Below are 71,147 nucleotides of genomic sequence, written 5' to 3'. Positions count from 1 at the left end.
CTGGTTTGGTTTCATCCCTGGTTGTTGATACTTCTGCAGCTCAGCATCTGTTTGGCAAGTGGCCAGTAAATAATGGATGAGATGAAGGAATGGGTGATGGGACCACTTTCCTTCCCAGGCTTATTTGCTTTTCAAGGTCATTAATCCAAATGGAACAGGGCTCCCTTGGAGAAGACTTTGAAACCTTAGTTGCAAAGGATTTCATGGGTGTCTCTTTCTGGTAAATGGTTGGAATCTGTTCTCTTGAGCAGATCCTCAATCCTGCAGATGGAGAAGGCTTCATGGAGGTCAGAGTGGAGGGAAAGAGGTATATATATAGAGAGAGTGGAATAAATTGCTAAGCAACTTAATTTACTAATGTTATCTCGTCCTACAACCTGGGTGGCTCCAGAATTTCTGCAAAGGAAAATTCACCCATAGCAATCTGGAGGTAAGAGGAGTTGAAGGACTTGTCTAAATCTGCTTTCCCACGGTTTATATAGGAATGAGAAAGATACAATTGTTCGTATCAAGTGGAGGAGCTCCTGATTGATATAACCATGGAGACAGAGGGTGTCAAGGGCCTTGGACCCCACTACAGCCCACCATGCTTCTGACTGTACCCTTCTTAAAGCACAACTTTGATACAGGTTAGCACTACCCATTGGATGCCCTCTCCTTCACCTAAACCCTGCCTAATGTGTCAAAAGTGATCTGTATTGAAAAACAGTAAAGATGGAGACTACCATTTTGTAAATGGTTTGTTAGTTCTTTTCTTTATCCCCCCTTAAGGATTGACTTATTTATTTTAGAGAGAGACGACATGCAGGAGGAGCAGAGGGAGAGAGAATACCTCAAGCAAACTCCCCACTGAGTGCAGAGCCTGACACAGGACCTGATCTCACGACCCTGAGATCATGACTGGAACTGAGATAAAGTCGGACACTTAACTGACTGAGTCATCCAGGTACCCCAGGTTTGTTATTTCTCATTCCAACAAAATTCTGCTCTCTTTAGCCAAAGGTCCAGGATAGGACAGTCTAACAAGACAGAAAACTTTAGCTACTAACTCTTCTACTCCAGTCAAGAAAAAAACTGATCTCATCCTCACATATGTCAATAAAACCTTAGTGGGAAGCCTAGATTTCTACCCTCATGGGGGCTGTAATATGGCTCTCTACTCCCTGGTGTCTTGGAGATGATATGGGGAGTCCGGACTTCCACCTGGCAGTAGAGAGATCCCTAATTACCTCCACAAGGCAGTAATCCGGCGGTGCCTCTGGTCTTCTTGCTGAAGAGATGCTGGAGAGGCAAGCTAAAACAGGAAGTTTGAATAGGAGCCAGAGTCACATAACATGATATGAAAATGTCCAAGCTTTAACAAAAGAATCTGTTTTCATACTAACCAGGAGGATCTCAAACTGAATCAATAAATGCAACATTCAGATGATAGAGATGTTAGGCATATCTAACAAACATTTTAAAGTAGCTGTGATAAAGTGGTCCAAGAAACAATTATGAACACAAATGAAAAACTCCTAAGATTAAAAAAAAATTGGAAAACCTCAGAAAAGAAATAGAAAATCTCAGCAAAGATAGAAGATGTAAAAGAGAACAAAAGTGGAAATTTTATAAATGAAAAGTATAATAGCTGAAATTAAAAAGAAAAATGAATGGATGGGCTCACTAGCACAATGGAGCAAACAGAGGAAATTATCACTAAACTGGTAATAAAATAATAGAAATTATGCAATTTTTCAGATTGAATATTGGCATACAAATAAAGAATGGAGCCTCAGGGACCAGCATGACTATAAAAGGGTCTAAAGCTTATTTCATCAGAGTCTGAGAAAGGGGGACAGAGGACAGGAGTAAGGAAGAACTTTAAAAGAAAATGGTTGAAAATTCCCTAAATTTGGCTAGAGATATTAATTCACAGATTCTAGAAACTGAGCAAATCACAAACAGAATAATTCCTTAAACCACCCTTAAACTTCTGGAAACTACAGACAAATAAAAAAAATATTTAAACCAGTCAGAGAAAAATGGCATCCTACCTGTAGAAGGAAATCAGTTTGAGGGACAGCAGATTTCTTATTAGAAAGCCTGGAACATGAAAGGACTGGTGTGGTTTTGTTTTGTTTTGTTTTGTTTCTGTCAAAGCATGTAAACCCAGTATTGTATACATAGCACAACAAAATCCTTCAGGAATAAAGGTGGAATCAAGACATTCTCAGATGAAGGAAAATTTGTACCCTAAAATCAGGGCTAAGGGAAGTTCTCAAAACAGAAAAGAAACAGAATAGGAAAAAAAATCTTGAAACATCAGAAAAGAAAAACAAAAATGTAGGCAAATAAATAGGTTTTTCTTCCACTCTTGAGTTTTCCTTCTTTTTTTAAATAAAGATTTTTATTAATTTATTTGAGAGAGAGAGATAATGAGCTCACAAGCATGAGAAGGGAAGAGGAAGAGGGAGAAGGAGAGAGACAAGCAGACTCCTAGCTGACTGCAGATCCTGATGTGGGGCTCCATCCTAGGACCCCAACATTATGACCTGAGCCAAAGTCAGATGTTTAACCAACTGAGCCATTCAGCCACCCTTGAGTTTTCTAATTATATTTGATGGTTGAAGTAAAATTATAACATTGGAGTGGTTCTAAATATGTGTAGAGGAGATATTTAAGACAATAGATTAAGTGAAGAGGGTAATGAGATGTTTATCAGAGCAGAGACTAGCAGAAACCACCGTGGGAACCATTGTCAGAGCAGGCAGTCCTCAACTTCAATGGACAAGTTGCTGGAGGCTCAGTGAGGACAACTCAGAAAAACACCAGGGAGTGTGAGGGAGATGTCCCCTCAGTATTGTGAGATTTACCACTGACAATTCAATGGGACTCCCCCAGTAAATATCAGAGAAAAGTCTCTTTCTATTTTGGGTAGGAGGAGGGAAAGGAACCCTTTTGGAATACCCCAAAGCCCTCTATTGTTAACGAGGTCTGCCCTCAGGGGAAGCTAGCTAACCAGGGACTAACCTGCTGGGTTATCGTCAGAGCCTCACTATACAATTAGTGGCTGACTATGCTGAGCGGTCACAAGGCCTTATACAGGCGAATATCAGATTCTGTGTGAATAGATGGATGAAAATAGGTCTCAGGAACTAGAACGAATGCTGGTCTGGAATGTTTTAGAAAATGCAATGAGGAAAGAATTGAGGCAAACTCTAGAAGAGAAGATAAGAAGCAATCTTTTTCTCTATGATTGTTTTTTCTGGAGAACCCAAGAGAGTTGAGTGAAAAGCACACTCAGTCACTGGACTCATATAAGTTATCTGAGCAGGTGTGCACCCCACCGTCCATGCTCTGCAGAAGCCCAGCTCTGGCTATCATGTTCAGAACAGCGGAGGTCACAGAGCAGACCTCAGAAAATATCTCTTAGAGTTTAAATAAACCCCCCATGTAATGTCATAAAAGATGACTCACTCTGAAAATGGAATAATTCTGAACTCAAATGCACCCCAAATTATATATATACCTCAAAATAGAGCAGAAGTCAGTGGAACCACCAGGTGGCACAGACACAGCCCCAGTGATCATGGACATCTTAGCAGTCACCCATCCTAATGAATGAGAGCATGTGGCCCCACACCAGGAAGGCCAAAAAGGGAGGCTTCCAGGTGGAGCCTCCTGGAGATGGTTTGTGGGATCAGGACCCATTTTTCAGGAGGCTCCAGCCCATTGTTGGGGATTGACTATAGGCTCAGGTCAGCAGGACAGCAAGAGGAGGAACAAGAGCAGACCCTAACCTCCCTGACCTCAGCAAGGGGAGGAGGAACATCCAAAGCCTTGGAAAGTATAGGACACATGTCTGTCCTTTGGCCTCTGTCCTGCCCTTTGGTTGCTCCCAGGTCTCACTGGACCCCTCACCTCAACTCAGAACCAGCTTCTTGTTCATACTTGCTTCTCATTTGGTTCACACTTTCCTTCTGGTTTCTCTTTTCCTCTTCTCTCATTTCTTTTTCCACTTCTCTCTCATCTCTCCACTTGATGTTGGAACAAGGTATATGCCAATCACTAAGTCTATGTATAGAATCTTTGTTTCTTGGTTTTAGGAATTTAATTAATTATAGACACTGATCGTGTTCTCTTTCTCTGTGTCTCTCAAACACACACACACACAGACACACATGCGCGCGCACACAGACACGATTCTTTTACAGAGCTTGGGGGGAGATTCAGCTTATTACATTTACGTGCATGTTGACTATGTAATTTTTCAAGAAAATCACATTTAAGGAAGAATTTGGATATGTACAAAGATACATGCACAGAATGATACTTATGTTGCTAATACTAGCAATGTTGCAGATGACATGTGTTCAGAACAGAGGCTATACCAAATCAATCATGGGACATTATTCAGCCATTACAGCTGGAAATATCTTGTTCATATGATGGAGAAAGAGGGAGGGGGAAGATAACAGATCAATGAGCAAATTAATAAGATTACTCCCAGTATTTGAAAGTGCTGATAGAATGGGTTAGTGCTCCAGAGGTTGATTGGCTGGTGGGAGTGGAGAATGAGAACTACCTGAGACAGGTGTAGGATGCAGGTACCTAACATTCCATTTGCCCCACGTTCAACTCTTCACGTTTTCTGCCCAAACCTTCTCCTCCATTCTCCACCCCAGCACATGACACACTGCCTGCTGCTTAAGCCACTTATTATCTGGGGTCACCTTTGACTTTTGACTCTTCTTTCTCTAGGCCTGGTTGGCTCAAACAACTCACAACTCCAGGCATTTCTTTCCCCTTCGTTTGCTTATACCCCAGCAGCTGCCACCTCCTCTGAATTGCAATATCATAAGAGTGTTTTAACTGAGAATCTAGTTATTCTGGCCTTCCTTTAACATATCATCTGTCAGCATACAGATAATAATACTTAGAAAATTAGAAATCTTATCATGCCAGTCTGCTAGACCCCCATGTTTAAACATTTGTTGTTTTGTTCTGCAAGTACTTCAGTCATCTAATGGGGAAAGCACAGTTGAGGGAGGAAGGACAAATGAGGATTTGGACAACAGAGAGTGGGACATGAAGATAAAGGAGGTAATGGGATAGATGGGGCTACGAACACCCTTATCCTACAGACATAGGTTCAAAAGGAGCTCCTGGAAGCTGACTAATTTAAGAAGTTTAATTATATTTTTAAACTTATACAAATAACTAGCAGAGTATCAATTGATCGATCCATCCATTCCTCCATCCATCCATCCCTCCATCCATCCAAACCGTGAGAAGAAGGAGGAAGATAAAGAGCTGGCATGTGAACCAATCGTCATCTTTCATAGCAAGAGCTCACAATATCTTTTATGAGTCCTGTGAAAAGGAACTGAGAGGTAAAGAGTGGAGTGAGCACTTGCTTTTCATCATCTTACGGTCTTCTCTACATTTTATTTTCACTGTGGAGCTTTGACATTTTTATAGAAGTTATTTTATTTTATTTTTAGTTCTATTTTGTTATTAAGAGCTAGAATAGTATGGAAATAATTAACTTAGAATGTGACATTCTATGTAACCCCATCCCTCTGGCCCAAGCCTGTGAATGGTTTAAAATTCCAAGATTTCTTTTTTTTGAGCTTAAAAAATCATTATTTGGAAATAATCTAGATATTTTTCAGCTTAATATTTTACAACTTGCTTATTTATCCAGAGCAGATATAGTTCCTTGTCAGTATATGCACATTTTGGTTAATTTATTTTAGATATCATTCCATGGATATTACATATTTTTAAAATTTTATTAAGTTTTTTATGATAATTCCAGTGTAGTTCACATACAGTGTTATATTAGTTTCAGGTGTACATTATAGTGATTTGACAGTTCTATACATCACCTGGTGCTCATCGTGAGGCGGGCACTCCTTAATCCCCATAACCTATTTCACACACTGCCCCATCCACCTCCCCTCTGGGAGCCACCAGTTTGTTCTTAAAGTCAAGAGTCTGTTTCTCGGTTTGTCTCTCTTTTTACCTTTTACTCATTTCTTTTGTTTCTTAAATTCCACAAAAGTGTGAAATCATATGGTATTTGTTTTTTCTGACTGACTTATTTCACATAACATAACATGAAATATGAATTATTTGAATAACATAACATGAAATGAATAAAATTCACATAACATAATACTCTGTAGCTTCATCTATTCATCTATCAATGGACACTTGAGCTGTTTCTATAAATTGGCTATTGTAGATAATGCTGCAATAAACAAAGGAGTGCATATATCCTTTTGAATTAGTATTTTTGTATTCTTTGGACAAATACCCAGTAGTGTGATTATTGGATCATAGGGTCATTCTATTTTTAATTTTTTGAGGAATCTCCATATGGTTCTCCACAGTGGCTACAGAATATTACACATTTTATTTAATAATCTACTATGGATACATATTTGGGATGTTCTCCTCATGTCTTTTTGTTGTTGTTGTTGTTGTTGTTTTAACTATTAGGAACAGTATGCAGTGAATAATTTCCAATTTTGTGCCTGTAGGCACGTATTTCTGTGAGATAAAAATGCTAGATGTGGAATTGTTCAGAGGAATATGTAACTTTTAAATGTTTAACAGAGATTTCTAAATTGCTGTAACAAAGCCTGTTTGATTCCTACTTGTCCGTGCTGATGAAGGTGATTTATCAATGGGGCATTATCATTGTTTAATTTTTTTATCCTTGCGTAGGGGAGTAGTTACATTTCATCATTGGGTTAACTAGAATTTTTATTGTTGAGGAGGTTAAGCATATTTCCATTTGAGTATTTTAGACATGTATATTTCTTTTTCTGTGATTTGTGTGTTCATGACTTTTCTCTGAATTTCCCATTGGATTTTTGTCTTAAAAATTACTCATAAAAGCACTTTGATATTATGAAAATTAAAATTTACTGTGTTACATTTGTCCCATTCTTAGCACTTGTCTTACTTTATTCCCACTAGGATGACTATAATCAAAAAAGACAGATAGTAACCAGTGTTGGCAAGGATGTAAAGAGATGAGAACCCTCATACATGGCTGATGGGAATGTAAAATGGTTCCCTCACTTTTTTTTTTAAAGATTTATTTATCTATTTATCTGACAGAGAGAGAGATCACACGTAGGCAGAGAGGCAGGCAGAGAGAGGAGGAAGCAGGCTCCCCGCAGAGCAGAGAGCCCGATGCGGGGCCTGATCCCAGGACCCCGAGACCACGACGCGAGCCGAAGGCAGCGGCCCAATCCACTGAGCCACCCAGGCGCTTTGTAAAACCATCAAGTAAGTAATTCCTCAAAAAGTTAAATACAGAGTTACCATGCAACCCAATAATTCACTCTTAGGTATATATATACTCAAGTGTTTACACAAAAGCTTGGAATATAAATATTCATAACAGTATTATTCATAGTAACCAAAAAGTGATGTTAAAAAACAAAATGTGATGAGTAAATTTGAAGGCCTAATTGGTTTTGTTAAATGATTCATGAATTAAGCAGCATCCTATCTAGAAAACAGAGGGGAACTTCACTGAACTAAACAAACAGACAAACAGAAAAGGGTTTTTAAAGGCATAGAGAGGTCATTAAAAGAAGGAGGAGGAGGGGGAGTAAGAGGAGAGGAAGAAGAAAGGAATTTATTAACAAGAGATGAATTGTTTAAGCAAAATTACTATCCTAAGGGGAGCAGAAGGGGGTCTTTCTGTTAATTTCCTAGTGCTGACTAGGAAATTCCATGTTAACTGGTTAAAGATTACATTCCTTGGGTTTTGAAACTCTAGTTAGGTTAGTTATTAAATCTCGGTTTACTGAATTTGGGGCCTTAACCTAGGTGATGCCATTTAGGCCTGTGGTTTTCATTTTAACTGTGGAAACAACCCAAATGTGTGTAAATGGGTAAACAGATAAATGAAATGTGGTATACACATACAATGGGATATTATTTGGTAATAAAAAGAAATGAAGTAGCAAGATGTGCTATAACATGAATGACTCTTGAAAACATGTTAAGTGAAAGAGGCCAGACACCAAAAGGTCATGTATATGAAACATCCAGACTAGGTAAATCTGTAGAGGAAGAAAGTAGATTAGTGTTTGCCTAGAGCTGAAGGGGGTGGGGAGGCTGGGTTTCTTTTGGAGCAATGAAAACATTCTAAATTGGGTTTGGGTGTAGAAGTGTGAATTGTGTACTACCTACAAGCCACTGAATTGTATACTTGTGGTTGAATGGTATGGGAATTAGATTTTAATATAGCTTTTAAAAGACCCTTTACACATGAGCAACAAGCCCAGGTGCATCCTAGCTGCTCTCTGAATCCATGGGACACCCTGGGTGACAAGCACCCTGCTGGGCCCTTCTTGAAATCCTGATGCTTGCAGTCATGAGTGAAAAGAAACTTTTCGGGTGGTAATAGCTTCTGGAGCAATCGGTATCTGTTGTTTCTGGGACCCCAAAGTAGATAGAGTGTGATTGTTTGGGAGGAGAAGGCTTTTGGGTGGAGGAGTGGAGGCCCTAGGACTCTGACTTCAATGGATCCCCTTCTCCTTCAGAGCTGTGAGACCACACCAATCACAGCATTCAGCAGCTCCCTCACTCCCTTTTATTTCCCAGGACCATCTTCTTTAGAAGATGTGGTGTCAAACGTGGGCCCCTGTCCAGACCTATGGAATTCACATTGAAGGGGGTGAGTATCTCTCTGCTTTCCACTGTGCAACTTCCTCTGGACACAAAGGCCAGGTAGAAGGTGGATCAACAGGGGTGGCTAGAGAGAGCTCTCACCATAGGCCTGTTGTTTTCCGACAACTGATGTTTGGGCACGAGGGGAAATGGATTCATTTTGGATGTGTTGTCTGCTCAAATTCCTGACTCACTTTGAGCCAAGACAATGGAGGAAATTGTCTTTTTCTTTTGAATATTTTTTATTACTATGTTCAGTTAGCCAGCGTATAGGACATCATTGATTTTTCAATGATTCATTAGTTACATATAACACCTGTTAGTGTCCGTGATCAAAGGAACAAGACTGATGCAAAGTGAAAGTCAAGCAAAGCTTTATTTCACGTCAAGCACTGAAAATCAAACCGACTGGTAGGGGCCGTCTCTCACGAAGAAGCGGCAAGGACAACCCCGACGAGGCTGCTCCCCGGACGAGGCTGCTCCCCAGACAAGGCCGCTCTGGACGAGGCCACTCCCGATGATGAAGAAGTGATGATGACGAGGACAACAACCCTGAAGACACAGACTCTGCTCCCCATGACGCCACTCCGACAAGGCCGTTCCTTGGACGAGGCTGCTCCCCAGACAAGGCCGCTCCGATGAGGCTGCTCTGGATGAGGCCGCTCCCCTTAAAAGGCCGCTCTGGATGAGGCCGCTTGCCGAGGAGGCTGCTCCTTGGAATGATGCTGCTCAGGCGAGGCCACTTGCAACAGTACCGTGGCTGGGGGCAGCGAGGCGGCTCTGCTCCTGATGACGACTATTACTTCGAGGACTACCCCAACGGCTATCTCAGGGCTACTACAACTCCTCCTACTACTCCCCACCCCCCAGCCTCACAGACTAACTTTTATAGAGGTGGTTGAGCCCGGCCCACACACAGGTGGCCAATGAGATTGCAACACACCACAATAAATATATGCACGTCCCACGGATTGGATGTCTCCATCTGGCCTGACCCGCCCCTATATCCGGGGTTTGCAAGTAAGTTCCTCTGGGAGGGGCAGGGTCAATCTAAGTTTACAACCAAATGGCTCCCTCTGGCTAACCAGGCCCCTACAACACCCAGTGCTCATCACAACATGTGCCCTCCTTAATACCCATCACCCTGTTATCCCATCCCCCCATCCCTTTTCTGTAACCCTCAGTTTGTTTCCCGGAGTCAGAGTCTCTCATGGTTTGTCTCCCTCTCTTTTGGATTTTATTTTATTTTTTTAAAGACTTTATTTATTTATTTGACACAGAGAGAGAGATCACAAGCAGGCAGAGAGGCAGGCAGAGAGAGAGGGGGAAGCAGGCTTCCCGCTGAGCAGAAAGCCCGAGGCAGGACTTGATCCCAGGACCCTGAGAGCATGACCTGAGCCAAAGGCAGAGGCCTAACCCACTGAGCCACCCGGGTTCCCTCTCTTTTGGATTTTAAAGAACTTTTTCCACAACAGAGAATTCAGTCCTCTGCCAAACAACAAATATCTTCCAAATAAATTATTCTATGTTTCCATTCAATTCTTGACTTTGCCTGGATGTGCACATGTGTGTGTGTAACAAATGGGTGGCCAAATTAGTTATTCTTTTCCATTTTGGTGTCTGTGTTTTACACCTGCTTAGAAAGTGTTCCTCAGGTGGAGCACACAATTTTATCTCAAACATCTGAACCTTCAGCCAGGCAACTCTCAGGTTTCACAGGCCCAAGAGTTTGTCTTCTTGTTTGGAGTTTTACTTTATGGATCTCAGGGATGATCCTCTTTATGTTGATCTATAATTTATTCTGGAATGACAAATATTAATCCCCAGGTTTCTGAGTTACTGGGAGCTCCCTGTCACAGCCAGGTTCTCTGCAGAGAGGAGTGGATCCTGCTCTTTAGTGGAGCTTGGCTTGGGGCCTGAGAACCACCACCAAGAGAGGGAACCCTCACAGGGGGAGGGAGGCAGAATTGTGAATATTTATCTGGGACAAGGTTAACAATGGGGGGGACATATGGCTAGTGGGTCTGTGGGGATCTACTCATTCATTCATCCCACAGAGGTATGTTATGCCAGGACTGCCACTGTCAAATGATGCCTTCTGCTTGGTGTTTCTGTGGGCAATCCCTGCCAGCCATAGGCACCACCTCCCCAAGTGCTTCTCAGTCCCAGATTCCCTGAGCCTGGCAGTTTGGTGCCTCATCCTGCTTCTAGGACTACAGAGTCACATAACAGAATGCCGACAGAAACCAGGTACTTTCATTTCCTAGGGGTTCAGTCCTAAGCCCAGGAATTCAGAAAGCCAGATGGTGTGAAACACACGAGATTTCTATATTAGGGTCAGAAGCTGCTGGTCTTGCTGAGCCTGTGGGGCTCTGAGAGCTGAAGGACCTGTCAGATGTGCCCATACTTGAGCAGGATCAGCAGCCCAGCCTGGGCTTACCTCACAAAGGGGCCACAGATGTGACCACCTGGCCAGAGAGTATAGCCAGAGGGCAGAAACACCCCTGACTCAGGCCTGACTAACACCCTGACCAGGTGCAGGGACATGAACTGACTGCTGGGCAGAGAGTGGCCCATGAGTGGAGCTGGTCAAAGCTCAAGTCCTCAGGAAGGAAAAAGATACCTCCTTTGGGTGAGGACAGCCAGGCCACGTCTCAGCAAGCAGGAGTGTTGTGAAGAGCTTGGTTCTGAGGTGTGTTTGGGGTGTAGCTGTACTGGGTCGGGAGGGACTATAATGCCAGGGTGGCCTCCAAGTGTTCCCTGGGCAACACATTCAGACATCATGGAGCAGAAACTCTCACAGGCCAAAGTTAGCTGCTCGACTAAATCCTATGTGTATCAAGTTGGTGCAAACCATCAAACCATCAGGTGAAAGGCTAGGTAGGGAAAGGAAACAAGTTAACATACTTCAGGTATGGAGGCAAGCTGGGGAGACAAAAAGAACATGTTGCCCAGATCCTGGGCTTGTCATGCTCTCTGCTGCCTCTGTCTCCATGCTGATGTGTTACGGGGCCCACAGTGGAGGTTTGAGCAAAGCCTGTGAAGCAGATCAGACACATGTACTGACCCTGAGGAGACACACAAGGAATTCTGCTTAGCACAGCTGGACATGTTGAGGATCGGGATGGTGGTTCCTGGGGTGAGGACACATGGGTCAGGATGGCATTATTGTTGGGTGGCTAACATAAGACCTTGTGAATATTCTGTTCTCTGACTATCTCATGTATAGTTCGTATCTGATGGATATCAGGTGTCTCTCGGTTCTGCTGTCACATTCCTTATTCAACTTAGGCAAGCTACACTTACCACATGTCTGCAATGAACAAACTTTTCGATTCTGCCTTTGTCTCTTTGGGGGAGGAAAATTTTTGTGCCCCCTTCAAGGTCCTTCTAGCTAGAATAAGAATCAAATTGATACACAACAGATTAATAGGAGAAAAATCAAATTTAATTTCATACATATGGGGAATCCACACAAACATGGAAATCCCAAAGACAGTCAGGCAAACTGAGGTATACATGTCATGCTGAACTAAGGAAAAGTACTATGGGGCCTGGGACTTCAAAGGGGAGGAATGTAAACCTCCAGAAAGAAAAATAATGTTTGTGGGGTGCCTGGGTGACTCAATGGGTTAAACCTCTGCCTTCAGCTCGGGTCATGGTCTCAGGGTCCTGGGATCCAGTCTCGCATCGGGCTCTCTGCTCAACAGGGAGCCTGCTTCTCCCTTTCTCTCTGCCTGCTTCTCAGCTTACTTGTGATCTCTTTCTCTGTCAAATAACTAAATAAAATCTTAGGAAATAAAAAGAATTGATGTTTGGTAAACAAATGCTTATTGGCCCCATGGAAACAATGGGGTACAGAGAGGACTTTGATCCAGCAGCACTTGCTGTTGTAGGTAAGTCCTCCCGACCATACCTCACTGATAGTATAATGTAGTTGTCTGTGGTGATAGTTCTCTTCCTGGAGCAGGTCCTCTACCTAAATTCTTTGTAGGTGGCTGGAGGAGGAGAAAAGCTAAAGAACTTTTCCTGAATCTGCTGGGTTTTGATTGCTTTTTAAATCAAAATAATCTTCATAGCAAAGTGGCTCCTCTTGAGGTGTCCTGCCTTTGGCCCCTATATCTTTCAGGCTATTTGCTTTTGCATTATTTGTACTTAACACAGTAACTGTTGTGCCTCTGTCTCATGAACTACATCTTGATTCACTTTCTATGGAGAATGGAATCTCCCCTGTTATGCCTGAGTTTTCGCGTCTGAGAGACCACCAAGGACCCAACACTGATGCAATCACACGAAGGTTTATTTAACAAGCTTAAGCTTGGGCCCAAGTATACCCAACACAGCGGAGTAGGGACTTGGACCCTGAAACAGATTACAGTCAGAGTTTTTAAAGGCAGAGAGAGTAGGGGTGGACTCGGCGGTGGGTGAGGACAAAGGGGATACTCAGAAGGGCTATCAGGGTAAAGAAGACTGTCAGGATATTGGAGGCCAGGTTATTGTCAAGCCAAGGCCATTTTTCCCTCTAATGAGGCACTAACATGAAGACAGTTGGGAGTTTCCTGGTGGAATGTCACATTCCTCCTATCAAGCATCCTTGTTAGTGAGATTTAGCACTGGGGCATTTGTAAACAGAGGGAGACTCCTGTCTTGCAGGATTGTAATCTCTGTGAGTTAAGTATTTGTTCATATATTTTATCGAGGGGAGGGGAGCGGGTGGAGAGGGGTGCAAGGTGCCAGCTTTTGCTTTGTCAAGATGGCTGTACTTATGTCAGGGCTAGACTCAAGGTGGATACAGCCTTGTTTTTCTTGGCCTCCACACCACAACAGCAAATGTACATTAAAGCTGTGATCTACAGATACTCATCAGTTATACTGCGATGGGTCTGAAGGTGTGTTTCAGGCAATGAGGTAAAAACTCTGACAGGTAGCCTGAGGCATTTACTTGACCTCTTTGTGAGACCTATTTTCCCTCCTGTGTAAAAGGGGCTACTTATTATGTGGTCCCAAGGGAGATTATTAAAGAAGAGAAACATGTGATGTCCTTATTATTGGGCCTGGCAAAACTCAATAAAGCTCCACAAACAGATGACAGTGTGATTGCTACTGAGCCTGACTGGAAATGGGGGAGACACAGGGGCAGTTTTGAAGTCAAAGGCTCCCCTGAGGATTTTCATCCATGCTCCTGAAAAGGAGACAAGATGAGTTTTGAGGCCCATGTTGTCCCTGGAGCAGTGCTTCTGTCCTTGTGCCTTTCTGTGTACTGAGACCTGATACAGACAGACACCTGCACTGTATGTGCGGGGGCCTCATGGGCAAAGAGGCAGGGGTCACTTGGTGGGGAAGGAAAGGAGTGTGAGTGCATTCTTTCCAGAAGGGAACAGCCAAGATGGGAACATGTACTGAATTGTGACTGCTGATTTCTCACTCCACTTCTCTTTGGGGAAGGAGAGAGAGAGAGAAGCCCAAGGGACACAAAGCTAACAGAAGTTCTCTCTTTTTTACTCCTAGCAGTGCCAGGAAGACCAGGGGGTGCAGAAGCAGCAGGGCCAGCCCAGCCCATGTCCTGCCCCAGTCCTGCAAGGACAGAAGGAACAAAGTCTCTACCCACTTGGCTGAGGCGCCATGGCCAGACTCTGCCTGAGCCTGCTGCTCCTGGTGGCCACTGTGACCTTTGTGTCCAGAGGTGTCCACACCTGGGGCAGATCGAAGGTGGTGAGGAATTTCCAAGACATCCCAGAAACTTACGTCTATGTGCGACAGGCACTGTGGCATGCCATGAAAGAGTATAACAAGGTCAGCAAAGACAAGTACACCTTCAAGGTGGTGAAGGTCCTGAAATCCCAGGAGCAGGTTGGTGAGCATATTCTCTTTGCTTTTTCTCTCCAAGATGCAGTCATGGAGGGGCCCGTTATCTGCGGAGGGCACATACCCCAGGGAGGGGAAAACAGCTGAGAGACACCTTTAGTCAAATATATATTAATTTTATTTTAGGGGTTTTGGGAGGAAAGTTAGTTACACTTTATCCTTTATCATTCTGGGACAAAACATAAAGTAGCCATTAAAATAACTTAAAATTTATTACAATCATATAGGAAAGCATAGATAAGAGTCCAAGAAGGGCTGTTGAAAGGGCCAAGTCTGGGACAATTGGGCTGTTATTATCAAAATGAGTCTTTATAGTTATGGATTATAACACAGTGAAAAAGCAAAGGAAGTGCAAATCCAGCTTTTATTAAAAAAAAAAAAAAAGGAAGGGAAGTCTCTTGTTTATAGAAAAACACCTACCTGTATATGTAAAAGACTGTGTAAGTAGGAAATCATCATAACTACTTCAGGCAAACGTCATCAATGAGTCCTACCACCACTGGGTGGGAGAGTGGTGGGGGACAAATTGGTGCAGGGATTCTTTCATTAATTAATCACAACAGGGAAAAGATTGTAAAAACAATCAGGAAATTTGGCAAGTGCCTTGTTTACCAAAATGCTTGTCACCGCCACTGGGACAAACTGACATCTTGTGCCCCTGATGTGAAGTCATAGAAAGGACAGAGCATCATCTGTGCATGGTATCCCTTGTCTAAAATCCACCCTCCATAGGTTATCATGAGAAACAATGAGACAAATCCATATTATGGGGCATTCTGTAACACCTCTTATAAATATCAGTGTCATGAAAGACCAGGAAAAAAAAACAGGGAAACTTCTAGATTAAAGGAGGTGTAAGAAACATGACAACTAAATGCAACATGTGGTCTTGTATTATCTCTGGGATTAAAAAAATAAAAAACCAATAAAAGATGTGGTTGGGGGAACTGGAATATGGTCTGTATCATAGAAGAGAGCATTGTACCAATGTTGTATCCCAAGAAAGATGTGATTTGGGGGGAACCCAGAGAGAAATCAGTAGGTGCACAAAAGGAATGGGGGTTCAACCAATCTGTCTGGATGGAGTTTAAGAAGGGGAAAAGGGAGGAGCTAATGGAGAATGGGGGTTACCCTGTAATGTTGGAGTGACATGCAGTACAGGGACGGACAGTCTTTGTGCTCCTCTTCCTCCTTCACCAGCCCTGTCTCCTCTCCACCCTCTGCCCTCTAACCTTTGCTGTCCATCCCTGCAGGTCATCAGGAACCTGCTCAGGTTCCTGTTTTCTTTTTTTTTTTAAATATTTTATTTATTTGACAGAGAGAGATCACAACTAGGCAGAGAGGCAGGCAGAGCGAGAGGAGGAAGCAGGCTCCCCATGGAGCAGAGATCCCGATGTGGGGCTCGATCCCAGGAACCTGGGATCATGACCTGAGCTGAAGGGAGAAGCTTTAACCCACTGAGCCACCCAGGTGCCCCAGGTTCCTGTTTTCTTAATGGGGTCAGGAGAGAAGGCTCATTTGGCAGCTTCATGTCCCTGTGAGGCTGGGACATTTGGCCCCTTGATCATCCTCCACACTCAATGGGCCTTGACTCCCTCCTTTTTGTGTGCGTGGTCCCGGCTATGTTGTTTGTGTTTTTTGGGTAGTGGACACCTGGGGCGAGGATGTGTGTCACCAATGGGTGGCCGAGTTAAAGTTAAATATTAGATAAATTAGTTTAAACTAAAAAGTAGTTAAATTTAAAATAAAGAAATATCAACTGCCTTGGGAGCTCGTTTATATGTAGTGAACTAATGGATAGTGAACTATTCTACTTTCATGGACTTCTCTTTATGGTTTTTCAGTTCCACAAATAGATGGTTCTGCTTTACTTAATCAAAAGTACACTGAATTCTCATGTCTCAAAAATTATACATCATTTTGTACTGTGTGCTAGTTTTTCCATGAATGTACATTTTATGTCTCAACTCACTGTAAACACTTGAATGCAGGTAAGAATTCAAAAGAATCAGGTAGAAACAGGTTCAAAAAGAGTCTAGAACAGAGGTATTTAAAATTCCTTGACCTTCCATCTACATACCAGTGGAAAACACACTGAAGAAAAAGGTAAGGAAGAATGAAACATCACCCCCAAACAAAATTAACTCAAAACAAAACAAAAGCAAAAAGAAAAATTCTTGGTGATAATTCAGATTAAACTTAGTAACACACACAGCCTCTATATAAACAGAACAGCTATATCTTATTGGTTGATTTAACTTTAAAGTACAAAGATCTATATCAGGAGTTGGACAATTATAGCCTGTAGCCAAGTCTGGCTTGTTGCTTATTTCATATGCCCCATGAACTAGTTATAAGAATAGTTATAAGAAACGAAAAAGGAATATTTCGTGACATGAAAATTACATAAAATTTAAATTTCCATGTCTATAAATAAAGTTTTATTAGAACATTGCCACCTGCATTGAGTGCAGTCTAGGACTACTTTTCGGCAGTACTGACATTATTGTGTGTTCTGAGCCTAAAATATTTACTCTCCAGTCCTTAAAGAAAAAGTTTGCAGCTACCTGTTCTTTTTTGTAGTTGACTGAGGCTCTGTTGCAGATTCTGTGCGAGGGGAATGATGGTAAAATGATTATATGCTAATTTCTTTCAAGAAATACAATGCAGTGCTATAAATGTATTTTCTCTTCCTTATAATTTTCTTAATAATTTTTTCTTTTCTATAGCTTAGTTTAGTTCAAGAATACAGTATATAATACATATACACAAAATATGTGTTAGTTGACTGTTTATGTTATTGGTAAGCCTTCTGGTCAACGGTAGGCTATTAGTAGTTAGGTTTTGAGTAGTCCAAAGTTCCACTTGGATTTCTGATTGTGCCTGTAAGTCCCACATTGTTCAAGGGTCAACTGTATACACAGTGTACTTTGTGCCAGACCTGGTTGCTTTTCATACGCTCATTCAGATCTTGCAACTCATTACACAGGAACCACTTTCTTCCACTTTAAAGAGGAAATAGGCACAGATAGGTTTAGTATTTTGTCCAGGGACACACAGCTAGTATGTAGAAGAGCCAAGATTTAAACCCAGGCTGCCTGTTGTGAATGAGCACATGTTACTGCCTGAGTGATATGGATGGAGTGCAAGTGGTAGGCTATTGCAGCCAGATGAAAGAGGTCATGGAAGGTCAGGAGAGTCAGCGGCCTGTCTGTGAAGGTAGAGAAGGGCTGCCTCAGGAGCCAGGACCCCTATCCTCTTCCCTTTTCTGGGCAATCAAGGGTCAACCTAGGGTTGGTTGTCAGTTGGTGGGTTGTTGAGGATGATTCAGAGCAATTTGGTTTTATGGTAATTTTAACTTGGAAATATTAGTCAAATATAAAGCAGTGGCTCTCAAGTGGGCATAGATTTTGCTAGGCAGGGGATTTGGGGCAATACCTAGAGGGCTTTTTGGTTATCACAACCAGAGCATGTCACTGCTGACAGTGTGCAGAGACCAGGGACGCTGCTAAGCACCCTGCAGTGCTCAGGGAAGCCCCTACCACAAAGACTGACATATCGAAAGTGCTGAGGTTGAGAAACCTGTTAGCCAGTCATTAAATATGTTCTAGGAGTACGTCTGAAGGTCACTGAGTTGAAAGATGGAAGCGAAGACTCAATTTCTTGCATTTCCAATCTGACTTGTTATTTCCTGAAGCACCCCCAGAAGCAGCTGGCTGTCCTTACACTTACACATATAACTGAAAAATTTTTAAGTATATATGATATTCAATAAATCATACTTACAATTCTGCCAACCACTACCATTCTGTTCAATGCCCAGGCAACTTCTCTAGAATGTCCAAAAAGTTTACTATATTTTCAAAATGATCTCTTACTCGTCTAGGGTCAGTTATTGTGTTTAACTTGGTCATTTTCTTTAATACATTCTCTCCCTTAAGTTTTGTAAAATCTTACCTTGTTCTCATTTTTAAATAATAAGAGTCTCCATTTGCCCTTGTGGCATCTTCATTTCCCCATAGGGCTCTCTGGAACACCAGGGCTGGTGGGGGCTCTGCATGGGAAAGGAAGAGGCCCTGAAATCAGGGACTTGGCAGGGTGTATCATGTGCAATAGGGTTTGATTGCTAAAATTGCCAAGGAGACTAGAGAAGCAGTATCCTCCAAGCAAATTTCAGTTCTGGGATGTCTTCTTCTCCCAATATCTATTGAAGATGTATGAAGATGTTATAGACTCTGCTGTTTATTTTCCAAGCTCCAATAAGCAAACCATTATCTTTTCCAGGAAAACATTCTTTGGGGAATAGTTTTCTTGCTTTATCTTGGGGTAGTTGTCATTATTTAACATTCAATACCATGATGAGAGAAACAGAGGGAGCAAGATCATGGTAAGGACCCTTCCCCCTCCAGTTACCTCCAAATTTCTGACAAGGAAAATGTAAGAGGAGAGAAGGAGGTGGACATTCTAAGCAGTCAATGACTTGTTGTTTTTTTTTATCAGAAATGACAGTTGATATCATGTATTCACTTATGATATCTAATTTTTTTTTATTTTTTAGAAGATTTTATTCATTTATTTTGAGAGAGGGGGAGAGAGAACACAAGAGAGTGAGAGGGGCAAAGGGAGATGGAAAAGCAGACTCCCAGCTGAGCAGGAAGCCCAACATGGGGCTTGATCCTGGGACCCAAGGATCATGACCTGAGACAAAGGGAGATACTTCACCGACTGAGCTACCCAGGTGCCCCTATGATATGTAATTTTTAAATTACTCTTTGACAGGTAACAGACAGTTTGGACTACTTTCTTGAAGTCAAAATTGCCCGAACAATGTGCAAGAAAATTTCAGGAGAAAATGAAAACTGCTTGTTACAACAGGATCCCCAAATGAAAAAGGTATGGCCTTGGTCAGGTCTGTGTACCAGACAGAGAAAACCGATAGGGCCAATTCTGCTTTGATTTTCTAGTATTCATCTTCCTCTCCTTCTCCTTCTCCTCCTCCTCCCTCCTCTTCCTCCTCCTCCTTCTTTGTGGAAAGACAATTTTATTATTGTAAATTCCATAGCACTGATGCATTGTAAAGAAAACTTAGCTTTTTAAAAATTATTATTATGTTCAGTTAGCCACTGTATAGTACATAATTAGTCCTTGATGCAGTGTTCAGTGATTCATTAGTTAAGTGTAACACCCAGTGCTAATCAAAGCAGGTCCTCAATACCATCACCCTATTCCCCCCTCCCCCACCCTTCTCCCCTTTGAAACCCCCAGATTGTTTCTCAGGGTCCATAGTTTCTCATGGTTCATCTCCCTCTCTGATTTTTCCCCCGTTGGATTTCCATCCCTTCCCTTATGATCCCCTGTGCTATTGCTTACATTTCACATAGGAGTGAAACCATATGATAATTTTCCTTCTCTGTTTTTATTTATTTATTTATTTATTTTTATTTTTTTATTTACAGCATTACAGTGTTCATTGTTTTGGCATCACACCCAGTGCTCCATGCAGTACGTGCCCTCCCTATTACCCACCACCTGGTTCCTCAACCTCCCACCCCACCCCCCCCACCCCCGCCGCCCCTTCATAACCCTCTGGTTGTTTTTCAGAGTCCATAGTCTCTCATGGTTCATCTCCCCTTCCAGTTTCCCTCAACTCCCTCTCCTCTCCATCTCCCCATGTCTTCCGTGTTCTTTGTTATGCTCCACAAATAAGTGAGACCATATGATACTGGACTCTCTCTGCTTGACTTATTTCGCTCAGCATAATTTCTTCCAGTCCCGTCCATGTTGCTACAAAAGTTGGGTATTCGTCCTTTCTGATGGAGGCATAATACTCCATTGTGTATATGGACCACATCTTCCTTATCCATTCATCCGTTGAAGGGCATCTTGGTTCTTTCCACAGTTTGGCGACCATGGCCATTGCTGCAATAAACATTGGGGTACAAATGGCCCTTCTTTTCACTACATCTGTATCTTTGGGGTAAATACCCAGCAGTGCAATTGCAGGGTCATAGGGAAGCTCTATTTTTAATTTCTTGAGGAATCTCCACACTGTTCTCCAAAGTGGCTGCACTAACTTGCATTCCCACCAACAGTGGAAGAGGGTTCCCCTTTCTCCACATCCTCTCCAACACACGTTGTTTCCTGTCTTGCTAATTTTGGCCATTCTAACTGGTGTCAGGTGGTATCTCAATGTGGTTTTAATTTGAATCTCCCTGATGGCTAGTGATGATGAACATTTTTTCATGTGTCTGATAGCCATTTGTATGTCTTCGTTGGAGAAGTGTCTGTTCATATCTTCTGCCCATTTTTTGATATGATTATCTGTTTTGTGTGTGTTGAGTTTGAGAAGTTCTTTATAGATCCTGGATATCAACCTTTTGTCTGTACTGTCATTTGCGAATATCTTCTCCCATTCCGTGGGTTGCCTCTTTGTTTTGTTGACTGTTTCCTTTGCTGTGCAGAAGCTTTTGATCTTGATGAAGTCCCAAAAGTTCATTTTTGCTTTTGTTTCCTTGGCCTTTGGAGACATATCTTGAAAGAAGTTGCTGTGGCTGATATCGAAGAGGTTACTGCCTATGTTCTCCTCTAGGATTCTGATAGATTCCTGTCTCACGTTGAGGTCTTTTATCCATTTCGAGTTTATCTTTGTGTACGGTTGACATACTTCACTTAACATAATCCCCACCAGTTCCACCCATGTCGATGCAAATGGTGGGTATTCATCTTTTCTGATGGCTGAATAATATTCCATTGTGTATATGGACCACATATTCTTTATCCATTCATCTGTTGAAGGGCATCTTGGCTCCTTCCACAGTTTGGCTATTTTGGACATTGCTGCTATGAACATTGGGGTGCATGTGTCCCTTATTTTCACTACATCTGTATCTTTGGGGTAAATACCCAGTAGTGCAATTGCAGGGTCATAGGGTAGCTCTATTCTTAACATCTTGAGGAACCTCCATACTGTTTTCCAGGGTGGCTGTACCAGCTTGCATTTCCACCAACAGTGCAACAGGGTTCCTTTTCTCCACATTCTTTTCAACATTTGTTGTTTCCTGTCTTGTTAATTTTTGCCATTCTAACTGGTGTAAGGTGGTATCTCAATGTGGTTTTGATTTGAATCTCCCTGATGGCTAGTGAGGATGAACATTTTTCATGTGTCTGTTAGCCATTTGTATGTCTTCTTTGGAGAAGTGTCTGTTCATGTCCTCTGCCCACTTCTTGACTGGGTTATTAGTTTTTTGAGTATTGAGTTTGAGGGGTTCTTTATAGATCTTGAATATCAACCCTTTACTTGTAATGTCATTTGCAAATCTCTTCTCCCATTTCACGGGCTGCCTCTTAGTTTTGTTGACTGTTTCCTCCGCTGTGCAGAAGCTTTTTATCTTGATAAAGTCCCAAAAGCTCATTTTTGCTTTTGTTTCCCTTGCCTTTGGAGATGTGTCTTGAAAGAAGTTACTGTGGCCGATGTCGAAGAGGTAATTGCCCATGTTCTCCTCTAGGATTTTGATGGATTCCTGCCTCACACTGAAGCCTTTCATCCATTTTGAGTTTATCTTTGTGTATGGTGTAAACTGGTCCAGTTTAATTTTTCTCTATACAGCTGCCCAATTTCCTCAGCACCACTTATTGAAGGGACTGTCTCTTTTCCATTGGATATTTTTTACTGATTTGTCAAAGATTAGTTGACCATAGAGTTGAGGGTCCATCTTAAGCCATATTCTGATCATATTCAGGACGTGGGACAGCCAAGTTCCAGACGTAGAGTACTGTTTCTATAAGTTTTTGCTAATACCTCTCTCCCCTGCCAACACACACACACACACACACACACACACACACACACACACACATAGATATTTGGTGGCTTAAAGCAACACCTGTTCATTATTTCTCACTGATATGCAAGCTGAGCTGGGTTTGGCTGGACAGATTTGCCTGGGTGATCTTTACACAGAAGTTACTTCCAGTTTTTTCTTTTTCATGGTTGAAGGTACATACACAAGTGTCTCTGTCTTTTATATTTTCTTCACCTGTTTGGTATATGCCTAAAGCTGGCATGACACATGGCTAAGCAGAAATAATGGCAAATTAATGATTCCTTAAAATTGCCCGGACATGTGCAAATAAAATGCATCTTTATATTCTAATGGATAGTAGGCTCCACAGCAGAGCACCAAGAGCAAGAGGATGGCTACATCTAGAGAGTAAGCTATTTTAAGTTACTAGAACTAGTTTTCAATTAAGTAACATTTAAAAAATTCTGGTAGATACTAAGAATGATATATCAAATACCCATGGGCTTGATTTTATAACTATTGTCATTTTTATTACATTAATTTAAAATGTTTATTTCAACCAGTAAAATATTAAATATGCATTCCACCCCCTCCTTCCTAAGATAAACACTCAAGTTGTTGAGAAGTGTTCCTACCCATTAAAAAAATTAATCCATGTATGTAGAGTTTTGTGTGTTTTTAAAAATGTATAGAAATTTTGGAACTTTCTCTTATTTTCTTTTCCACTCAACAGTATGTTTTGAGATTTATTACGTTGGTACAATCTGTTATTGTTTATTTATGCCAAATGGTTTCTGGGGTCACTTAATGTGTATATATATCAGCTAAATTGTTTTTGTTACTGCGTATTAACCTCTTATATGACTGTATTGCATCGTTTTTGACCATTTATCTACTTGTGGTCATCTTAAAATTTCACTTTAACCATAATGCAGCAGTGACAGGATGCATGCTGACTGAGCAGGTTTGGGGCTCTCCTCTGGGGCACCCTAGGGAGTGGGACCACCATTCAGTCACTCGTGCAGCTTCAGCGCTGGTGGGGTCACCACACGTGACTTGTAACTTTAGTTTTACTCTCCGAAGTGGTTGAACCAGCACAACTTCCTTCAGTGGTGTATATGGTTGTTCATTTTCCCTCAGCACTTGGGCTTAAATCTTAAATGTTTTCATTCTGTTGTATGTGAAAGGTGATCTCCCCACCATTTCACTTGGTTGATCTCTGACTTCTAATCAGGTTGAAATATTTTAATATCCCTAGTATCATCCAGGTTTTCATCTCTATGCCTTGCTTTTTTTTTTTTCCTGGAGCAACCAGAGGGCTCCTGTGAGGAGCCACAGCCAAGCCACTGAAACCCCCTGACTTCAACATCTCATGCTTCCTACTTCCTGCCTCTATCTCCCCTTGGCCAAACTCAACTGGAAGCCAGAGGGTGCCTATGGATGTGATTTATAGAAGTAAGAGGGCAGAAAGGCCATTGACACAGACTGTAGAGGCGATAGGGTAATGGTGCCCATTGGTCCAGCCCATTGAAGTCATTGGTCTTTCAAGACACACCAGGTAGAAATAGAAGGAATGCTGACATGGAGAGACACATGGAAAAAAGCCAGCATGGGGGCAGGGGTGGAGACAACAAGATCGATAGGAGGCTATCATGAGTCAAATGGAATCCCACAAATGAGAGATGATATTTTTTTTTCCCTTTTTATTAATTTTTTCAGCGTAACAGTATTCATTCTTTTTGCACAACACCCAGTGCTCCATGCAAAACGTGCCCTCCCCATCACCCACCACCTGTTCCCCCAACCTCCCACCCCTGACCCTTCAAAACCCTCAGGTTGTTTTTCAGAGTCCATAGTCTCTTATGGTTCACCTCCCCTCCCCAATGTCCATAGCCCGCTCCCCCTCTCCCAATCCCACCTCCCCCCAGCAACCCCCAGTTTGTTTTGTGAGATTAAGAGTCATTTATGGTTTGTCTCCCTCCCAATCCCATCTTGTTTCATTTATTCTTCTCCTATCCCCCTACCCCCCCATGTTGCTTCTCCATGTCCTCATATCAGGGAGATCATATGATAGTTGTCTTTCTCCGATTGACTTATTTCACTAAGCATGATACGCTCTAGTTCCATCCAGGTCGTCGCAAATGGCAAGATTTCATTTCTTTTGATGGCTGCATAGTATTCCATTGTGTATATATACCACTTCTTCTTGATCCATTCATCTGTTGATGGACATCTAGGTTCTTTCCATAGTCTGGCTATTGTAGACATTGCTGCTATAAACATTCGGGTACACGTGCCCCTTCGGATCACTATGTTTGTATCTTTAGGGTAAATACCCAGTAGTGCAATTGCTGGGTCATAGGGTAGTTCTATTTTCAACATTTTGAGGAACCTCCATGTTGTTTTCCAGAGTGGTTGGACCAGCTTGCATTCCCACCAACAGTGGAGGAGGGTTCCCCTTTCTCCACATCCTCTCCAGCATCTGTCATTTCCTGACTTGTTAATTTTAGCCATTCTGACTGGTGTGAGGTGATATCTCATTGTGGTTTTGATTTGTATTTCCCTGATGCCGAGTGACGTGGAGCACTTTTTCATGTGTCTGTTGGCCATCTGGATGTCTTCTTTGCAGAAATGTCTGTTCATGTCCTCTGCCCATTTCTTGATTGGATTGTTTGTTCTTTGGGTGTTGAGTTTGCTAAGTTCCTTATAGATTTTGGATACTAGCCCTTTATCTGATATGTCGTTTGCAAATATCTTCTCCCATTCTGTCAGCTGTCTTTTGGTTTTGTTAACTGTTTCCTTTGCTGTGCAAAAGCTTTTGATCTTGATGAAATCCCAATAGTTCATTTTCGCCCTTGCTTCCCTTGCCTTTGCCGTTGTTCCTAGGAAGATGTTGCTGCGGCTGAGGTCGAAGAGGTTGCTGCCTGCGTTCTCCTCAAGGATTTTGATGGATTCCTTTCTCACATTGAGGTCCTTCATCCATTTGGAGTCTATTTTCGTGTGTGGTGTAAGGAAGTGGTCCAATTTCATTTTTCTGCATGTGGCTGTCCAATTTTCCCAGCACCATTTATTGAAGAGGCTGTCTTTTTTCCATTGGACATTCTTTCCTGCTTTGTCGAAGATTAGTTGACCATAGAGTTGAGGGTCGATTTCTGGGCTCTCTATTCTGTTCCACTGGTCTATGTGTCTGTTTTTGTGCCAGTACCATGCTGTCTTGATGATGACAGCTTTGTAATAGAGCTTGAAGTCCGGAATTGTGATGCCACCAACTTTGGATTTGTTCTTCAATATTCCTTTGGCTATTCGAGGTCTTTTCTGGTTCCATATAAATTTTAGGATTATTTGTTCCATTTCTTTGAAAAAAATGGATGGTATTTTGATAGGGATTGCATTAAATGTGTAGATTGCTTTAGGTAGCATAGACATTTTCACAATATTTATTCTTCCAATCCAGGAGCATGGAACATTTTTCCATTTTTTTGTGTCTTCCTCAATTTCTTTCATGAGTACTTTATAGTTTTCTGCATATAGATTCTTAGCCTCTTTGGTTAGGTTTATTCCTAGGTATCTTATAGTTTTGGGTGCAATTGTAAATGGGATGGACTCCTTAATTTCTCTTTCTTCAGTCTTGTTGTTGGTGTACAGAAATGCAACTGATTTCTGTGCATTGATTTTATATCCTGACACTTTACTGAATTCCTGTACAAGTTCTAGCAGTTTTGGAGTGGATTCTTTTGGGTTTTCCACATATAGTATCATATCATCTGCGAAGAGTGATAGTTTGACTTCTTCTTTACCAATTTGGATGCCTTTAATTTCTTTTTGTTGTCTGATTGCTGAGGCTAGGACTTCTAATACTATGTTGAATAGCAGTGGTGATAATGGACATCCCTGCCGTGTTCCTGACCTTAACGGAAAAGCTTTCAGTTTTTCTCCATTGAGAATGATATTTGCGGTGGGTTTTTCATAGATGGCTTTGATAATATTGAGGTATGTGCCCTCTATCCCTACACTTTGAAGAGTTTTGATCAGGAAGGGATGCTGTACTTTGTCAAATGCTTTTTCAGCATCTATTGAGAGTATCATATGGTTCTTGTTCTTTCTTTTATTAATGTGTTCTATCACATTGATTGATTTGCGGATGTTGAACCAACCCTGCAGCCCTGGAATAGATCCCACTTGATCGTGGTGAATAATCCTTTTAATGTACTGTTGAATCCTATTGGCTAGTATTTTGGCGAGAATTTTTGCATCTGTGTTCATCAAGGATATTGGTCTGTAGTTCTCTTTTTTGGTGGGATCCTTGTCTGGTTTTGGGATCAAGGTGATGCTGGCCTCATAGAATGAGTTTGGAAGTTTTCCTTCCATTTCTATTTTTTGGAACAGTTTCAGGAGAATAGGAATGAGTTCTTCTTTAAATGTTTGGTAGAATTCCCCTGGGAAGCCGCCTGGCCCTGGGCTTTTGTTTGTTTGAAGATTTTTGATGACTGTTTCAATCTCCTTACTGGTTATGGGCCTGTTCAGGTTTTCTATTTCTTCCTGGTTCAGTTGTGGTAGTTTATATGTCTCTAGGAATGCATCCATTTCTTCCAGGTTGGCCAATTTGTTGGCGTAGAGTTGCTCATAGTATGTTCTTATAATTGTCTGTATTTCTTTGGTGTTAGTTGTGATCTCTCCTCTTTCATTCATGATTTTATTGATTTGGGTCCTTTCTTTTTTCTTTTTGATGAGTCTGGCCAGGGGTTTATCAATCCTATTGATTCTTTCAAAGAACCAGCTCCTAGTTTCATTGATTTTTTCTATTGTTTTTTTGGTTTCTATTTCATTGATTTCTGCTCTGATCTTTATGATTTCTCTTCTCCTGCTGGGTTTAGGGTTTCTTTCTTGTTCTTTCTCCAGCTCCTTTATGCGTAGGGTTAGGTTGTGTACTTGAGACCTTTCTTGTTTCTTGAGAAAGCCTTGTACCGCTATATATTTTCCTCTCAGGACTGCCTTTGCTGTGTCCCACAGATTTTGAACTGTTGTGTTTTCATTATCATTTGTTTCCATGAATTTTTTCAATTCTTCTTTAATTTCCTGGTTGACCCATTCATTCTTTAGAAGGATGCTGTTTAGTCTCCATGTATTTGGGTTCTTTCCAGCTTTCGTCTTGTGATTGAGTTCTAGCTTCAGAGCATTGTGGTCTGAAAATATGCAGGGAATAATCCTAATCTTTTGATACCGGTTGAGACCTGATTTGTGACCCAGGATGTGATCTATTCTGGAGAAGGTTCCATGTGCACTAGAGAAGAATGTGTATTCTGTTGCTTTGGGATGAAATGTTCTGAATATATCTGTGATGTCCATCTGGTCCAGTGTGTCATTTAAGGCCTTTATTTCCTTGTTGATCTTTTGCTTGGATGATCTGTCCATTTCAGTGAGGGGAGTGTTCAAGTCCCCTACTATTATTGTATTATTATTGATGTGTTTCTTTGATTTTGTTATTAATTGGTTGATATAGTTGGCTGCTCCCACGTTAGGGGCATAGATATTTAAAATTGTTAGATCTTCTTGTTGGACAGACCCTTTGAGTAGGATATAGTGTCCTTCCTCATCTCTTATTATAGTCTTTGGCTTAAAATCTAATTGATCTGATATAAGGATTGCCACCCCAGCTTTCTTCTGATGCCCATTAGCATGGTAAATTGTTTTCCACCTCCTCACTTTAAATCTGGAGGTGTCTTCGCGTCTAAAATGAGTTTCTTGTAGGCAACATACTGATGGGTTTTGTTTTTTTATCCATTCTGATACCCTGTGTCTTTTGATTGGGGCATTTAGCCCATTAACATTCAGGGTAACTCTTGAGAGATATGAATTTAGTGCCATTATTAGCCTGTAAGGTGACTGTTACTGTATATTGTCTCTGTACCTTTCTGATCTACTACTTTTAGGCTCTCTCTTTGCTTAGAGGACCCCTTTCAATATTTCCTGGAGAGCTGGTTTGGTGTTTGCAAATTCTTTCAGTTTTTGTTTGTCCTGGAAGCTTTTGATCTCTCCTTCTATTTTCAATGATAGCCTAGCTGGATAGAGTATTCTTGGCTGCATGTTTTTCTCGTTGAGTGCTCTGAATATATCATGCCAGCTCTTTCTGGCCTGCCAGGTCTCTGTGGATAAGTCTGCCGCCAATCTAATATTTTTACCATTGTATGTTACTGATTTCTTTTCTTGGGCTGCTTTCAGGATTTTCTCTTTGTCACTAAGACTTGTAAATTTTACTATTAGGTGATGGGGTGTGGACCTATTCTTGTTGACTTTGAGAGGGGTTCTCTGCATCTCCTGGATTTTAATGCTTGTTCCCTTTGCCATATTAGGAAAATTCTCTCCAATGATTCTCTCCAATAGACCTTCTGCTCCCCTCTCTGTTTCTTCTTCTTCTGGAATCCCAATTATTCTAATGTTGTTTCGTCTTATGGTGTCACTTATCTCTCGAATTCTCCCTTCATGGTCCAGTAGCTGTTTGTCCCTCTTTTGCTCAGCTTCCTTATTCTCTGTCATTTGGTCTTCTATATCACTAATTCTTTCTTCTGCCTCATTGATCCTAGCAGTGAGAGCCTCCATTTTTGATTGCACCTCATTAATAGCTTTTTTGATTTCAACTTGGTTAGACTTTAGTTCTTTAATTTCTCCAGAAAGGGCTTTAATATCTCCAGAGAGGGTTTCTCTAATATCTTCCATGCCTTTTTCGAGCCCGGCTAGAATGTTCAGAATCGTCATTCTGAACTCTTGATCTGACATAGTACCAATGTCTGTGTTGATTAGGTCCCTAGCCTTCGGTACTGTCTCTTGTTCTTTTGTTTGTGGTGATTTTTTCCGCCTTGTCATTTTGTCCAGATAAGAGGATATGAAGGAGCAAATAAACTACTAATAGGGTGGCAAAGACCCCGGAAAAATGCGCTGTAACCAAATCAGAAGAGACCCCAAATCGTGGGGGGGGGAAGGGGATAAAAAACAGGTTCTGAAAAAAAAAGAAAAAAAAAAAAAGAAAAAAATTTAAAAAATAAAACAAATAAAAAAATATAAAAAAGAAAGAAAAAATATATATATTTAGATGAACTAGTCAAATAACGTTAAAAAAGAAAAGGGTAAAAGTTTTTAAAAAAATTTAGCAGAAGAAGAAAAAAGAAAAAAGAAAAAAAATTGAAAAAAGAAAAAAAAAATAAAAAATTGAAAAAAGAAAAAAAAAATTGAAGTAGCCGCAAGACTAAAGAATCATGGGGAGAAAGCCATGAGTTCCGTGCTTTGCTTTCTCCTCCTCTGGAATTGCGCTGCTTTCTTAGGAATTGAACCTACTTTCCTTGATAGATGAACTTCATCCTGGCTGGATATTTTGTTGATCTTCTGGGGGAGGGGCCTGTTGTAGTGACTCTCAAATGTCTTTGCCCAAGGCGGGATTGCACCGCCCTTACCGGCGGCCGGACTAAGTAATCGGCTCGGGTTCGCTTTTGGGAGCTTCTGTTCCCTGAACGCTTTCCGTAGAGTTCCGGAGGACGGGAATGAAAATGGCGGCCTCCCAGTCTCCGGCCTGGAGGAGCCGAGAGCCTGGGTCCCCACTCCTCAGTGCGCCCCCAGAGGACAGCACCCAATCACTCCCGTATCCCCAGCCTCTAGCCGCGCTCCGAGCTCACCCAGCCCGCGACCAGTTCAAGGTAACCCCGAGCTGAGAGTTCAGTCCTCGGCTCTGTTTCTGCAGCCGGCTTCTCCATTCTAATACCTGCGAGCTCTGCGACACTCCAACACCCCCGATCCTTCTGTGACCCTGCGGGACCAGCAGCCACGCTGACCCCGCGTGGGCTTCACCGTGGGTTAGCCTCTGGAGCAATATCCCTCAGTGGAACAGACTTTTAAAAGTCCTGATTTTGTGCTCCGTTGCTCCGCCGCTTGCCGGGAGCCGGCCCCTCCCCCCGCGGTCTATCTTCCCGTCGTTTTAGATTCACTTCTCCGCCAGTCCTACCTTTCAGAAAGTGGTTGATTTTCTGTTTCTAGAGTTGCTGTTCTTCTTCTCTTCGATCTCCCGTTGGATTTGTAGGTGTTTGCAATGTTTAGATAAGCTATTGAGCTGATCTCCTGCTACCTGATGTAGTCTCAGCCTGCTACTTCTCCGCCATCTTGACTCCTCCCCCCATTTTTTCACTTCTTAAATATTTTTAATATACATTGTTCACATGTCCTCTAGGATTGATCCTGATAATTGGGTTTTCAATTCCTCTGTTTCCTGATTGTTTCCTGTCTACTTTGGCTGATCCAGAAGTTAAGCAATTAGTCTGCCTTCTGATAAGCCCACTCCTTCCCCTTCCTACTACTGCCAAGAAACACCTGAACCCATCCCAGACACCCCTTTAGCCAGAATGAATCTCTGGACTGACCTTAGTTCTCCAATGGCCTGTCTGGATTGCTGGTAGTTTGGTCTTATTTTCTTTCTCAAGCTGATCCCTCAGTATTTGAATCTTTTTTTTTTAAATTTTATTTATTTGTCAGAGAGAAGGAGAGCACACAGGCAGGCAGAGGTGGAGAGAGAAGCAGGCTCCCCACCGAGCAAGGAGGCCATGTGGGACTCGATCCCAGGACCCTGGGATCATGACCCGAGCTGAAGGCAGCGGCCTAACCCACTGAGCCACCCAGGCGTCCCTCAGTATTTGTATCTTACACAACTTCAATTCTGTTTGATGTTGCCATTCATGCTTCCATTGATGTAGTGGAGGTATTCCTCATTTACATTTTTATTCTAACTGAATAAAATCTTTAGGAGTGAGAATAGGGATATAAGTGAACTCATCCCACACCAGGAACCTGAAACTGTGCTCATCTGCAGGCCCTAGGAAAGAGCTCTAGATGTTCCCTCAGTTCCCTGGCTGCAAGTTTTGCTTCTAGTCTCTAGCCAGACCTTGCCCTGCCCCACCAAGACATTCAGGAATCTCTACTATTCTTGCCTCTTCTGGGAAGGACTCCCTGGGCCCTCCAGGCAGAATGTAGTCTCAGTAGGCTGCAGGGGAGTCAGTGGCTGGATGAGGGCCAGAGATGGAGATGAGCATTTCTGAGAATAACCAGTTTCTGGGCTCCTACTATCCACAATGACTTCAGATCCAGAGAGGTGAATTGGCAGGGCTCCATCCTGTTGAGTGAGACTGGCTTCTCTGCCATCCGGTCTCAGGTCTAATGGCTCCAGGAACTGCAGGGGCATGGCTGGCTCAGGCTGCCTTTAGCCATCCTGAAGCCAAATCCTGGCACCTGGAAATAGAAACTTCTGTTTGTTTTTCATTTTACTCTCTTACAAACTGGTTATTCTTTTTTGTTTCTTTTAGATCTTTCTTTGCACTTTTATTGTTGCAACAAAACCATGGAAATTTGAATTCACTACGCTGAAGAAACAATGTGAAGAGGTCTAATTACCTTCTAGCATATTCGACTGCTTTCACTTCCATTTTAAAGAAGCAAATACACTTGCAAAACATTTAAATAAGCTGACCCACTGACTTCACTTTTGTGGCCTTTGTGCTTTTTTGTATGCACTTCAGGGGCTGATACTGAGAACATGATGCCTTTTTACTGTGTTGGTCAGCCTCTTCTAGTTGACCCATTCATTTACTAGCAGGACAATCTGCTACCAGTAGATAGAAGAGAGTGTAAACCTGTTTCCATATCTCTTTGGACTCTGAGCACAAATTACTTTTCACTGGCAGCTGTTCTGGAGAACTAACTGGAGGACCCAGTCCTCGACTGTTTTGAGCTGTTGGGTTGTTTTGGCAAGATTCTGAGGGTCTAGCTCCCTTGAGAGTGTTCCTTCCCTGGATTTCCACCAAAATCTCCCTGCCTGGGACTGGAGTGCTGGGAGGGAATGCCCCAGTCTCTTGACCCTTGGGACATGTTCTATTTAGTTTCTGAAATGTGTCCAGCAAGAAGAAGCCCTAATCTCCCATATTTTTAGTCTGCTTACTCTCATAGGCTGCTTCCCATTCCTACTTCCTCATTGTCCTTCTGGTATTTTCTACAATCACCTCCGCCTAAACCACTTGCACTTGAATTATTGTCTCAAGGTGAGTTTCTGGAGGAAGCAACCTCATAGTGGAACCCAGGTCTACTATGAAGGGCACCCTGGGACCATGTGGGGGCATCCCTGGGCGGGGGGTCAGACAATAGGACACAATTACATTTTGTCACTTCAGCCAGCAAGAATGTTCTGGGGAAGGCACGTCCAGTCCTCCCTCTTCCATGTGGTCATGGAGTTCTAGGGACACAGGCAGAGTAGTTCTTGTCACATTGCTCCTCCCACCTTGGGATGGGGATCCTTATGCCTGCAGCACCTGTAGCTTTCACTTCTCTGCCCACCTCTGCCTTTCAGGTCCCAAACACTGCCAAAGCATTTGATCTCTTGTTCTGTAGCTGGAGTTGGCCAGCCCCATCTGGTCCCATGAACAGCCTCTAGAGCAGGGCTTTCTCCTCTGAACACTGACAATGTGGTTCCACACCTGGAGGGATCAAACACATTCAGACACCATAGGCTAGTTGTTTCCATCTTATCCATTAATAGCTACAAGCATCTGGGGCAAACTAGACTTTACTGACCACACCCAAAGTCAGCCGTCTAGTACTAGTGGGATACTGCTTAGTGTTTAATTCTCCAAAGCTGTCTGGGCCCTTCTGAGGCACTGAGTTAGTCAGAATGAAGAATCAGTATCAAAACAGTTATACAGACTAATGAGTTTTTTAAGGTTTTATTTATTTATTAGGAGAGAGAGGGAGAGCATGAGCAGGGAGTAGAAGAAGAGGAAGAAGCAGGGAGTAGAAGGAGAGGGAGCCCGACATGGGGCTCAATCCCAGGACCCTGAGACCATGACCTGAGCCAAAGACAGATGTATTAACTGCAGATGCTTAAACGACTGAGCCACCCAGGTGCCCCAGATTTCCGAGTTTTTATTTGCCCACGGTTGGCAGTGTCCTATGTGAGCCGGGAGAGGACTGGAATGTGTGGATGTATATAGCCTCTGAGGTATCTTCAGTATCGGCCCATTTCCTTCCAAACTTCAAAGTCTCATTGAGCCCAAGCCTGTAGCCTTGGGCTCAGAGGGGGGATCAGCTACCTATAAGAAGTTATCCTGGGTGCCTGGGTGGCTCAGTGGGTTGGGCCGCTGCCTTCGGCTCGGGTCATGATCTCAGGGATCTGGGATCGAGTCCCGCATCGGGCTCTGCTCGGCGGGGAGCCTGCTTCCCTCTCTCTCTCTCTCTGCCTGCCTCTCTATCTACTTGTGATCTCTCTCTGTCAAATAAATAAATAAAATCTTTAAATAAAAAGAAGTTATCCTGCCCCCTTCCCTCTTCTGCAGAAATTGTGCTCTTTAGAAGATACACAGATGACAGAGGCATTGGCTTTGTCACTACGTCCTCATTTTCCCTTTGGCCATGGGAAATTTGGAAAAAGAGACTCAAAAGTGTAGCCTCTAAGCAAGACTTGCTCCCTTCCTGGGCTATACCAGGGCCAGGGAGAAATCCAGGTCTGCACCCCATGTCAGGTATTAGGATCTGAGGGGAGTTGGAGCATCACGGACCAGAGTGGTTATCTGGAATGGGGTCATGCTGAGGCTCACACACAGGGCAAGGACTGCAGGCTGCTGAGATAGCTCTCTGCATATGTCATTTTCCATCTCCCACTCCCCCAGGTCCCAGATCCCTTTCTCCTTCCTCTGCCTCCATAGGAGAGGTCTGGGCATCCACCAAGGCTTTCCCAAATTTTCCATTTCATTGTTACTCTGTGTTCAGTCCTGAGCCCAGGCTATACCAGGACTCTGACACCTTGGGGAGAGTTTAGGGAAGTGTCCATTGTCTCCTGATAGATGAAGAAGTGGCCACCGAGCATTGATAACCAGCATAGCTATTTCCCCAGTTGCAGGCCTTGACCGGGAGACTGAGGGCAGCGGTGGCAACACTAGACTCACATGTTGGGGGAAGAGGGAGCTCTCCTGAAACTGAGCCACTGGCTGGGCCTCTTTTTCTCTCTGGGAACTTGGGCCTGACCACACAGATAGCCTTGTCTCTAGTAACCTCCTGCTTTTACCTCTGGCTCTGTCAGGGCTTTACCCAGGGTCCTACCTCAGGGTGGCACTGAGGATTCAGAAACCTGCTTCCCTGCTCCTTCAACATATGGACTCCAGAAAAGAAGCAGGCAGGACCACCCCAAGCCAACAAGGATAGACGGGGCAAGGTCCCTGAATCCTACACCTGTTACAAAGCTGGAGCCCCTGAAACTTGTACTCACCTTCAGGACCCTGGAGACACAGTGGGGACTAGGACAAAACTCCCACTTTCTTTTTCTTCTTTTTTTTTATTTTTAGAGATTTTATTTATTATTTGTGGCGGGGGGAGGGAGAGAAATATCACAAGCAGGGGGAGCTGCAGGCAGAGGGAGAAGCAGGCTTCCCACTGAGCAGGGAACACGACACGGGGCTTGATCCCAGGACCCCGAGATCATGACCTGAGCTGAAGGCAAACACTCAACTGACTAAGCCACCCAGGCACTGCCAAAACCCCAACTTTCTATAGATTCCCACAGGAGGGGGGAAGGGAGAAACATTAACAAAGCCCCACAAGTGTGATCTGAGGCAGGGTTTAGTGAGTCCTTACCAGGAGCCATGATTTGATACCTGCCTTGTGGACCCTGCTTCTCCAGCCCCAGGAGATAAGGTGAGCCTTTTTGTAAGGTGAGCCCAAAAAGGACCTGGACAGGTCCCCCCACCATTGGACTGAACACACAGGAGACCCACTCCTGGAGTTACCTGATGGGACTTCAGTAAAATTAGTGGGGTTGACTATGGAAAACATGCCAGGATCACAGTAGATAAGGAGCCCTCTTTATGCTTCCTTCTGCAGATTGAGGTACAACTCAGGACAGACAAGCATGGGAGTAGACAGGAGAGTGGTTGGTTGGAGGGTCTTTAGAAATCTACTGAAGTCTGGGACCAGGCAGGATGGCTGTGCGACAAGAGCACAGCTATGTCCATGCTTAGTGATGCTCGGCTGGCAGGGAGGATGCCCACTGCCAGCATCTTCCCACGGCTCTGCCTGGAATCCTGGGAAGCCCAGCGAGGTCTCTACGGATGATGAGCTCTGAAGATATCTAACACCACATGTCTGATGTGAGTCCCCAGAGAGACCCTGAGATGCAGTCCCCAAGGAGACTCTTAGATGCAAATTGGGTGATGTGGGTGGTTCATTTGGGAGGTTGTCACAGAAGCACAGAGGGGAAGGGAGACAGAAGAAAAAGGCTCAGTGTGGCTGTCGTTATGGGTCACTGAGCCGCCATGGGTGTTGTCCTGCTGGAATGTGCGAGAACCTTGTGGATCGTCCCTCTGAGAGCCTCTGTGGAGCTGGGAACCTACAGCCATCCTACCTGGGGTTGGAGTGCTGTCCTTGGGCCCTACCTCTCTCCACTGAGGTGTGCTGGCTCTGCAGATGGAGGGCCACTTGCACAGAGGAAGCCCTGAGCAGAACTTGGGGAAGATGCACATCTTCGGTAGAACTGGAAGTGTCAGGTACTGGGTGGTCCAACTTCATGGGCACTGGGGAGATGGTTGATTGGAAGAGGGAACCACAGCCCCAGGACCAAGCTCTGCCCCTGCCTGTATGTATAAATATAGTCTGATAGGAACACAACATTCTTACTTGTATTGGTACTTTCAAGGCAACATCAGGGAGTTGAGAACAGGCCATAGTGCCCAAAAAGGCCAAAATAGTTACACTTACTTTCAGAAAAAGTTTGCCACGTTGTCTTTTAGAAGATTCCCAAGATCAGGGCCACATGTGTCCGTGATGGCCTGTCTGGGTATACTTTGCATTTTGAGTACCCTCCTGGGTCATGGTCATTGTACCTCTGAGCCCAGAAACAGCAGCACCTGTGCCTCCAGGTTGTGCCACTGGGAAATGGCTCTGGAGGTCTGAGAGGGAAGAGAATCCATCCCGGGCCCATCTGACTTCCGTACTAGGATAAGTCCTTCCTTTACCCATCCCTCTGTCTGGAACCAACACCACATAAAGCTTCTTGAAATGTTGATTTTATGTGACCGATGTGCTGCCCACCGCGCTAAGAAGGCAATATTGAAATGCTGATTTTAATTGTTCTGTTCTACAGGATGAAAATGGAAATGAAGAATTTCCATAATGCTCAGGAGGGATACCCAGACACATGCAGGAGAACAAACAGAGAAGGGTGTTGCACAATCCCTGAAGGAACACATACAGAGAACCATTGGATCCAGGAGGAAAACAGTCAGAGCTAGGCTGGGTATGGTGTCACTCAGTGGAAGCCTTCCAAGCAGGTCTTGCACAGGAAATAGAAAACTGTTCTCTAGAGCACAGTACCAATGGTGAAGAAGCAGGTAGGTGAAAGTCTGAGGGAACAAGCGTAAGGATGGAGGGTGGGTGGAGAGCCATGAGAAACAATCCAGTTTCAAACATAGCACACATCCCAACCACCCATCCTGGGGTAAGCACCTGGGGGTACGGGCTGTGGTCCTGCTTGTTCTGGACCTGGGACCTTGTCCTAACCTCGGAGGATCCTGTGCCAATTCCCCATCCTTAGCCCTGTGATTTCCAGGGCAGCATTCTGACTGACCCAACGTGACCCACACTCTAGTACAACACTGGGGTACTCTCTCCCAGGGGATGCTTTCTCAGAGGAACCCCTCCACCTAGGTGGGGTGGCCCAGAGTTGGGGCTCACCTTGACCTTTTCCCTGGAGCAACAGCTTATACATCAGTGGGACCCAGATCAGGACATGAAAGGGAGGGCAGTGGCCTGCTCCTCAACCCTCACAACTTAAGGCTCTCAACAGAGCCAGTAAAGTAAAACCTCAAAAAGAGCCACAGAACAAAGGTGATGTCCACCCTGACATGGCCCTTCTCCTGAAGGCAGGGAGGGAGGTGGATAAAGCTCAGAGAAGGGTCACCCTCTCTCAGCCCCTGGAGACCTGGACCCTCAGGGACAGCAGCAATCTAACACTGGTGTGTCCTGGAGGTCGGGCAGCTAGAATGAGCTGAGTGAGCAGAATTGGTTCCCAGATTGGCCAGGGCCTATGAGTGTACCCTGAAGATGGCCTGTCCTGTCTGACTGGGCTTTTACTGTAGCAGTAGTAGTGAGCAAGGTAGGGCCTGCAGCTCCCCAGGAATGGCACTGTCATCTACCCCTAAGCCGCATCCTCAGTTGTGTGTCTGAGGGATCTGCTGTGTGTCTTACATTGTTCAGCTCTGGGCTTTCTTGAAAGGGACAGTTGTCAGTGTCTTCGTCAAATTTCCCACATTCAGTTCTGAGAAGCGCCAGCACCATGGAGAATGCCAGGTTGTCCTCTACCTGTGGTACATGGACACATTACAGTGGGAACACCTGTCTTGCTTTCATTAAGAGCTGCGAGTGTAGATCCATGCAGTGTAGGGAGAGTCCAAAACTCCTCTCCACCTAGGGAACTAGCTGTCTCTGGACCTGGGTCAACTTGTTGGGGATAAAGCCAAGCTCGGGGAATTCAAGCAAAGAGGCCTGTGTTTGCTGTGACACCCGGGGTAGATGCAGGCTGGGTCACACACCATTTAGACATCACACCGTAAAGCCCCATGTCCCCAAATGCTTCCAGGGAGACCCAGCCTGACTTCCAGCATGCTTATGAAGCTACAGGAGCACTCCCGGGGTTAGGTGCTGAGTGCCTGGGAAGGTGTTTCCTCCGCAAGATTTTGCTGAGTAATGTCAGTCCCAGAGTGGGAGACTCTTCTACAGCCCCTTGTGACACCTTTCACCTGCCTGAGAACATGAAAATGCCCTGAAGTGCTGCTGGAACACTCACATGAGCACACATGTGTGCGCGTGCGCACACACACACACTGATACCTCTTATCCTAACACAAAGTGTCTTCTGAAATTTTGTGTACTCTTCTCCTCTCCATTCTACTTCACTTCATTCCATACCCAAACTCCACCCTCCACTACTCCCCCCCATTCCAAACTCAGTGTGAACACAGATCTAGGAAGCCCAGAGCAGATGTCCAGCCTGAGAGAGCTCAGGCACTGGACCTCGCCCAGCAGTGTTCACAGAGGCTGGAGCTCCTTGGAAGGTGGAGTTCCCACTGCACTTCCCTTGGCTCTCAGAGCAAAGGTCCAGAGGGAGAGAGGAATGGCCTGGGGCCCCTAACGCAAGCACACTCACACATACACACTAGGACATACATACACACATTCACACACTCACACACACCTGCTCACTGACACCTTCACACTCAACCCACACCTATACACACTCACATTCACACTAACACACAAAACACATAGGCTTACACATATGTTCACAATTTCACAATATTTGCTCACTGACACACACCCACACCCACTCATAGGCACACACTCACTCAAAACCTCATACTTACACATATACACACTCTCACACTCATACTCTCAAACACAAACACACACACGCTTATGGACATATACCCACTCATAACTACTCATACTCACCTTACACACACCTCTACATATACACACACACTCACGCACAACTATACACACATGACTAGACCTGCTCTTGATGCAGCCCATGTGAAAACAGCATTCCTGGATGCACTTTGTGACATTCCTATTACAAGGACAACGCTCTGGGAAGAGTGTAGAGTAGCGTCCATTCCCTTAGGTGGAGACCATAAGGAGGAGACCAGAGAAGAAGCTCTGAGATGACAAAGCCTGCTCAGGATGAGGAAGAATCTTCACTCCCCGATCCTCAAGCCCCCTCTCTTTCTGTCTGTTCCTCTGTTTGCTAATAATCTTTTTGCATTTGCTTTCTTAGAATATTCCCCCAACTGATCTCATCTTTGGGTCTTCTCTTACTCAGGATCTTTATCACCTCATAGTCCAGATTTCAAGATAGTCGAATTAAAGTCATTAAAGTCGAATTAGTCATTAAATAATGTCACGAAATGATGAAGATTGAAAGTATGTCTTATTTGTGAATAGATCCTGAGTAGGGTGTTTAATTTCCAAATTACTTCTTCTATAAAAACTAAAACTAACTGGACAGTTGTATTTCCACTGTATTTTATGGATTTCAGATGGTGAACAAGATCCCTTAATAAGTTGTCCTCCTCCTTTGGCCTTGACTATAACAAGTGTGGGTCATTAGTTCAAAAAATGTGGCCACCTACCTGCTTCTTCCAGAAATTCAGGATGTGCGCCAGTGTGTAGGCCTTCAAGTCCTTGCTCTGGAGGTGGAATATGTGTAAGACATACTCCACAGCAGCAGGGAAATGAATTTCCATGTCACTGTCTTTCTCCTCTTGGGAACTCCAGCTGTGAGTACCCAGGAGCTGGGAACCTAGGAGAAGCAGGCACATGGCCCAGGGCAGAGCCCACCTGCACTGCCAGTGTTTCATGGTTGCAGGGGGTCTGGGCATTCATGGCCTTTGATCTTCCCAGTTCAGACTCCCACCTAAGTGTTCCTTGGGCATTGTTCCCATTCACTGGATCCAAAATAACTCTTGTTTCCAGGCCTCCTCTCTGTTATTACACTCTGTTCCTTCCATCTGTTAATCTGTCTCCTCCACCCAAATCTGTAAAATGTGCCTTCTGTCCAAGGGAGAGGACCAGAGACAGGGTGGGTTTGGTAAAAACCAGTGATAGGAGGGAGGGGTCACCTGTAGCTGAGTCTCATCCACAACCTCTCCCTCACCACCTCACTGTGGAGCGATATCATTTGGAGGCCCCAGTATCAGGACCTAAAACAAGGACACAAGACTAAAAGGTAGAAGTAGAAAGTGACTCCAGGACACAACAGTAGGGTGAAGGCCACTGAGATAAGGACAGAGCCAAAAAGGATGAGTTGCCAAGAGCCAGCCTTGTGGGAGATGAAAAGCAACTTCCACAGAGAAAATGCATACTCATCAAAAGGACCAGAGGTCTCAAAGACAGGTCCAAGACCAGGTGACCTGTCCCTCTTGGCTCCTAGCCCTCTTGAGTAGTGGACCAGACAAGGTTCACTGACTTCTGGGATGATATCATGTTAGGGGAGTTTAGCAGCAGGAGCCCAAGGTTGGGAAGGGGATTGTCTTGTGATGTACACAGGGACCTACCACAGCTGCCTACAGTCTCTGCCCTGTGTGGGAGCTTCAGCACAATTTCCCCACATTCCTGAAGAAAATAAGAATACCTCCATGACACAGAAACACATACGGCAGCACAAAGGTGTAGGATTACTTCAAAGGGGGAAAAATAGCACCAAGTGACCCATATCAATGCTAGAGGGGCTTCCAGGATGGGTGAACAGGTACAGAGAATTTCTGGAAAAGGGAAGGATTGAGATTGGGACTTAACAGAAGATCTCTTAAGGTCTAGAGAACCCAATGTAGATAGAATCATTGTAAATACAAGAATGGAAAACAATAATTTTCAAAAACAATCACATTGGACATTTACACAATGTGTATTCAAAATTCTTAAGTGAAACAATATAGAAGGAACAATTTACTATCTGGGAACTTTGCTCACAAGGAAGGAATAATCAGGGGCACTTGGGTGTTTCACATGATTGTGTATCTGATTCTTGATTTTGGCTCGGGTCATAATCTCATGGGTCCTGAGACTGAGCCCTGTGTCGTATCAGGTTCCAGGATCAGTGGAGCATTCACTTAAGATTCTCTCTCTTCCTCTCGCTCTGCTTCTGCCCATGCTTTCTCTCTGCCTCTTAAATGAATAAATTAATGCAATTGTTGAATAAAAAAAGAAGGAATAATCAGGTATAAAAATAAATACATGGAAAAGAAATACTCCACACACTTCTCATATTAGCTAAAAATTGAAAAAAAGTGAATAAAATCAATCAATTTTTGGACGTTCATTAAATGTGAGAATGAGTTTTGAGTGGCCCTATTCCTGGGAGGATGCCAGCTCTGAGGGCCTCTGTGCAGTGAGGACAGCCTGTCAGCTTCAAAGCAGCCTTCTCTCTGCCTATAGGGCCATCTGGTCACTGGTGCCCAGGGGTCTGCAAACCCTGCACCAGGCATGGATTTCCAACCTCTTCCCTGATCCAGTGTGGCCCCACAAACCATCCTCAGACAAGCTTGCACCCTTCCATTTGAGTGACTTCTCCTGGTGATTCAACCCCTCACACCCAGTGATTCACTCTGAAGTGTGCTTCCCAACATGTGATCCAGAGACCAGAACTATCAGCATCCCCTGGGACGAGGTGAAGCACCTGGGAACAGGTGAAGAGGCAAACTTGCCAGGCCTGCCAGACTGACTGGGTCAGAGTCCTGGCTGAGGGAAAGGTCCAGGGCTCTGGGTGTCCACAGGCCTTTCAGGGCATTCCGGTCCCTCTGAGTTCATAAGCAGCGGCATACAAATACTGAAGCCTTGGGGCACTTGGGTGGCTCAGTGGGTTAAATCCTCTGTCTTCGGCTCAGGTCATGAACTCAGGGGCCTGGGAACAAGCACCACATCGGGCTCTCTGCTCAGCAGGGAGCCTGCTTCCCTTCCTCTCTCTCTGCCTGCCTCTCTGCCTACTTGTGATCTCTGTCTGTCAAATAAGTAAATAAAATCTTTAAAAAAAGTACTGAAGCATTTCACAGGCACAGAGCTGAAGACTTATTTGGAAAGTGTGTTCCTTAGTCCTTCCAGAGCTCCATCTGCTGCTCCAGATGGATGCTGTAAGGGTCTCTCTCTAGAACCCAGACTGTGCACATGGGAAATTTTGTCCACTGAGCCTTGAGGACCTTCACTATGAGAGGGCACTCACTGATGCTCACCCAATGGTCACAGCTCAGCCATCCCAGGGAGCTGACTGGCTTTTCTCTGTGTCTGCTTCTCCCTCATTCCACCCTCTCTCTTCTAGAGCAAATTCCTACAAAGGGATCTATAGACCCACTGTGTATCAAGGGTCACCCCTGCTGTAACACCTTTGGAGAGCTTGTGCCTGACATCATCCTGTCAGGCCCCAGACTGAGCACGTAGCGGCATATCCAGGGGCTGAGGAGTGCAAAAGGAGATGCAATGAGCTCAGCTGGAAGCTCCTGGTTCCAAGACCCTGAATTTCCCTTGCTGGCACAGATAAGAGCCAGTGAGCCTTCTCTGCTCCACTGCTCAAGGGGGACTGGGGAGCTGAGAGGGACAGAGACTCTTGGACTCATCAAGACCTCAGTGCTCCTTCCTTCCAAAGATACCAGTTTTCTCTGTGTAGCTTACTTCTGTCTCCCCCCAAGTTGGCTCTCAGTCACTCATCTTTTCTGGCTCTGTCCTTATCTCAGAGGTCCTCACCCTACTGCTCTGCCGTGGGGTCACCTTACTTCCACGTCTTGTTCTTGTGTCCTTGTTTCAGCCTTGGATTCTGGGGAATCCAAATGAAGTCTCTCCCCACTGAGGAGCTGAAAGTGATATTCTGGCTGGGGCTCAGCAACAGAGGACCCCTCCCTCCCATTGTTGGTTCTTTGCAACCCACCCTGCCTGAGCTTGTCCCTGTCTCTGGACAGGAGGCACTTATGCCACTTGGAATGGGGAGGCAGGCTGACACGTGGGAAGGGACAGTGTGTAATAGCAGGGATGATATCCAGAGGGTGGAGTTGTTCTGAAGTTGATATACTGTACCAGTACTCAAGAAGCTTTGTATGGCACTATTTAAGACAGAGAGGTTGGCTAAGTGGAATACTCATCCCCTCAGGGCAGTTGAGTGGGCCCAGGGGAGTGGGTTCTCTTTCTCTTGGCCCTCTGGAGCCAGCCCCAGGTGGCGCAGTCTGGAGGCACAGGTACTTCTGAGCTGCTCTCTTGGGGTTCATGAGGGATCACTTTCACTCCAAAAGATGCAATGACTATGACCCGGCAGAAAACCCAAAGTGCAGGATGGACCTAGACAGACACTCAAGCCCTCAGGACACACGAGGCCCCCATCTTGGGGACTTGCTCATACCCATTGCCTGGTCCAATAGCCATGAGGATGTGAGAGCGTCTGTAGCCTCCACACACTACAGCCACCACCAGCAGCAGCAGCAAGTCCTGGACCCTCAGAAATATTCCATCAAGGTCTCCTCACCTTTGGACAAGGAGGATGCATTTTCATGAATCCCAGGAGACCCACAGACAATAAATTTTGAGTGGCACTGCTCTACCAAATGCTATGAGACTCTGCCTGAATCTCCTGGGTGCAGATTCGGCAGACAATTTCTCAAAAAGGGTTCAACTGTGTTGGCCGTTGTGGGCCATCAGTCTTGATCTCATCTCCTCAATGTTGCTTTGAATATGAATAGACAATATGAATACATATTGCAGTGCTGTCTACCAGTGAGACTGTATTTATACCCACAGGCAGGTGATGTGTTTGGTCCCCAGGATGATGACTGCCACCCACATCTGACTGCAGATGTCCTTCTAGTGCCTGTACAGCTGGTGGACCCAGTACCTGCCACTCCTAACTCCACCTCAACATCCATGTTCTCGCCCACCCCAGCTGGCTTTCTCTGTACAAGGGACACTCCATCAGCAAAGCAGTTACATCTCAGTGGGGGAATGATAAGGACTACCCCCAGGGAGAGCTGCAATGTGGAAGGGCCCAGAGTCCCAAACAGACAGAAAGCCAGAGACTAGAATCACCTAGTTCTCACACATTGCAGCAGGACAAAACCCATGGCTGCTCAGTGACTCATAACAACAGCCATGTTGACTTTCTCCCCTGTCTGCCTCCCTTCCCCACTGTGTCCCATGTGCTCATCTCCCAAATGCCCTACCTACACCTGCCAGTCTGCATTGCAGGATCTCCTTGGGGATTTACAGCAGAATGTGGCATTAGATGTCTTCAGGACTTATCCCCCATAGACAGCTGGATGGGCTTCCCAGAACTGCATGTTTCTAGGCAGAGCCACAGGGAGAGTCTGGCAGCAGGAATCCTCACACCAACCCAACATTCCCCAGAATGGATACAACTGTGCTCTTGTCCCACAGTACTCCCAATCTGGTCCCAGATCTGAGTAGACTTTTCTTTCTTATTTTATTTTATTTGTTTTATTTTTTTAATGTTCAGTTAGCCAACATATAATACATCATTAGTTTTTGATGTAGTGTTCAGCAGTTCATTAGTTGCATATAACACCCAGTGCTCATCAGAACACATGCCCTCCTCAATACCTATCACGCATTTACCCCATCCCTCCAACCCCCTTTCTTGTATAACCCTCAGTTTGTTTCCTGGAGTCCAGAGTCTCTCATGGTTTGTCTCCCTCTCTGATTTCTTCCCATTCAGTTTTCCCTCCCTTCCCCTATGGTCCTCCATGCCATTCCTTATGTTTCACATATGAGTGAAACAGTATGATAATTGTCTTTCTCTGATTGACTTATTTCACTGAGCATAATTGCCTCCAGTTCCATCCATGTTGATCCAGATGCTGGGTATTCATCCTTTCTGTTGGCTGAGAAATATTCCATTTTATATATGAGTAGATTTTTCTGAAGACCTTCCCACCGCCTCCCTGTCTGCTCCCACACTGGTCTGTCCTCAGTGGTGCCTCAGTCCATGGAAAGTAGCCTAAACTGGGCTCTTTACCCATGTGGTCCCCACATGGTTTCCACAGTCCACCTCACCTATTCCATTCAGTGCATTTCTGGGCAGTTCCCAGGAGAAGGTAGTCTGCGTATTCAGCCCAGTAGGGGGTAATGTGCACAGGCCCACTGTGGACTCACTTCACCTCTTGGGGCTGAGGGACCAGAGCCCACAGGGAAAGCATCAAGGCGGGCATCAAATCATGGCTACTGTTAGGCACTCACTAAAATCCTGCCTCAGACGACACTTGTGGGACTTTGTTAATAGTTCTGGCCCACAACCAGAGACTCTGGCCCCAAGGCCTGACAGGGAGTCCATGCTCCAGGTGATCCAACTTTGTAACAGATGTAGGACTGAGGATCATATGCTATGGGGAGACCTTACCTCTCTTCCCCTATCTACATCTATCTGGCTCGAGGGGTCATGCCCACTTCTGTTCCTTTCAGAGTAGGTTTGTTGAATAAGCATAAGCTGCCTTCCTGGGGTCAGGGAAGGAAAGAACTCTGATTATCCAGGAAAGGGGACCCAGGCCAGGGCTGTGGAGTGAGCTTGAGAAAGCACTGGGAATGGGCTGCCTGGAGCCATCCTGCCTCAGTAAGCAGGACTGGCAGGTAGAGCCAGATGTCTGTAGTCTTCAAGGTTCTGGTTGAAGGATGAGTGTGGCCATGGCAGAAGCCCTGTTCAGGCTCACAATATTCCTTGTGCATGAACACACCCTCTCTCCCTAGGAATCAGGCCGGGTGGAATTCACTCATGGAAGATGAGGACAAGGTCAGGTTTTGAGCAGCCCAGGCCCCCACGCTCTGGCTGACCCTCTCTGTCCTAGACAGTGGGTGACAAAGGCCATTTCCTGGTGTGAGGCCACTGAGAACCCTGGGGGCCATATAGCACTGGCCAACTGGGAGGAATTCCCCTTGGTCTCCAGGGAGCCCCAGGAAGCCGGATGGGGGCCCTGGCCTGGAATTGGGAGAGCCACCCCAGCTCTGCCAAAAGCCAGTCTTGCAGCCTTGGCCTTGCCCTTAGCCATCTACACTCCAGTTGCTCACATGACACACAGGGATAACGACCCCCATGCTTTCTCCAAAGGCTGCCATTTGGGATAATAGGGTTATAGAGTAGAAGTGCTGTGTTTCCTGGAATATTCTCCTTAGTTTGGAGTCATTCTGACTACTTGCTTCTTTCCTTATCTCTGCTCAGGTCCATGTGGACCTTGCACATTGGTCCATAGTGTCTGACCCTCGGTCCCAGGCTTGGGGACAAGAGTGAAAGTGGGCCATAGAGCTGCCACTGATATGACAGTAAAGTGTAGATTCCAGGAGTTGTTTTCATCACTGTGATTATCAGTGACTCTGAATGTGGGCCTGGGGAGGACAGAGTGATAGAGAGGATGGGCATACAGGCCTTGTCCAAGGGTGAACTGCAACCCCAGCTGCAGGACCAGCTCCTGGTACTGAAGGATTCTGTCCATCTCCCATCCAGCCCACCCATCTGGGGCACCCCCAGTGCTCACACCTCACCAGCACCTGGTGTCCACTGGTGCCACATGGGTGTGGTCCCCAATGATCTTTCTGAACCCATTACCCTCTCAGAGCCACATAGACATGGAGGGTCCAAGTCATAACTCTCTCCCCCGTGAGACAAGGAGAGAAACTCCTCCACCACCTCAAGTGTAGACATCTATAGCCCCCTGCAAAGTCCTGTGCTGTGGGCCAACTCCTTCCTACACATCACCAGTCAGAGGACAACTGCAAGAACATTCTCATGGCAGTGGTGATGTGGTACATATTTGGATCAAGTCCGGCAGCCTCTAGAGTAATACAGTGGCAGTGTGGTGATGCTGAGAGGAATGCTCCATCAAGGAGCTCCAGTACTCATGGACCTGCATCCCAGTAACACCACAGGGTTGGATCATTACCACCACAGCTGGTACTGTTACAGGCAAACAGGCATCAGCACATGAAGTTGGAAGAGTCTATCACCTGTCTCAGAGCTGGTATCAAGAAGGTTAAACATAAAGGAAGCAGCAGAGTTGAACTGTGAGTGAACTTGTAGAGTTTTAAAATAATTATCTGATAATCATGAAAAAAGGGATTAATTTTAATGGTATTTTCAGCCCAAGATTAAATTATACGTGATGGGATGCTGAGTCCATCAGCTTCACAGACATTGGAGGGGCCTCTTCTTTGTTTGGGGTGAGGGTGGGGGCAGCCACGTCCTGGGGACCAAACACATCACCTGCCTGTGGGTGTAAATACAGTCTCACTGGAAGACAACACTGCAATATGTATTCATATTGTCTATTCATATTCAAAGCAACATTGAGGAAATGAGATCAAGACTGATGGCCCACAACGGCCAGTACAGTTGAAACCTTTTTGAGAAATTGTCTGCCGAATCTGCACCCAGGAGATTCAGGCAGAGTCTCATAGCATTTGGTAGAGCAGTGCCACTCAAAATTTATTGTCTGTGGGTCTCCTGGGATTCATGAAAATGCATCCTCCTTGTCCAAAGGTGAGGAGACCTTGATGGGGAATATTTCTGAGGGTCTAGGACTTGCTGCTGCTGGTGGTGGCTGTTGGACCACTCTGAGTGTGGAGGCTACAGTTGTTTCCACATCCTCACAGCTATTGGACCAGGCAATGGGTATGAGCAAGCCCCCAAGATGGGGGCCTCATGTGCCCTAAGGGCCTGAGTGCCTGTCTAGGTCCATCCTGCACTTTGGGTTTTCTGCTGGTTCATGGTCATTGAGCCCCTAGGGAGCAGGTCATTCCTCCTGAACCCCAAAGCAGCAGCTCAGAGGCACCTGTACTTCTAGGTTGTGCAATGTGGAGATGACTCCAGAGGTCTGAGAGGGAATAAAACCTTGCGCCCACTCTACTGCCCTGTTAGGATGAGCCCTTCACGTGCCCAGCCCTTCTGTCTGGAACCATTCCACACAAGTTTCTTGAAATGTTAATGATCTTTTTTACATGATGAAAAGGAGCAGGAAGAAATTTCACAATGTCCTGATGAGACTCCAAATATTTGCAAATAAAGAGAACATACCTTGGAGCTGCTCGGCCACTGAAGGGATACCTACAGGACATCACTGGTGTTCAGAAGAACAGCCAGAGCCAGGTGTATTGATATCTCATCAGTGGGTGCCATCCAAGCAGGTCTTTTTTATATTTTTTTAGTATTTATTTTGACACAGAGAGAGCACAGGCAGGGGGAGCAGCAGGCAGAAACAGAGGGAGAAGCAGACTCCCTGCTGATCAGGGAGCCCAACAGAGGGCTTGGTCCCAGGACCCTGGGATCATGAGCAGAGACCGAGGCAGATGTTTAGCCAACTGAGCCATGCAGGTGCCCCTCCAAGCAAGTCTTGTTCCAGAGTTCGAACTCTGTTTTCCAGGGCTCAGTGCTGATGATGAAGAAGCAGGTGATGATCTAAGGGTAAGCACAGGGATGCAAGGTGGGTGGAGAATGACTGGAAGCAGTGACTCCTGCTTCGAACACAGCACACATCCCAAACACTCATACTGGGCTGAGCAGCTGGGAATGCAGGCTGTGGTCTTCAGCCACAATCCCACCTAAGCCCTGCTTGTTCTGAACTCGGGACTTTGTCCTAACCTCAAGGGCCCCATACCATTTTCTCATTCTTAGACCTGTGGTCTCCATGAAAGCACTCAGGTTGAACCTGTGTGACCCATGGCCCTAGCATAGCATTGTGGTAGTTTCTCCCAGGTGTGCTCTTTAAAGGACTGCCCCCACCCCAGGTGGCTTGGTCCCAGAGCTGGGATTCACCTTGACCATTCTTCCTAGAGCATCAGCTCATAGTCCATGGAATCTTGTCAGAGCCTGAGAAGGAGGGCCGTGGTCCCCTCCTCAATTTCCACTATGGGCTCTTTTCTCAGGGGAACCTGAGAAAATCAGTCTGGCAAAGACCATGTTGCCTATCTCAACATTCTCCCCCTGAATTCTGTAGGGAAGGCACGTCAATAAAGACAAGAGAAGGGACATCCTATGGATTTCCCAGGAGACATGGACCCTTGTGGCCAGGAGAAATCTGTCATCACTATGGCTCAAGGGCTTAGCAAATGGAATGGGTGAGTGGGCAAAGGTGGTTCCCAGATTGGCCAGGGAGGGTACAAGGATGGGCTGTCCAGCTGGGCTCCTACTGCAACACCAGTGGTAGGGATAGCAGTGCCTGAATTTCTATTTTCTGTGTCCCTAAGAATGGCTCTGTCATCTGCCCTACTTTCCCCTCTGCCCCAAGCTGCGTCCTCAGTTGTGTGACCCGAAGGACCTACTGCACGTCTTACATTGTTCTGCCCTGAACTTTCTTGAAAGGGACAGTTGTCAATGTCGTCGTCAAATTTTCCACATCTTGTTCTTTTAAGCTGCAGCTCCATGGAGAACGCCATTGTGTTCTTCTCCAATGACTGCAATAGACATTGTCATTAATGTGAGAATCTGCCTCCTGGTTCCCTTGCGTAGCTGCCAGTGTAGAACTATGTAATGTGAGGATAGCCCCAAACACTGCCTCTGGACCTGGGTCAGCTTGCTGGGGGTAAAGCCAAGTGAACACTCATGTGAGCCCATGAGTGCCCGCTTTTGCACACGACCCTCACCACCCCCCCAACTGTGGCTTCCAGATACCTCTTGTCCTATTACAAAGTAAAGCTGGAATTTTCTGTATTCCTTCTGCACTCTACTCCAACCAATTCATTGCATTCCATATCTCCCACTCCACTCTCCATTACTCCCCGCACCCTAACTCAGTGTGAGTGTAGATCTAGGGAGCCCGGAACAGATTTGTGAGTACAGATCTAGGAAGCCCAGAGCAGAGGTTCAAACTGAGAGAGCTCAGGCAGCAGAACCAGAGGGGACCTGGCCCAGCAGTGTTCACAGCTGGAGTTCCATGCAGGGTGGATTTCCCACCTCCCTTTCCTCAGGCTCTCAGGGCAGGGGTCCAGAGGGACAGAGGAATGCCCTGGGCCCCCAGCACCTGTGTACATGCACACACACAGTTGCAGAGACACAGACACACTCCTACTTTTACACTCAGCGACACACAGTCATACACGGACATACACACACACACTTAGAACTTCTGACACCCACACTTATATACAGACAAGTCCAGAGGGAGAGAGGAATGCCTGGGGTCCTAATATGTGTGCAGGCACACACACACATGCTTGCACACATACTACACACACTCAGTGACATACTCATGCTACTCTCACCCGCACCTACATACAGAGACACACAAAGGTATACACAATTATTCAAAAACTCATACTTACCCATATACACACTCAATAAAAACACTCACACCCACATCTACACCTGACACACATATACACACATGACCATACATGCTCCTGATGCAGCCCCCAGGCAAACAGCTGTCCTGGCTGCATTCTGCAGACAATCCATAACAAGGACAATGCTCTAGGATTGAGAACCATGATCTGGGTAGAGTCTGAATAGCATCCTTCCCAGTAGGTAGCATTCTCCCTTCTCAGGGAAGAGCCCAGAGAAAAGGCCTTGAAGTCACAGTGGCTACTCTGGAGGAGGGGAAAACCTTATTGTCCTGATCCTCAGAGCCATCTCCCTCCCTCTCTCTCAGCATCTGTCTCTGTTTCTGTTTGCATTTGTTTTGCTAGAATATTTCCTCAATCCATCTTCTCTGACATTTTCTCAATCTATCTCCTCCTCCTCCTCCTTTCTGTCTTTTCTTTTCCTCATTGAGGATCTTAATTGCCTCATAGTCTGTATTTTGGTCATTAATAAGTAACTTCATAAAATGATGAAAATTAGAACATCTTACATGCAGTAGACATGGATGTGGGTATTTAAATTTTTAAATTCTTTCATAAAACTGAAACTAACTGCACAGTTTGCATTTTTGCTCTATTTTATGGACTGCAGAATGAGATAACTAGATAGGACTACTGCTCCTGACCTTGACTTCATAACACATGCAGATCATCAGGTTAGGGCGTGGTACCTACCAGCTCCCTCCTGGAATTCAGGATGCGCACCAGCCTATAGGCCCTCGTGTCATTGCTCTGCAAGTTGAATATATGTAAGGCATACTCCACTGTACCAAGGAAGTAGCTTCGCATGGCGTTGTGGTGTTTATTCTCTGCTTCCTCTTCAGATCTTGACCCATGAGTTACCAGGAGCTGGGAACCTAGTAGTAGCAGGAGCATGGCCCGGGGCAGAGCCCACCTGAACAGCAAGTGCAGCATGGCTACAGGAATCTGGGGACCCACTGCCTTTTTTATCGTAGTTCAAGCTCCCTCCAAGCCTCCCTGGACATTGGTCCAGCCCATCAGCTTCAGAGCAGCTCCTCCCTCTGGATATCGTCTCTGCTATTACACATTGTCCCTTCCCACATATCACCCTGCCACCCATTCCAAGTGGCATAATTGCTTCTTGTCCAGACAAGCCCAGGCAGGGTGGGTTGGAAAGAACTAGCAATGGGAGGGAGGAGTCCCCTGTAGCCGAGCCCCAGCCATAACATCCCTCTCAGCTCCTCAGTGGGGAGAGACTTGATTTGGATTCCCCAGAACAAGGACACAAGAGCAAGACATGGAAGTGGAAGGTGACCCCACGGCAGAGCAGTAGGGTGAGGACCTCTGAGATGAGGACAGAGCCAAAAAGGATGAGTTACTGAGAGCCAACTTGGGGGGAGACAGAAGTAAGCTACACAGAGAAAACTGGTATCTTTGGAAGGAAGGAGCACTGAGGTCTTGATGAGTCCAAGAGTCTCTGTCCCTCTCAGCTCCCCAGTCCCCCTTGAGTAGTGGAGCAGAGAAGGCTCACTGGCTCTTGGGATGATGCCAGGCAAGGGAACTTCAGGGTCTTGGAACCAGGAGCTTCCAGCTGAGCTCACTACATCTCCTTTTGCACTCCTCAGCCCCTGGATGTGCTACCACTTGCTCAGTCTGGGGCCTGACAGGATGATGTCAGGCATAAGCTCTCCAAAGGTGTTGCAGCAGGGGTGACCCTTGTCACACAGTGGGTCTATAGATCCCTTTGTAGAAATTTGCTCTAGAAGAGAGAGGGTGGAATGAGGGAGAAGCAGACACAGAGCAAAGCCAGTCAGCTCCCAGGGATGGCTGAGCTGTGACCATTGGGTGAGCATCAGTGCCCTCTCGTGGTGAAGGTCCTCAAGGCTCAGTGGACACAATTTCCTGTGTGCAGAGTCTGGGTTTTAGAGAGGGACCCTCACAGTGTCCATCTGGAGCAGCAGATGGGGCTCTGGAAGGACTAAGGAGCACATCTTTCCAAACAAGGCTTCAGCTCTGTGCCTGTGAAAGGCTTCAGTATTTGTATGTCCCTACTTGTGCACTCAGGGGGACCAGAATGCCCTGAAAGGCCTGTGGACACCCAGAGCCCTGGGCCTTTCTCTCAGCCAGGACTCTGATCCAGTCAGTCTGGCAGGCCTGGCAAGTTTGCCTCTTCACCTGTTTCTGGATGCTTCACCTCCCAGGGGAGGCTTATCGTCCTGGTCTCTGGACCACATGTTGGGGGAACACACTACAGTGTGTGTCCCTGGGTGTGAGGGGTTGAATCACCAGGAGAAGTCACTCAAATGGAAGGGTGCAAGCTGGACTGAGGATGATTTGTGGGGCCACACTGGATCAGGGAAGGGATCGGAACTCCATGCCTGGGGCAGGGTTTGCAGAACCCTGGGCACCAGTGACCAGATGGCCCTATAGGCAGAGAGAAGCCTGCTTTGAAGCTGACAGGCTGTCCTCACTGCACAGAGGCCCTCAGAGCTGGCGTCCTCCCAGGAATAGGGCCACTCAAAACTCATTCTCACATTTAATGAATGTCTGAGAATTGATTAATTCATTATTTTTCTATTTTCAGCTATTGTGGTAAGTGTTATATTGTGTATTTCTAGTTTGTGTATTAATTTTTGCACTTCATCATTCCTTCTTTGTAAGCAAAGTTTCCAGATATTAAATTGTTTCTATATTGTTTCACTTCTCAAGAATTTTAAATTTACATTGTGTAAATGTCCAACATAATTGTTCTTAAAAATTGCTATTTCTTATATTTATGATGATTCCATCTACATTGGCTTCTCCGGACCTTAAGGGATTGCTTTATCTTCTGATAAGTCCCAATTTCAATCACTCTCGTTTCCAGAAATGCTCTGTACCTGTTCGCCCATCCTGGAAACCCCTTTAGCCTTGGTATGGGTCACTTGGTGCTATTTTTCCCCCTTCAAAGTGATCCTACACTTTTATGCTGCCATATATATTTCTATGTCATGGAGGTATTCTTATTTTCCTCAGGAATGTGGGAGAGTCATGCTGAGGCTCCCACACAGGGCAGGGACTGCAGCCAGCTGTGGTAGGTCCCTGTGTGTGTCACTGGACAGCCCTCCTTCCCAGCTCCAGCCCCCTTTCTCCTTCCTTTGTTCTGTGTGGGAGAAGCCTGGGCTGCTGTTCTCCACTTCATTGCCACTTTGTGTTCAGTCCTGTGTTTACTGTGCTCAGGCTGTGTCCTGACCCTGACATTCTGGGAAAGTTGAAGGAAGTGTCCAACATTGCCCTGGCAGGTGGGAAAGAGGCCACAGAACAGATCATGGTGTATTTGTGCTGACCATTTGATAACCAACACAGCTAATTTGTTCTCATGTCCCACCTGACTCCTGGCTGCAGGCCTATTAATCATTCCTGGGAATGGTTGGCAGCAAGCTTGGCTTTCACGTGGTTCCAGGGAATGGAGAGAGACCCTACCAACTCATGGTGCTGGAGATTCATGTTCAGATCAATCTTGCCCTCCAAGCATGCCCAGGGTTCTGGATGCTGTCACTGTATGTGGACCATCACTTGTCCCGGAGGCATTTCCATCTCCCTTGTGGTGAAGCTTGGGACTAAAGTCTGTCCCAGGGCCTTTGAGGTCAGGGCCCAGAGCTATGCTGTTGCTCTGGCAGATGCCCATGGAGAAGAAGACGTGGCTGGACGTGGTGTGAGCTCTGACTTTTACTCAGGCAAGTGTACATCCTCAAATACTATCTTCTTCAGATTATTGCTTGTAGGCATCTCCATGCTCAGGCGTGCAGGTGGTGAGGAGACTGTGTGCTGTCTCACTCATTAATGTCCCCTCAGCACTGCTCTGCTCCACACCACCCCCCTCCCAGTCAAGTGTCCCTGCCTGATTCAGGGCCATTTTCATCACGCATCAAGTTCAGGCAAACTTCCTGCCTTCAGGTCTGCATATTTTGTCTGTCCTAGGATATGCTTATATTAATACCCATTCTTAGGTCATCAAAACCTTGTTATTCTCTTTTTAAGATGAAGCATTTATAGGAAATTGATTTCAAAATGGTCAGTGAGTCTCACCTCTTTCCTGGTAAGATATCACATCCTAGAACCCTTCTGCAGGACAGTCTTGTGACAAAAAGGATCAAGGACACAGAAGTGGTTCTGTTCACCATCTCCTTATTGAGACAGAAACACACAATACCCCAGGGAAGAATTTGAAATCTGGTCTGGAGTGATTTTTCCTAGACTGAGCTAAGGTATATGTGTGGTGTGGGGACTGTAGCTGCAAGGGCTGTGGGCTAGTCGGATGATACCAGGATTTAAAAGGCTCACAATGCAACCAAGGCTGCCTGTCTCTATCTTTCCTGCCCTCATCCCACAGGACTCGTTGACCATCATATTGCAAAATGGTTAATAAAATTTCTTTTCCTTAGCACACAAAGAGTTTGAGTGTTGCTGTGCTAGACACAAGAAAAGGACACACTGATATTTCAGTTTGACTTTCGAGTCATGGGAGATCTTCTCTCTGGCTGGATGAAGGATGGGAGAATCAGAATCAGAATCAAGATGTCCTCAGATCTCAAGTCAACACAGGGAGGGGATGGGGCACAGAACTGTGGAAAGGACATCAGGCAAGTGAGGGAACACCCAAGGGAAAAGAGTCATTGGTGTGGGCTCCAAAGAAGTAACTTTTATAACTGGTGGAAGAGGGGAGCTTTGGCTCTCAGTTTCAACCATGACTGTGTGTCTGTCTACCTATCTATCTATAACCTGATTTTACACACACACACACACACACACACACACACACACACACACACACACACACACACTTTTTCTTGGTTAAATCAACCTTAATTATCTTTCAGTGTCTGAGGGTCAGAAAGTCAAGTGTGATTTAGCTGGTACATCTTACCCAGGGTTTTATGACAGTGTGGTTGAGATAACAGAACAGCTGGGGTGTTGCCACCTGAAGGACTGACTGGAGTGATGGTCCACTTCTACGAGGTTCACCCCCACGACTATTGGCTAGAGGTCACATTTCCTCACCAGTTGTTTTAGGAACACATGTGGGCCTTTCTATAGATCTGCTCCACACTGCAGCTGGCTCAGCCCAAAGCAAGTGATTCCAAAAAGAGCAAGGGCCAAAGGGAAGCAGGAGGCCTTGTTGCCTTTTATGAGCCAGTTGCTGAATTTGTGGACTGTCACTCTACTTTTTTTTTTAATTACTCAGAAGCAAGTCACTGAATCCAGCCAACACAAACTGAGGAAGGAAACAGGCTCCACCACTTGAGAGGAACAGAATCAAAGACTTTGTGGACAGATCATTAAGCTGCTGCATATATACACACAAAACTTATTAAGGTAGCAAAATAAATATTTTATAATATGTTTTAAATGCCTCTCTATTAGGGAAGAAATCACCATGAGAAGAGAAAAAGGAAAAAAAAATGGAGAGAGGACAAAGTTGAGAGACAGAAAGCAAAGTGGGTAAGATTGAGAAGGAAATGCAGGAAGGGTTGTTGAGCAAGGTACAGGGGGAGGAAAAGGAGAAGCAGAGCAATGCTCCAAGAGACCCTGTCCTGTGCTGGCATGATGCTCTCCATGAGAGCACCCACTCCTGGGTCTTCCTTCCTGGGGTCAGTCCTTGAGCTGCCTAGTGCTGCCTAGTACTCCTGCTGAAAGCCCAGGCTGAGTGCTCAGTGATCCTGGAAGAGAGGGCTGGCAGAGGCTAGTGCAGATGTTAATTACATTCTATGAAAGGGCAAGTAGCAACCTTAGGGCTGATGTGTATCATGCCTCAATGTCAGAATTTCAATATGGAATTTCTCATGGACGAGAAGCTAGGCTGTAAGTCCTGAAAAGTATGTGGGCAATGTTGACACGTACCCTTTTTGCATTTAGGACATTACCAAATGTTGTGTATGTGACTTGAACTCACTAAGTTCCAGAACGGGCCTACATAGAACACAGGGGGCTCAGTGAGTGGCTGAGCCAATCTCCCCTAAGAATCTTGGTTGGCACATCCTGAGAAGGCAGAAAGGGCTACTCTGATGGGGTTCCTCACTGAAGTCTTCACTCAGAGCTCTCATTCCCTGGCTCTGAGCAGACCAGAGGTGCATAGGCTTTAAGCAGTCTCAGTGTCCCTGGGTAGTCCAGCAGCTTCCTTCCTGGACTGGGTTTCCTCTGGATCTTCCTCGCCTTATTCTGTGGGCTTCAGGTAGAGTAGTTTAGCTTCTTCTTGTGTTCTTGATGATTCTCATGCCTTTTTTCTGGTTTGATAATTCATCTGGTCCAGGGCACTAAGACAACCGATTCCCTCCCTATGTATGCCTTGTTTTAGCCTAAAAACTTTGAGGGCAGTGGATAGGAGAAGAGATGCTCCTGCATCCAGAGCTGTCTCCCTTTAATCCAGGGTTCTGTTGGATTAGGGTGCCTGTCCCCAAAATCTATTCCAGGGGTGAAGAAAGGTGACCCAATGGTCTTATGCCCTTCTTGGTGTAAAGTTTGCAGCTATGCGATTTAGGTCAAGGCCTGTGTACCTAGCCTGATCCTTGGAGCTTTTCAGGAAAAAGTCCAAGAGCACAGCGCTGAGTCAGATGGTGACTTGAGAAGATCACCAGTGGGAGCCCAGAGATGGCTCCAAAGCCAGGCCTGTCTCAGGAGTTCCCAGGATTTAGGTACTACCCCACAACAACGGCCATGACTCAGTGCTTCCCTGAGCTACATTCACCAGGGAAAAGAAAAGGGAATTGTTTTACATTTTCTTATTGGCTTCCAAAAAGTTATGAAGGTTTCCTCTTCCTTCTTTTCTTCCTTAGGAGGCACGGTTTAAGGTCACCATGATGACCTAGCAGGCAAAAATGGGCATGCATGGCCAAACACACCTATCTAGTCTTTTTTTTTTTTTTTAATCGTGTCTTTATTTTAACATACTAGAAAAATATGACTACTTATTTAAAAAAGGAGCTTTGACTGACATTGTTTAAGATAAGTTAAATGATATAAATGTAAAAGTAAGTCCTTTTAAAGAAACATTAAGGAAAATATAGGACAGTTGGAGCTTGGCTATGGTAGCCATTCTGAAGGTGGTACATGGCCCTTGAAGGTCTTCGAGGTTCAGGAAATGGTGGTCCATTGTAGCCCTTTCACCTTCAGAGATGTTAATTGATTATAAGGAGCCAAGATTTCTCAAAGGACTCTTTGAGCAAGAAGCCTTGTTCTAGGGAAGAAACACAGTAATGGGGTGGAGATTGGAATAGTAATCAAGACTTTTTGGAGCTGCTGGTTTTACCACCTCTTTCCTGGAAACATGATCTCTCTCCCTGGTACTTCTGCTGCCTCCCATTCCCTGTCATCTCCTCCATAAGACTTCTTTCTCTATCCATTCTTTCATATATATAGTGAAGGATTGGCTCCTGTCATTATAGAGGCTGAGCAGTCCCAGTCTGTTGTCTGCAAGCTGAAGATCCAGGAAAATCAGTGGTGTAGTTCAGTCTGAGTTTGAAGGTCTGAGAACCAGGTGAGCTGATGGCAAGAGAAGAACAATTTCCCAGCTCAGGCAATCAAGTAAAAGAGGCAGAGTTTCCTCTCCTCTGCCTTTTGTTCTATTCATGTCCTCAGTGGATTAAATGATGCCCACCCACAGTGGGGAGTACAATCTGTTTTACTGAGTGTATGAACTCCAATATTAATCTTGTCAGTAAACACCCTCACAGACACACCCAGAAATAATGTTTAGCCAAATATCTGGGCACCTTAGGATCCAGTCAAATTGACACATACATACAATTATCCATCACACCCTCTGAAGTTAGACGGCCTTGAATTAGACACCCCACTCTTGATGTACTAAGTTATGGCTGGGGTGTTGCAAGGATGCCAGATCTGTATAGAACCATGAGTAAGGCATATTCATTTAGACAGGCTGTGAGCCAAAGATAACTGTTTGGTGTCCTCTATAGGACACCACTGATGTCACTGAAGCATAATAAGCAAATGAGTACAGGACCAAGACTTGAGCCCAGTTTTGATTAAGCTTATTGTGGATCAAATATTATCACCATTTATCCAAAAGCATTTATTATAAATGAGCAGCACATAAAATATTATTAAGTGTTGGGGGAACAGGTGGTGGGTAATAGGGAGGGCACGTTTTGCATGGAGCACTGGGTGTTGTGCAAAAACAATGAATACTGTCATGCTGAAAAAATAAATAAATTTAAAAAAATGTGAAAAAAATATTATTGACTAAAAATAATTTAGACATATATGGGCTTTTCCCTTTAAGAAATTAATGTATGAAATAGACCTCAGAAATGTGGAGGAGTAATTAAAGGACTGTGGGAAGGAATGGTTTATTAGAATGTTGGAGGTATTCAACATTAATTTCTGAATCTGTTGAATCACTCTATTTTTCATTTCCCTTTATGGTTTTCCTTTCACTTCCAGGAGCCCATTATTATTGTGCTGTGCCCTGGTCTAGAATTCCCTTCTTTTTCTCACTCAATCCTTATTATAATTTAAATATATTTGCTCCGAATAGAATAAATGCTTCTGTCATCTCTCTCTTTCCTTTTTTCTTTTAACATTTTTTAAAACTATTAGAATATTAACTCTTCTTAGGTTAAGACTTTCTTCCTTGGAACCTCTAGCACTACATTTTTTTTCTTGTAATACTCTTTTGCTCCCATTTTTAAGATTCCCTATGTCATCTCATTGACTGCCTGCAGCTATTCTACTAGAGCTCTGTATTTATGCCTCTTTGCTTTTCTATCCAATTAAGTCTATTCTCATAGTATGCATTTTTTAAAATTTTTTAATTTTTTTATAAACATATAATGTATTTTTATCCGCAGGGGTATAGGTCTGTGAATCACCAGGTTTACACACTTCACAACACGCACCATAGCACATACCCTCCCCAATGTCCATAACCCCACCCCCTTCTCCCAACCCCCCCTTCCCCCAGCAGCCCTCAGTTTGTTCGTGAGATTAAGAGTCTCCATCCCAATCCCATCTTGTTTCATTTATTGTTCTCCTACTCCCTTAAGCCCCCCATGTTGCATCTCCACTTCCTCATATCAGGGAGATCATGTGATAGTTGTCTTTCTCTGTTTGACTTATTTCGCTAAGCATGATACCCTCTAGTTCCATCCACGTCATCGCTAATGGCAAGATTTCATTTCTTTTGATGGCTGCATAGTATTCCATTGTGTATATATACCACATCTTCTTTATCCATTCATCTGCTGATGGACATGTAGGTTCTTTCCATAGTCTGGCTATTGTAGACATTGCTGCTATAAACATTCGGGTGCACATGCCCCTTCGGATCACTATGTTTGTATCTTTAGGGTAAATATCCAGTAGTGCACTTGCTGGGTCATAGGGTAGTTCTATTTTCAACATTTTGAGGAACCTCCATGCTGTTTTCCAGAGTGGTTGCACCACTTGCATTCAGACCAACAGTGTAGGAGGGTTCCCCTTTCTCCCCATCTTTGCCAGCATCTGTCATTTCCTGACTTGTTAATTTTAGCCATTCTGACGGGTATGAGGTGATATCTCATTGTGGTTTTGATTTGTATTTCCCTGATGTCGAGTGACGTGGAGCACTTTTTCATGTGTCTGTTGGCCATCTGGATGTCTTCTTTGCAGAAATGTCTATTCATGTCTTCTGCCCATTTCTTGATTGGATTATTTGTTCTTTGGGTGTTGAGTTTGCTAAGTTCTTTATAGATATTGGACACTAGACCTTTATCTGATATGTCGTTTGCAAGTATCTTCTCCTAGTCTGTCAGTTGTTTTTGGTTTTGCTAACTGTTTCCTTTGCTGTGCAAAAGCTTTTGATCTTGATGAAATCCCAATAGTTCATTTTTGCCCTTGCCTCCCTTCCCTTTGGCGATGTTCCTAGGAAGATGTTGCTGCGGCTGAGGTCAAAGAGGTTGCTGCCTGTGTTCTCCTCAAGGATTTTGATGGATTCCTTTCTCACATTGAGGTCCTTCACCCATTTGGAGTCTATTTTCCTGTGTGGTGTAAGGAAATGGTCTAATTTCATTTTTCTGCATGTGGCTGTCCAATTTTCCCAGCACCATTTATTGAAGAGGCTGTCTTTTTTCCATTGGACATTCTTTCCTGCTTTGTCGAAGATTAGTTGACCGTAGAGTTGAGGGTCGATTTCTGGGCTCTCTATTCTGTTCCATTGATCTATGTGTCTGTTTTTGTGCCAGTACCATGCTTTCTTGATGATGAGAGCTTTGTAATAGAGCTTGAAGTCCGGAATTGTGATGCACCAACTTTGGCTTTCTTTTTCAACATTCCTTTGGCTATTTGAGGTCTTTTCTGGTTCCATATAAATTTGAGGATTATTTATTCCATTTCTTTGAAAAAAAAAAGATGGTATTTTGATAGGGATTGCATTAAATGTGTAGATTGCTTTAGGTAGCATGGACATTTTCACAATATTTGTTCTTCCAATCCAGGAGCATGGAACATTTTTCCATTTCTTTGTGTCTTCCTCAATTTCTTTCATGAGTACTTTATACTTTTCTGCATATAGATTCTTAGCCTCTTTGGTTAGGTTTATTCCTAGGTATCTTATAGTTTTGGGTGCAATTGTAAATGGGATGGACTCCTTAATTTCTCTTTCTTCTGTCTTGTTGTTGGTGTACAGAAATGCAACTGATTTCTGTGCATTGATTTTATATCCTGACACTTTACTGAATTCCTGGACAAGTTCTAGCAGTTTTGGAGTGGAGTCTTTTGGGTTTTCCACATATAGTATCATATCATCTGTAAAGAGTGATAGTTTGACTTCTTCTTTGCTGATTTGGATGCCTTTAATTTCCTTTTGTTGTCTGATTGCTGAGGCTAGGACTTCTAGTACTATGTTGAATAGCAGTGGTGATAATAGACATCCCTGCCGTGTTCCTGACCTTAGCGGAAAAGCTTTCAGTTTTTCTCCATTGAGAATGATATTTGCGGTGGGTTTTTCATAGATGGCTTTGATAATATTGAGGTATGTGCCCTCTATCCCTACACTTTGAAGAGTTTTGATCAGGAAGGGATGCTGTACTTTGTCAAATGCTTTTTCAGCATCTATTGAGAGTATCATATGGTTCTTGTTCTTTCTTTTATTAATGTGTTGTATCACATTGATTGATTTGCGGATGAGAACCAACCCAGCAGCCCTGAAATAAACCCCACTTGGTGGTAGTGAATAATCCTTTTTTTTTTCTTTCCATTTTATTTATTTTTTCAGCGTAACAGTATTCATTGTTTTTGCACAACACCAGTGCTCCATGCAAAACATGCCCTCCCCATTACCCACCACCTGTTCCCCCAACCTCCCACCCCTGACCCTTCAAAACCCTCAGGTTGTTTTTCAGAGTCCATAGTCCCTTATGGTTCACCTCCCCTTCCAAATTTTTTTTTTTAATAAGCATATAATGTATTTTTATCCCCAGGGGTACAGGTCTGTGAATCGCCAGGTTTACACACTCCACAGCACTCACGATAGCACATACCCTCCCCAATGTCCATAGCCCCCTCCCCCTCTCCCAATCCCACCTCCCCCCAGCAACCCCCAGTTTGTTTTGTGAGATTAAGAGTCATTTATGGTTTGTCTCCCTCCCAATCCCATCTTGTTTCATTTATTCTTCTCCTATCCCCCTAAACCCACATGTTGCTTCTCCATGTCCTCATATCAGGGAGATCATATGATAGTTATCTTTCTCCGATTGACTTATTTCACTAAGCATGATACCCTCTAGTTCCATCCACGTCGTCGCAAATGTCAAGATTTCATTTCTTTTGATGGCTGCATAGTATTCCATTGTGTATATATACCACATCTTCTTTATCCATTCATCTGTTGATGGACATCTAGATTCTTTCCATAGTTTGGCTATTGTAGACATTGCTGCTATAAACATTCGGGTACACGTGCCCCTTCGGATCACTATGTTTGTATCTTTAGGGTAAATACCCAGTAGTGCAATTGCTGGGTCATAGGGTAGTTCTATTTTCAACATTTTGAGGAACCTCCATGCTGTTTTCCAGAGTGGTTGCATCAGCCTGCATTCCCACCAACAGTGGAGGAGGGTTCCCCTTTCTCCACATCCTCGCCAGCATCTGTCATTTCCTGACTTGTTAATTTTAGCCATTCTGACTGGTGTGAGGTGATATCTCATTGTGGTTTTGATTTGTATTTCCCTGATGCCGAGTGACGTGGAGCACTTTTTCATGTGTCTGTTGGCCATCTGGATGTCTTCTTTGCAGAAATGTCTGTTCATGTCCTCTGCCCATTTCTTGATTGGATTGTTTGTTCTTTGGGTGTTGAGTTTGCTAAGTTCCTTATAGATTTTGGATACTAGCCCTTTATCTGATATGTTGTTTGCAAATATCTTCTCCCATTCTGTCAGTTGTCTTTTGGTTTTGTTAACTGTTTCCTTTGCTGTACAAAAGCTTTTGATCTTGATGAAATCCCAATAGTTCATTTTTGCCCTTGCTTCCCTTGCCTTTGCTGTTGTTCCTAGGAAGATGTTGCTACGGCTGAGGTCGAAGAGGTTGCTGCCTGTGTTCTCCTCAAGGATTTTGATGGATTCCTTTCTCACATTGAGGTCCTTCATCCATTTGGAGTCTATTTTCGTGTGTGGTGTAAGGAAGTGGTCCAATTTCATTTTTTTGCATGTGGCTGTCCAATTTTCCCAGCACCATTTATTGAAGAGGCTGTCTTTTTTCCATTGGACATTCTTTCCTGCTTTGTGAAAAATTAGTTGACCATAGAGTTGAGGGTCGATTTCTGGGCTCTCTATTCTGTTCCATTGATCTATGTGTCTGTTTTTGTGCCAGTACCATGCTGTCTTGATGATGACAGCTTTGTAATAGAGCTTGAAGTCAGGAGTTGTGATGCCACCAACTTTGGCTTTCTTTTTCAACATTCCTTTGGCTATTTGAGGTCTTTTCTGGTTCCATATAAATTTGAGGATTATTTATTCCATTTCTTTGAAAAAAAAAAGATGGTATTTTGATAGGGATTGCATTAAACGTGTAGATTGCTTTAGGTAGCATAGACATTTTCACAATATTTGTTCTTCCAATCCAGGAGCATGGAACATTTTTCCATTTCTTTGTGTCTTCCTCAATTTCTTTCATGAGTACTTTATACTTTTCTGCATATAGATTCTTAGCCTCTTTGGTTAGGTTTATTCCTAGGTATCTTATAGTTTTGGGTGCAATTGTAAATGGGATGGACTCCTTAATTTCTCTTTCTTCAGTCTTGTTGTTGGTGTACAGAAATGCAACTGATTTCTGTGCATTGATTTTATATCCTGACACTTTACTGAATTCCTGGACAAGTTCTAGCAGTTTTGGAGTGGAGTCTTTTGGGTTTTCCACATATAGTATCATATCATCTGCGAAGAGTGATAGTTTGACTTCTTCTTTACCAATTTGGATGCCTTTAATTTCTTTTTGTTGTCTGATTGCTGAGGCTAGGACTTCTAGTACTATGTTGAAAAGCAGTGGTGATAATGGACATCCCTGCCATGTTCCTGACCTTAGCGAAAAAGCTTTCAGTTTTTCTCCATTGAGAATGATATTTGCGGTGGGTTTTTCATAGATGGCTTTGATAATATTGAGGTATGTGCCCTCTATCCCCACACTTTGAAGAGTTTTGATCAGGAAGGGATGCTGTACTTTGTCAAATGCTTTTTCAGCATCTATTGAGAGTATCATATGGTTCTTGTTCTTTCTTTTATTAATGTGTTCTATCACATTGATTGATTTGCGGATGTTGAACCAACCCTGCAGCCCTGGAATAAATCCCACTTGATCGTGGTGAATAGTCCTTTTAATGTACTGTTGAATCCTATTGGCTAGTATTTTGGCGAGAATTTTTGCGTCTGTGTTCATCAAGGATATTGGTCTGTAGTTCTCTTTTTTGGTGGGATCCTTGTCTGGTTTGGGGATCAAGGTGATGCTGGCCTCATAAAATGAGTTTGGAAGTTTTCCTTCCATTTCTATTTTTTGGAACAGTTTCAGGAGAATAGGAATTAGTTCTTCTTTAAATGTTTGGTAGAATTCCCCTGGGAAGCCGTCTGGCCCTGGCTTTTGTTTGTTTGGAGATTTTTGATGACTGTTTCACTCTCCTTACTGGCTATGGGTCTGTTCAGATTTTCTATTTCTTCCTGGTTCAGTTGTGGTAGCTTATATGTCCCTAGGAATGCATCCATTTCTTCCAGATTGTCCAATTTGTTGGCGTAGAGTTGCTCATAGTATGTTCTTATAATTGTCTGTATTTCTTTGGTGTTAGTTGTGATCTCTCCTCTTTCATTCATGATTTTATTGATTTGGGTCCTTTCTCTTTTCTTTTTGATGAGTCTGGCTAGGGGTTTAGCAATCTTATTGATTCTTTCAAAGAACCAGCTCCTAGTTTCATTGATTTTTTCTATTGTTTTTTTGGTTTCTATTTCATTGATTTCTGCTCTGATCTTTATGATTTCTCTTCTCCTGCTGGGTTTAGGGTTTCTTTCTTGTTCTTTCTCCAGCTCCTTTACGTGTAGGGTTAGGTTGTGTACTTGAGACCTTTCTTGTTTCTTGAGAAAGGCTTGTACCGCTATATATTTTCCTCTCAGGACTGCCTTTGCTGTGTCCCACAGATTTTGAACTGTTGTGTTTTCATTATCATTTGTTTCCATGACTTTTTTCAGTTCTTCTTTAATTTCCTGGTTAACCCATTCATTCTTTAGAAGGATGCTGTTTAGTCTCCATGTATTTGGGTTCTTTCCAGCTTTCCTCTTGTGATTGAGTTCTAGCTTCAGAGCATCGTGGTCTGAAAATATGCAGGGAATGATCCCAATCTTTTGATACTGGTTGAGACCTGATTTAGGACCCAGGATGTGATCTATTCTGGAGAAGATTCCATGTGCACTAGAGAAGAATTTGTATTCTGTTGCTTTGGGCTGAAATGTTCTGAATATATCTGTGAAGTCCATGTGGTCCAGTGTGTCATGTAAGGCCTTTATTTCCTTGTTGATCTTTTGCTTGGATAATCTGTCCATTTCAGTGAGGGGAGTGTTAAAGTCCCCTACTATTGTATTATTATTGATGTGTTTCTTTGATTTTGTTATTAATTGGTTGATATAGTTGGCTGCTCCCACGTTAGGGGCATAGATATTTAAAATTGTTAGATCTTCTTGTTGGACAGACCCTTTGAGTATGATATAGTGTCCTTCCTCATCTCTTATTATAGTCCTTGGGTTAAAATCTTGTTGATCTGATATAAGGATTGCCACCCCAGCTTTCTTCTGATGCCCATTAGCATGGTAAATTGTTTTCCACCCCCCTCACTTTAATTCTGGAGGTGTCTTCACGTCTAAAATTAGTTTCTTATAGGCAACATATAGATTTTTTTTTTTATCCATTTTGATACCCTATGTCTTTTGATTGGGGCATTTAACCCATTAACATTCAGGGTAACTATTGAGAGATATGAATTTAGTGACATTGTATTGTCTGTAAGATGACTGTTACTGTATATTGTCTCTGTACCTTTCTGATCTACTACTTATAGGCTCTCTCTTTGCTTAGAGGACCCCTTTCAATATTTCCTGTAGAGCTGGTTTGGTTTTTGCAAATTCTTTCAGTTTTTGTTTGTCCTGGAAGCTTTGTATCTCTCCTTCTATTTTCAATGATAGCCTAGCTGGATAGAGTATTCTTGGCTGCATGTTTTTCTCATTTAGTGCTCTGAATATATCATGCCAGCTCTTTCTGGCCTGCCAGGTCTCTGTGGATAAGTCTTCTGCCAATCTAATATTTTTACCATTGTATGTTACAGACTTCTTTTCCCAGGCTGCTTTCAGGATTTTCTGTTTGTCACTAAAACTTGTAAATTTTACTATTAGGTGACGGGGTTTGGACTTATTCTTGTTGATTTTGAGGGGGATTCTCTGCACCTCCTGGATTTTGATGCTTGTTCCCTTTGCCATATTAAGGAAATTCTCTCCAATAATTCTCTCCAATAGACCATCTGCTCCCCTCTCTCTCTCTTCTTCTTCTGGAATCCCAATTATTCTAATGTTGTTTCATCTTATGGTGTCACTTATCTCTCGAATTCTCCCCTCGTGTTCCAGTAGCTGTTTGTCCCTCTTTTGCTCACCTTCTTTATTCTCTGTCATTTGGTTTTCTATATCACTAATTCTTTCTTCTGTCTCATTTATCCTAGCAGTGAGAGCCTCCATTTTTTTTTAAAAGATTTTATTTATTTATTTGTCAGACAGAGAGAGAGAGAGCACACAAGCAGGCAGAGTGGCAGGGAGAGGCAGCGAGAGAAGCAGGGTCCCTGCTGAGCAAGGAGCCCGACATGGGACTCAATCCCAGGACCCCAGGATCACGACCTGAGCCGAAGGCAGTAGCTTGACTCACTGAGCCTCCCAGGCGCCCAGAGCCTCCATTTTTTATTGCACTTCATTAATAGCTTTTTTGATTTCAACTTGGTTAAATTTTAGTTCTTTTATTTCTCCAGAAAGGGCTTTTATATCTCCAGAGAGGGTTTCTCTAATCTCTTCCATGCCTTTTTCGAGCCTGGCTAGAACCTTTAGTATCATCATTCTGAACTCTAGGTCTGACATTACCAATGTCTGTATTGATTAGGTCCCTAGCCTTTGGTACTGCCTCTTGTTCTTCTTTTTTTGTGGTGAATTTTTCCACCTTGTCAATTTGTCCAGATAAGAGTATATGTAGGAGCAAGTAAAATAGTAAAAGGTGGCAAAGACCCTAGGAAAATGCACTTTAACCAAATCAGAAGAGACCCCAAATGGTGCGGGTGGGGGGGGGGAGAAAGGGGATAAAAAGAGGTACAAAAAAGGAAAAAATTATAAAAAGAAAACAAATAAAGAAAAAGTATAACAAAGAAAAATATACATATTAGATAGACCAGTTTAAAAACATTAAAAAAGAAAACAGTAAAAGTTAAAAAAACTTAGCAGAAGAAGAAAAAAAAAATAAAAAAAATTAAAGTAACCACAAGACTAAAGAATCATCAGGAGAAAGCCATGCGTTCCATGCTTTGTTTTCTCCTCCTCTGGAATTCCGCTGCCTTCCTTGGTATTGAACCTGCTCTCCTTGGTAGGTGAACTTGGTCCTGGCTGGATTTCTTGTTGATCTTCTGGGGGAGGGGCCTGTTGTAGTGATTCTCAGTTGTCTTTGCCTGAGGCAGAATTGCACTGCCCTTACCAGGGGCCAGGCTAAGTAATCCGCTTGGGTTCTCTTTTGGGAGCTTTTGTTCCCTAAACACTTTCTCTTGAGTTTCAGAGGACAGGAATGAAAATGGTGGCCTCCCAGTCTCCAGCCTGGAGGAACCAAGAGCTTGGGGCCCCACTCCTCAGTGTACCCTCAGAAAATAGCACCCAATCACTCCCTTCTCCCTGGCCTCTGGCCGCGCTCCGAGCTCACCCAGCCTGCGACCAGTTCAAGGTAACCCTGAGCTGAGAGCTCACTCCTCAGCTCTGTCTCTGTAGCCGGCTTCCCCGTCCTAATACCTGCAAGCTCTGCAAAACTCAAACACCCCTGATTCTTCTGTGACCCTGCAGGACCTGGGCCCATGCTGACCCTGCGTGGGCTTCAGCCTGGTTTACCCTCTGGAGTGATGTCCCTCAGTGGAACAGACTTTTAAAAGTCCTGATTTAGTGCTCCGTTGTTCCACAGCTTGCTGGGAGCCGGCCCCTCCCCCCCATGGTCTATCTTCCTGTCGCTTTGGATTCACTTCTCCACCAGTCCTACCTTTCAGAAAGTGGTTGATTTTCTGTTTCTAGAATTGCTGTTCTTCTCTTTGATCTCCCATTGGATTTGTAGGTGTTTTCAATGTTTAGATAAGCTACCTAGCTGATCTCCTGCTACCTGATGTAGTCTCAGTCTGCTACTTTCCTGCCGTCTTGACTCTCATAGCCAAACCCATCTAGTCTTTACCTTGCTTCCCAGGTCTGTCAGTAATGGCCACTGCAAACTTTTTTTTTTTTTTTATGCTTTATTTTTATTTGTTAGTGGGCTACTGAAAGCATATCATACAATACCCATCCTAAAACACAAACTCAATATTAAGATACATAGAAAATGTTTTTGTATAGCAGCTTAATTCAATATTTTATCAAATAATTAAAATGCAAAAATTAAAACTCAAAAATATAATTAATAATTAACCAAATTATTAATTTCTATCTCAAATTTTCAGATAGAAAATCCTCGATACCTGAGACAGAAGCCAATCCCAGTTTCTCTGGTAGGTGGGAATGTCACTGGACTTTTTCTATGGACAGATTTTTTTTTTAAGATTTTATTTATTCATTGAAGGAGAGTGAGTGAGAAAGAGAGTGCATGCACAAGTGCGGGGATGGGCAGAGGGAGAGAGAATCCCAAGCAGACTCCACAATGAGCATGGAGCCCCAGGACCCTGAGATGACGAACCTGGGCCGAAATCAAGAGTCAGGTGCTCAACCCACTGAGCCACCCACACGCCCCCTTATGGACAGATACTTTTAAATAAAGTAATTGTTAGGTCATTTACAGAAAAGAACAAAAGTCCACATTATGAAGCATAATAGTCTTATTAATCCTATCACTTGTGAGTGAATAAATCACTTTTTTCTCCTATGTCAGTATTATTTTGGCATGAACTTCAGACAATTTAGAGTTTCCTTTTTGGTTAATGAGAAGGCAGGCCGAAAAAGTATTGAATAACTCTTACTCATTCAACAGATGACTCCCAAATTCAGTCTGAGAAAGTCCAGCAGTTTCCATGATGATCATCTCTTCATGCATGAGAAGGAGGTAGGATTGAAATATTTCTGAGTATCTGAGGTTTTGTATTTTATATCATATGAGTTTTCAGGTCTGAATAATTATGCACGGTAGGGAGAGGTTGTCTTTGGTTTAAATGTAAAATAATGATGTAGGGTAGGCAAGTCTTGTGTTTCTGTTTTGTGTGTGTGTGTGTGTGTGTGTGTGTGTGTACATCTCCCACTTTCTGTGAGTGCTGAGGGGACTGTCTTCTGACTATGCATTCCTGCGTGGCCACAGCAAACTTTTATCAAAGACATTACACACGTTTCCAAACTCTCTTTCTCTGACCACATCCTTCAAAAATGTTCCCTTAATGACTTCACTGGGATAATTTCTGCATCATAGCAATAGGAATTCCCATGGTTTTCTTTCTGAGCACAATTTAAAGTTTAAATAATACCAGAAATGTACAAACATAATGAACACTACTTTACCTGCTTAACCATATAACAGTTTCCAAAATTTGCTTGGATCTGATTCTGTTTGGGTTATTTCTTTCTCTTCAACTACTTAATAAAATGCTTTGCCATATAACGGTGAAAGTCCCACGTACATGTTCTTTTTTAGAAATAGCCCAGTTAGGGGTACCTGGGTGGCTAAGTTTGTTAGGCATCCAACTCTTGGTTTTGGCTCTGGTCATGATCTCAGTGTTGTGAGATTGAGCCCTACACAGGGCTTCATGCTCAGTGTGGAGTCTGCTTCTCTCCCTCTCCCTCTGTCCCTCCTCTCATGCTCAGTATGGAGTCTGCTTCTTCTCTCTCTCTCCCTCTGACCCTCCTCCTGCTTGTGGACTCTCTCCCTTTTTCCCTCTCTCCAAAATAAATAAATAAATCTTTTTCTAAAAAGAAAGTTCAGCTGTTTTGTTTTGTTTTAACTCAGCTATTTTTTAAGTCTTTACTTCCCTATAGAACTGTATAACAAGTTTGTCTCATTTCAGGAGATGATTTTTCAGAGTTTCCATTGAAATTGCATGACATTGGTCATACATGGGAAATCCAGTCACTTTATTAAGTAATGGGAATCTTTCCAAGCATTACAATGAGGTCCACATGCATGTGTGCACACACACGATTCTCAAGTGTCCTCCTACAGTCTTCAGTAATACATTGCTGTGTTCTTTCAGGTTTTATTGAGTTAATAAATTATTCACTGGTAACTCGCGGTGTTTTGTTTTTCTTTCTACCATTTTGAATGGTATGCTATTTTATTTCTATTACATTTTATATCTGTTTTTTCAAATGTCTTAACATAATGTTCATGTTTATAGTTTGATCTTCTGTTAGCAACACTGCTGAGTCCTCTCATTTGAACCAGTTGCCACAAGTTGGTTGGTTGTTTTTTTTGAAAGTGAAATTCTCTTCAGATACCTTTCTTATCTCTTCCTTTTAAATGCTTATACCATTTACAGTTGACCCTTAAACAGCATGGGTTTGAAGTTCTTGGGTTCACTTATGTACACATTTTGGGGGATAAATATAGTACAATACTATACATGTGTTTTTCTACTTTATGATTTTCTTAATAATTTCTTTTAATCTAGCTTACTCTGTTGTAAGAATACCGTATATAATACATGTAACATACAAAATATGAATTAATGGACTATTTACACCATCAGTAAATCTTCTGGTTAATAGTAAGCTATCAATAATTACGTCTTGGAGAAGACAAAAGTTATACATGGATTTTTCACTGTGTCGGGGGTGGGCACTCCTAACTACTGAGTTGTTCAAGGGCCAGTTGTGTTCATGTTTCTGTTCATATCTTAATAACAAGTGTTGAATATTAACTCTATGAGCAGGCAATGCTATTTTATCCTTCACTTCAATGGCAGTTTTTTCCCCAAGTTAAGCTATTTTCATTTTTTAATTAACCAGCAAGAATTTTTTTTTCAGATTTAGGTGCATTTTATCAAATGCTTTTTTATTTCTATATCTATTAAGATAAAGATGATTTTCTTCTTTATTATATTATTATGAGCTTTACCATACTATTTTTTAAAGATTTTATTTATTTATTTGACAGATAGAGATCACAAGTAGGCAGAGGCAGGCAAAAAGAGAGGAGGGGAAGCAGGCTCCCTGCTGAGCAGAGAGCCCAATGTGGGGCTCA

General features: G+C 43.9%; 3 protein-coding genes across 3 annotated transcripts; 1 reads left to right on the top strand and 2 right to left on the bottom strand.

The window, feature by feature from the left end:
• Positions 1-14,304: 14,304 nt before the first annotated feature.
• On the top strand, positions 14,305-31,771 carry LOC123926513 (cystatin-13-like). The gene is made up of 3 exons (XM_045980416.1): positions 14,305-14,532; positions 19,327-19,440; positions 31,688-31,771. Exons 1-3 carry the CDS (start codon positions 14,305-14,307, stop codon positions 31,769-31,771), a joined length of 426 nt encoding a protein of 141 aa, XP_045836372.1.
• Positions 31,772-36,235: 4,464 nt separating this feature from the next.
• On the bottom strand, positions 36,236-39,778 carry LOC123926599 (cystatin-9-like). Its single transcript, XM_045980549.1, has 3 exons — positions 39,551-39,778; positions 37,608-37,721; positions 36,236-36,388 (listed from the first exon to the last, which is right to left on the bottom strand). Exons 1-3 carry the CDS (start codon positions 39,776-39,778, stop codon positions 36,236-36,238), a joined length of 495 nt encoding a protein of 164 aa, XP_045836505.1.
• Positions 39,779-48,237: 8,459 nt separating this feature from the next.
• LOC123926326 (cystatin-9-like) lies at positions 48,238-51,161 on the bottom strand. Its single transcript, XM_045980082.1, has 3 exons — positions 50,922-51,161; positions 49,224-49,343; positions 48,238-48,348 (listed from the first exon to the last, which is right to left on the bottom strand). The coding sequence occupies exons 1-3, from the start codon at positions 51,159-51,161 to the stop codon at positions 48,244-48,246; spliced, it is 465 nt and encodes a 154-aa protein (XP_045836038.1). The 3' UTR covers positions 48,238-48,243.
• Between the last annotated feature and the right edge of the window lie 19,986 nt (positions 51,162-71,147).

Source organism: Meles meles, chromosome 16, assembly GCF_922984935.1.
Source record: "Meles meles chromosome 16, mMelMel3.1 paternal haplotype, whole genome shotgun sequence".
In the NCBI taxonomy this organism is placed as follows: domain Eukaryota; kingdom Metazoa; phylum Chordata; class Mammalia; order Carnivora; family Mustelidae; genus Meles; species Meles meles.
The sequence above is the reverse complement of the archived record's forward strand: the minus strand, read 5'-3'. Positions and strand labels throughout refer to the sequence as shown.

What these genes read in the sequence shown, in the direction of transcription:
- LOC123926513 (XM_045980416.1), top strand. Translation starts at nt 14,305, where the DNA reads ATGGCCAGACTCTGCCTGAGCCTGCTGCTCCTGGTGGCCACTGTGACC. An exon ending in TCCTGAAATCCCAGGAGCAG is followed by an intron (nt 14,533 to 19,326) that starts GTTGGTGAGCAT and finishes ACTCTTTGACAG; the next exon opens with GTAACAGACAGTTTGGACTA. An exon ending in AGGATCCCCAAATGAAAAAG is followed by an intron (nt 19,441 to 31,687) that starts GTATGGCCTTGG and finishes TGTTTCTTTTAG; the next exon opens with ATCTTTCTTTGCACTTTTAT.
- LOC123926326 (XM_045980082.1), bottom strand. Translation starts at nt 51,161, where the DNA reads ATGCTGCACTTGCTGTTCAGGTGGGCTCTGCCCCGGGCCATGCTCCTG. An exon ending in TGAATTCCAGGAGGGAGCTG is followed by an intron (nt 49,344 to 50,921) that starts GTAGGTACCACG and finishes TGTCTATTGCAG; the next exon opens with TCATTGGAGAAGAACACAAT. An exon ending in AAAGTTCAGGGCAGAACAAT is followed by an intron (nt 48,349 to 49,223) that starts GTAAGACGTGCA and finishes GCTTACCCTTAG; the next exon opens with ATCATCACCTGCTTCTTCAT.
- LOC123926599 (XM_045980549.1), bottom strand. Translation starts at nt 39,778, where the DNA reads ATGAAACACTGGCAGTGCAGGTGGGCTCTGCCCTGGGCCATGTGCCTG. An exon ending in TGAATTTCTGGAAGAAGCAG is followed by an intron (nt 37,722 to 39,550) that starts GTAGGTGGCCAC and finishes CATGTACCACAG; the next exon opens with GTAGAGGACAACCTGGCATT. An exon ending in AAAGCCCAGAGCTGAACAAT is followed by an intron (nt 36,389 to 37,607) that starts GTAAGACACACA and finishes TGTTGGTTCCAG; the next exon opens with ACAGAGGGATGGGTAAAGGA.